Source organism: Thermobia domestica, chromosome 14, assembly GCF_964235325.1.
Source record: "Thermobia domestica chromosome 14, izTheDome1.hap1.1, whole genome shotgun sequence".
Taxonomy (NCBI): Eukaryota; Metazoa; Arthropoda; class Insecta; order Zygentoma; family Lepismatidae; genus Thermobia; species Thermobia domestica.
This window is the reverse complement of record NC_137467.1, coordinates 172,890,895-172,952,376: the sequence shown is the minus strand read 5'-3', so window position 1 is coordinate 172,952,376 and position 61,482 is coordinate 172,890,895. Positions and strand designations below refer to the sequence as shown.

The 61,482-nt window shown below is 36.2% G+C and overlaps 1 protein-coding gene across 1 annotated transcript; it reads left to right on the top strand.

The window, feature by feature from the left end:
• Positions 1-19,523: 19,523 nt before the first annotated feature.
• Positions 19,524-50,981, top strand: Taldo (transaldolase). Its single transcript, XM_081739197.1, has 8 exons — positions 19,524-19,687; positions 27,746-27,869; positions 31,014-31,121; positions 33,543-33,674; positions 41,717-41,842; positions 43,918-44,054; positions 46,407-46,517; positions 50,477-50,981. Exons 1-8 carry the CDS (start codon positions 19,588-19,590, stop codon positions 50,641-50,643), a joined length of 1,005 nt encoding a protein of 334 aa, XP_081595323.1. The 5' UTR covers positions 19,524-19,587; the 3' UTR covers positions 50,644-50,981.
• The last annotated feature ends 10,501 nt before the right edge of the window (positions 50,982-61,482 follow it).

The following is a 61,482-nucleotide window of genomic DNA, read 5'->3' as shown; positions in this document are numbered from 1 at the left end:
TGCTTACCTAATCTGAGCACTGGCTCTACACGGATCTCTTCAGATCTCTCATTTACTCAACTTTTGTGTACCTAAATGCTTCCTAAAACAATACTCGTTAACCTGTGCTAACGCTGAGTTACGTATCTATCGAAGACCTCATGTAGGAAAGTCACCCTGTAATGTATCAAGTCCACGGACTTATTCGAGCCAGCTAATAAAATTCTTCCTAACTCGAACTTGCGTTGTTTACGTCATTCCAAAAACAATCTCAATACTTCCTTTTGGTGAACGTTTCATAATCTTTCTCAATATCTATATTAACGCCTCGTATCGACGTGCCCATGTTGTAGTCTACTGGAGAAGGCAGATGACCTGTGGAATGAAATCCTGTTGGACGTAGTTCGAATCTGGGAACTGCATTCACCATTCGTCTCACCTCTATTCCATCATCCATCCAGGAGAAGACCAGCCTGTGCGAAGTCCCAAATATTCCGAAGACTTCTAATCCCGTACGAAGCTCAGTGACGACATCGTCTTACATGAAGTCCTGATCATCGTCCGTCTATCCTGTTCTTGTATTTCAGCCGCTCGAAGTACAAGTAAGTTTCTCGTAATAGTGTTCTTAGTGCTTTTAAGTGATTGTGCTACCTGGTGCGTACGAAACGGCTACAGCAGCGTCGAAGATAGCCCCGGAGTCTTCCCATCTCGACTTAGAGTGCCTGGAGGTAGGACCACGGACCTCAGGTGGGTTATCACTGTTTATTTAATGTTTTCATGTAACTGTCATTTGCATTCTCTTTTCATAAAGTCGCTTAACTGTAAAGGGGATCACCTCCCAAGTAGTTTCAAAATTACTTTGAAACCTTTTGTTGCTTAAATATCGTTTGTGTGAATTGCTAATTACTTTTGATTTCCTAGATCTCTATTAATTCGAGCAGCAATCTCGTGTCTAATTATAATGATATAATATGTCTTTGATATGCTAATTTGCCAAGTATTCTGAACTGGCTGATAGCAGTGGTATTCCAACTCGCTGACGCCTTCTCGCTAATATCGTAATACTCGTAATTATTGTTCTTTTGCGTACTGACCTCACTCGTCCTCATTCAGACGAAAACCGCCTTGCTTTTGTTATCTGTATTGTTCCGGGACCCTAAAAGCTGTCCCCTTGACGAGTGGTCATTCGATAGCCTGTTTGCTTGAGATGGACATCTGCGCCTTTGCGCCTTCACTCGGTTGTTATTGAAATTGTATGTCATTTAACCATCTATCATCCGATCTGCATAGCTCCTCTTTGACTCGGACTAATTTAAAGTCCCTATATAAACAGCCTTTTTCAAGGCTACCTCTTGCTATCAATATAAACAGCCTTTTTCAAGGCTACCTCTTGCTATTGTTCATTATTATTGTGCTAATAACAACCTCCTCCACCAAGACATACTTTGCCGACATGAAATGGTGGCAAGCGGAGGAATATGTCACCGCTGACATATAAATGGTGCCAGCGCGTGATATGCTAACCCGCGTCACAAGTGTAATTTTGGTGGAATGTGCACGCGCGACATAATTGTTGTCGGCCTGTGACATGCGATACCTAGCGTCACGCACATAATTTGATAACCGAATCGTTGGGATATGTACCCGCTGACTTAAGTTGGTGGCTACATTGAGACTCGAACCCTGGTCCACATAAATGGTGGCCCCGATGTGAATTAATCTTGTTGTGATATAATTATCCTCTGGCGGTATATAAATACTTGTTGTTCTTGGCTATCGTTCTCTATATCGGTGTCTTCACACCCTGTCAGTACGCCCATAAATTAGTTAAGCGCTCGTGTATATAAAACCTATATTTTGAATTCTACCGGAGCTTACTTGGGAGCGTGAACAAACTATTCGTTGTTCTTTAAATGCAAATGATAGAATCGGTGTTCTACAACTTTCTAACACTGAGAATCCTACCAGTCCACCACGAAGGTCTAAGCTTCCCCTTGAGACCGTTCGTGGCCGCGACAGAATTGGTGGCAGCGCGTGACATGCGAACCTGCTTCACAAGAGTAAATTCTGTTAATTTTGGTAAATTTTGGTAACAGCTTGTGATAGCGAAAAGTTTAATCTATCTTGTAAATTGTTATACTGTGTTGATTTAATCTTGTAATTTTAGTTAAAATTTAAGGAAAGTGTGTTTCAAAGTAAATCAAGTTAAGTTGTGTGTTTTTGAATAGTTTGCACACCTAATTCAAAAGATTTTGTTCATTTTTAAATCACAAGATAGTTGTTTGGTAGAGACACAACAAATCTCTCATTTTGCTTTGTTGACGTAAACGTAATCTTACATTCTTTTTACAAATTTAAAAAGAGAGTTAGGTATAGTTTCATTACAGAACTTATTGTTCCAATCTTTTCAAGTTAAGATAACACTCACAGAAACATCTTGTTCGTTTATTCTCCACCCCCCCCCCCCCGTGGTAGTTGTAAATAAAGAAAAACAAGATCAAAGAAGGTTCACACCTAGAAAGAAAATAGGATAGAGAATTGACCGCGAAAGGAAGTTTTCAATCTTTTGGACAGAAAGCCTTTCCTTTTGCGTTCGCCGTCAACCCACGGCTGTAAAGAAAAAAAAAACAGCGGAACGAAATACTTGTTTCCCTCCGCAACCTTTCGAAGAACGATCTGTTTTCTTTCAAATGGTGAAATTTCTTTTTTCTTCCTAGTAACATTAATAAGAAGGTATAATAGTAGTAGTAGTTAAAGAAAAACGGAGGCGTGAGAATTCTTAACTCATTAAGTCAGTGTAGTTATTAATTACTTAAGTCATTGATCATTGAAAGAAAGTCAATTTGTTTTATGTATGTGACGATATCCACTCGTTCGTTCACTTATTCGTCACTCGTTCGTATTTCAGTAGTTGTAGAGAGAGAGAGAAAGGAAAATTAGTTAGTCAAAATGTTTGGACATCATAAATTGTATTATCCTGTCTATAAAGAAGACGAAGTTCTCATGCAAGATTCTTCATTTAAGTATCTACTTGCGCAACGTTCAGTTTTGCCTAAATTTGAATTGTTTAATCCCACTTACGGATTAACAGAACAAGAGGAAATTGTTCAAAATCTACGCGGCTTACGATTCCGAAAATGGTATGAATTGCATTTCCAGACTAGCCTAGCGAATAGTTCAGAAATTATATTCCACGGCATCAAAACCATGTCTTTGCATTATCTCTCTAGTTTAATTGAGTATCATGAAGAGTTACGACCTTCAGTTCTTTTCGCATTCTCTGGTCCGAATCCGAGAATACAAATTGTTGCTTTATTACCGCTAGTCGACAAAAATCTTGTTGTCAAACACCTAGAATCAACTCTTATTGATTTGCGTTTAGTTAAATGTGTCAAAACGGATGACCCTTTGAAATCTTTGAAGTTGTACAACGATTTAGCGTTTCTAATCGTTTCTAGTAACAGAAGTTACTTAAACCTCACGGCAAATGTAGAACTTTTCAATGAAAATGTATCCATTTATGAGTATTATTAGACATGAAATGAGAAATTGCGTGCATTCATGTATGTTTGTTCAGGAATATTGAAACCTATTATTTAATGAAAATGTTGTATACTGCTCTAGTTAAATATCTTTGTATTGCAATGGCCGTATAATATCAAAGTAATATGAAAAGTAATAATTCGAAAATCTAATTGCAACTGTGTCGGACGTAAAAATGTCGTCAGCCCATGTGACGTAATCATCAAACTCAGGTGCTTCCGCTCAATTTATAATCTCGCTAATTTTCAATTGTAGTGTTTTGGGTTAAGTAGTAATCCCCTCGCATCTTGTGTAAATTCTTATAAATTGCGTTTGATATGTAGAATACATATCTCTCTGTTGTGCTAGATTGCTATTGACAGTGCCTTCGAACTGTCCTCGAAATAGCGATTGCGAATTGCTGCCTACTCGCGTAAAACAGCTGTCGTCATCTTTTCGGAGTGACCACACCTCTTTGCGTCAGTCTAGGTCCAGCCATGCTTATGTTGATTCAATAGGTCCGTAAATTTACCGACCTGGGCGCATTTTCTTGCAGCCCCTCTGTCTTCTCCCAGAAGGCAAAAATGCGATTAAAAGGCGAATAAATGCAAGGAAAAGGAGGCCAAGTGTCTTGTTTCCTTTGCAGAAATATGTAAATGTGGTAAAAGTGCGAATTAGCGGCCCTTCTGAACAGGCCTGCTATACTAAGTAAGTTTGCTGTTGAATGAAAGTGATTCCGAGCGCCATCCGCTCCAAGGTTAGTGTCAAGCGAGAAAATCTTTCAGGTATATTGAAGTTAGTATTATGTGTTATTTCATTACGTATTAGTTATCTAAGGAGCACCAATGACAAGTTCCATTCCTTCTTCCTTGAGTAAAAGGTTGTCCGCACCAGAAAGCCTAGTAAAGTTGCCCACGGCCGAGTTAATTGTGTATTTGTCTAAATGTTCTACTAAATTAAGCCATTATTATCTTTTTCTGCGTTAAAATCAGACGCCTCAAAATTGCTAATGGAATTCATGCAATTATTACTAAACGTAACAAGTCATCCAATCTCATTCAAAAAGCCAAGCCGCCCCTCTCAAAAAGGAAAATCTTAATGTAAAACTCTCTCATCCGAAGTTTAATTATCGTTAATTTGTTATTTGAAGATCAATTGTTTGATCTACAACAGTGACTTAAGGATTCTCGAGCTCTCGCCATATGTAATTGAAAATCATTTAATCTAGAGGTTAATTGTAAAGCGAATTTTAGTAAGAAATTCAAGTGTAGCGATATAATTGTGTATAATTTGTGCCCTTAAACAAGGATGAAAAATGTATGAATTTAGTATGATTAAGTACCCATATCTGATGCCGATTAATTGAAAACCTCATATTGATTCAAATAATCGTCTATGCTTGTTTACCATGTAGTTATAATGTGTTGAAAAAGCTTTTAAAGTAATATGTATAATTAATTATAGGCAATACATATAGAAATATTATGATAGTTTAAAGGTCTTCTAACCGCTCATCTAGTCCAGTAGCGTGGACGAGCTCACATTAATTAGCTATTAGCGAATTAAAAACATTAGTATTTTATCGTTAATTGTAAATGTTCAATTATAACTCAAATATTCCTATTTCAAGCGAGAATTGTCTATGAATTACCTAATCATTAAACTTTAGTAGATTTATTTATGTTGAGTCATTAGTACGAAAGGCATCATCATCCCTTTCTAGAATACTCTATTTAAACAAAAATTGTGCAACTTGCGTCCCACGCGCAAAGAATATAATTATTTCAACCATACTAGAAGTCAGTATGCTAATTAATTTTAGAGCTATCTATTGTTTGTTGTTTAGAAATCTCCTTAATTACTCGTAAGTTAATATCATTGAAGTAACAATTAACTTACTTAACTTACTTATGCATCATTTAACGGATTCATAAGATCATAATGAATAAATAGCTTATATTTTTCATATCTGTAATTTCTTGCTCTGTATCATAATATCATTGTGGCATAGTGATTTTATATTTCCCATATAAATGTACAAAAGGTCTTTCACCTGTACTCTAAAACTCTTTCTGTGAGAGAATTAATTTTCATGTTATTTCGTAAGCTTTGCCATTTTGTAAATCAATTATGAAGGATTCATTATCAATTTCTATAACAATTGATACAAACCGATCAAACTAATGCTTGTAGCTATAAATTCGAAATAATTAAAGTAACAAAATGCATAAGAAATAGCCACCATAACATTGTTGCTAGTAATAATAGTATTAATATTGATGTTGCCAACAACATCCATGCTAATAATAATCGTATTGAAAACGATAATGTTTCCAATCAGGAGGTCTATAATACCTCGTACGTTATATTAATTATATAAGAATAAAAGTGTGACAATAGTATTCTGTCTAATCCAAGGCAATGATAATTTGCATCATTAATTTGTTAAACGTACATCTAAAAGGTAGCTATAATTTACGATTACAATATATTAGTCATATGTGTAAAAGATACAATCTCGAAACATCTGTTTCCAAATAGAATGGTTCCGTTAACGTAGGGACAAGAAACAGTTTTTTTAAAAAAAAAAAAATCTCAAAGGTTAGTTGTGTAGCTGAAGAATATATATATATATACGTCTATACACAGATTCTTGAATTCTTTCATCTTCTGTGGTTTACCCCTCTGTAGAAAATATCATATATCAGCTCGAGGCCAAGTTGAATGTGTTAATGGTTTAGGGTAGTTTCTTTTTAAAAGAAAAAGAAAAAGTTAAAAAAAAAACGTACCGTTAAGTCTAAAAGTAGGTCAAGTTCATCTCTTATCCCTTAATGGTTTGTTTGGGTTCAGTAAGGTCAACTATGTGTCTACTTCCTTATTATGTTTCCGTAGATAAACAAGAATTTGGTAATTCTGTTTCCTTTTGTTTTTTGTATCTTTGCAAATACAATTCGGTATTGCTATCGCTTACGAATTATTTGGTCTCATATTATTTTTATTCTATCAGCACATTTGTCGGAAAATCTTAGTAATTTTAGAAATCATTATTAAAAGGAATATCACTTAAATTTACATGTAAAAATTTTAAGGCACATATGTAGAAATGCTATAAAGTTTTAAAGAATTAATGCCTTTAGTATAAGCCCATATACATACTTTGTAAACGTCTATTAGGTATAGCGTATTGATTAGTATCCGTGAGTTATGATTCAATCCTGTAGTTTAAAGTTCACTAATCGTGTCATTTCTTAGTTTTATGTACTTATTATGAAATTGTCACTATATACTTATATGAGTTCTCTTATATTGAGTTAGGGTATGTTCTATTTCAATTTTAATTAACTTTAGTATGTAGTATTGCTCGAACATACAACAGTGTTGCAACCTACCATAGGTTAAGTCAATGTTGCCAACCCAAAGTAAAACTCATTTAACATGAAAGTGTTGCCAACTCTGAAATTTAATTTGCCATTAGCCCTAAGTTAAAAAAAAATGTTTAGATTTGTCGGAGCAAACTAAAATTTTTTTTTTCCTTAAGGGGCGTCGACTGTAGTGTGCCACACGCGCCATCTCAATTGGCGCCAAAATTTTTGCCACACTCCACAATTACTCAAACAATTAACGACAATTATTTTTCTAATTGCGTAGACAAGTTTATTTTTTTTCTTAAATCTTAAAACAAGGAAGAACGAGAGAACAGGGAAATGTTAGTCATTCTCTTCGCGCATTCAAGTTCCTTCCAGCTGTCTTTATTTTTTTTGTTGGATGAAATATTATGTCTGCTTCATCCCTCCCAGCCAGCTGACTGTCTGCTCAAGAATCAGTTAAACTATAACCTTTCTCGTCTAGAGAAGATAATATTTTCTCCTACAGGAAAGTAATAGATTCCTACTTTTTGGTTATCAAAATCTTAAATAAATAGAAACGACAGAATTAATCTGAAATTCGTTTAGTTAACTTAAAGGTTAAAAAGGTTATTTTGTTAGTCAACCATATATTCAATAACTATGACACAGAGTCTCATCTTCCCGTAATACGACCACAAGTGTTCGATTATAAATTTGATTATTCACTATGTTTTTGGACGTTTTAGTAATATAAATTGTCACAGACCTAAGCCGTTAATTTTTAAAGCACACTTGCAAAGTTTGAACTTTTGAACTCTTGAAATTTTATTGAAAATATAATGTGTCTGGAGAGTCACGGTGTACTTAAAATTGTCTTAGTAAATTGTACTATCTGTAACCAAAATTGACTCTTTGTACACATGAGGTCAAATGTTAACCTTCTCAGGTTATCAGGGTTTTTGTATCAATAAATTTTTCCATGTACAGGAAGCTTTTAGGATACGCCCTCCGCCTGCTTACGCAGTCGCAGAAACTTAAATTCGTTTCATAAATAATTTGAAATCCAATCAGGTAAAACCCTGACTTACCCCTGCCTTCACACGTCCCTACCCTAGTGCCGTGTGAAAATGATAAGGTCGAACAAAAAGTGAGAACATCTCTCTAGATATAATAATTATTCAATTCGTCAATTGGGGGATTATTCCATAGTTTTTCGAAGAGGCACGGGCTCACGCCTGTGGCCCCCTTCGGGGGAATTCCGATCACCTTTAGGAGTGGCACAAGCTCCAGCTTGTTGCTTCCTTCGGGTAAAGTTCCATCAAACTCCAAGACATGGACTTATCGTCCACAGTCTAACTTGGAACTACGCCGGAACGTTGACACTCTTGTTATAGCCCGTTCTTCGGTCGGGAGAAACTTTGTTACATCCCTCACCGACTTGTGCTATTGTGTCGGCAGTGACTGTGAAATTCCATCATACGGCGTAAGGACGGTATTCCTTCCACCACGGATATTTCATAAAGATTCATCATTGGAGACGAGCAGTGTGTGTTATCGCTAATTCAACCTTAAGTGCTCAACTGGACAGTACCTCTGTTCTCACTGTGAGTATACAGTCAACCTACAAACTTAGTTACTACTACTCAGATTCTGCTTACCTAATCTGAGCACTGGCTCTACACGGATCTCTTCAGATCTCTCATTTACTCAACTTTTGTGTACCTAAATGCTTCCTAAAACAATACTCGTTAACCTGTGCTAACGCTGAGTTACGTATCTATCGAAGACCTCATGTAGGAAAGTCACCCTGTAATGTATCAAGTCCACGGACTTATTCGAGCCAGCTAATAAAATTCTTCCTAACTCGAACTTGCGTTGTTTACGTCATTCCAAAAACAATCTCAATACTTCCTTTTGGTGAACGTTTCATAATCTTTCTCAATATCTATATTAACGCCTCGTATCGACGTGCCCATGTTGTAGTCTACTGGAGAAGGCAGATGACCTGTGGAATGAAATCCTGTTGGACGTAGTTCGAATCTGGGAACTGCATTCACCATTCGTCTCACCTCTATTCCATCATCCATCCAGGAGAAGACCAGCCTGTGCGAAGTCCCAAATATTCCGAAGACTTCTAATCCCGTACGAAGCTCAGTGACGACATCGTCTTACATGAAGTCCTGATCATCGTCCGTCTATCCTGTTCTTGTATTTCAGCCGCTCGAAGTACAAGTAAGTTTCTCGTAATAGTGTTCTTAGTGCTTTTAAGTGATTGTGCTACCTGGTGCGTACGAAACGGCTACAGCAGCGTCGAAGATAGCCCCGGAGTCTTCCCATCTCGACTTAGAGTGCCTGGAGGTAGGACCACGGACCTCAGGTGGGTTATCACTGTTTATTTAATGTTTTCATGTAACTGTCATTTGCATTCTCTTTTCATAAAGTCGCTTAACTGTAAAGGGGATCACCTCCCAAGTAGTTTCAAAATTACTTTGAAACCTTTTGTTGCTTAAATATCGTTTGTGTGAATTGCTAATTACTTTTGATTTCCTAGATCTCTATTAATTCGAGCAGCAATCTCGTGTCTAATTATAATGATATAATATGTCTTTGATATGCTAATTTGCCAAGTATTCTGAACTGGCTGATAGCAGTGGTATTCCAACTCGCTGACGCCTTCTCGCTAATATCGTAATACTCGTAATTATTGTTCTTTTGCGTACTGACCTCACTCGTCCTCATTCAGACGAAAACCGCCTTGCTTTTGTTATCTGTATTGTTCCGGGACCCTAAAAGCTGTCCCCTTGACGAGTGGTCATTCGATAGCCTGTTTGCTTGAGATGGACATCTGCGCCTTTGCGCCTTCACTCGGTTGTTATTGAAATTGTATGTCATTTAACCATCTATCATCCGATCTGCATAGCTCCTCTTTGACTCGGACTAATTTAAAGTCCCTATATAAACAGCCTTTTTCAAGGCTACCTCTTGCTATCAATATAAACAGCCTTTTTCAAGGCTACCTCTTGCTATTGTTCATTATTATTGTGCTAATAACAACCTCCTCCACCAAGACATACTTTGCCGACATGAAATGGTGGCAAGCGGAGGAATATGTCACCGCTGACATATAAATGGTGCCAGCGCGTGATATGCTAACCCGCGTCACAAGTGTAATTTTGGTGGAATGTGCACGCGCGACATAATTGTTGTCGGCCTGTGACATGCGATACCTAGCGTCACGCACATAATTTGATAACCGAATCGTTGGGATATGTACCCGCTGACTTAAGTTGGTGGCTACATTGAGACTCGAACCCTGGTCCACATAAATGGTGGCCCCGATGTGAATTAATCTTGTTGTGATATAATTATCCTCTGGCGGTATATAAATACTTGTTGTTCTTGGCTATCGTTCTCTATATCGGTGTCTTCACACCCTGTCAGTACGCCCATAAATTAGTTAAGCGCTCGTGTATATAAAACCTATATTTTGAATTCTACCGGAGCTTACTTGGGAGCGTGAACAAACTATTCGTTGTTCTTTAAATGCAAATGATAGAATCGGTGTTCTACAACTTTCTAACACTGAGAATCCTACCAGTCCACCACGAAGGTCTAAGCTTCCCCTTGAGACCGTTCGTGGCCGCGACAAATAATAATAATAATAATAATAATAATAATAATACCTACTATAATGGTGAAAGCAATTACTTTTTTAATAATGACTCTATATAACACTGAACATTATTGCTACCGCTAGAGGTTTTAACTGGTACAATCTGTCTCGGTTCTAACTAATTATTATTAAATTCTTCATAATTTTTAAATTCTAAAATTTCGGGACACACTTTAGGGAACTGCGTGACATACCAGTGTGTAGCGACACGTCGCGTTAAGAACCACTGTTCTAGTCCGCAGAACTTTTACACGCATTAAGTTCTCTCTATTTTGAGTCTATCGACAAAGTAATTCCAGCCCCCGCCAAGTGAACTTTGTGGTGGACCGTGTGCGTAAGTTTCCTCGGGGTTCTCCCACTTTCTTCAATCCACCATTTCATTCATTTCTCATCATCACCGTCTCCTTTAGCCTAGCCGGCATAAGCGTGGGACGAAAAACTCAAAGATCTCATTTCATTTTTCTCGACAAAGTAACTTCTTATTTAAATGTTAGGAACAAGTGAAGGTTATCGGTTTGGTTATTAGTGCACTTTGCTTCTACGTCAAATCCAGATTCCTACCCCATTTACAGAATACTGATTGAGTGGCGTATTTACGATTTTGTTTCGGGGGGCTTTGCTAACTTTCGGGGGGGGGGCTTTGCCTGAAAATGTTAAAATTCTGCAAGATATTCATATACTTTACTAGGCTATAGTAAGTAAGATTTCGGGGGAGGCTTAAGCCCGGAAGCCCCCCTAAATACGCCACTGCTGATTGCTAACATATTTTAACCTCACTTATGTTTTATAATCAGTGGCGGCTATAATGGACTTGGAGACTCCACTGTATCGTAATTTAAAAAAATCAAGAGAGAATGTTATTTCATATAAGAATAATAATTTCTTACTTACTAATTTGATTATGTTAATATTTTATAAAAAGAATGATTTTTTGGACATGAATACAGTTTCTCTTGAGAGAAAGATTTTTACAAAATAAAATATGCAGGGTGTACGGTTTCTGTTTTCTGTGTTTTACGGTCGGTGATTTCTGACGGTTTTGGGTTTTACCACATTTGTGTGGTAAAATGGTTGGCATTGAGTGGTTGGTGCCTCAACTGGAAGAAAATGGAATCAAAGACACTGTTGTGATACAGCAGGGTGGATCACCAGCGCACTTCTCGATTCATGTGCGCAATTACCTGAATAAGACGTTTCCTGGCCGCTGGATTGGAAGAGGTTGTACATCTTCACCAGCTCCCTTTGCCTAGCCTGCAAGAAGTCCCGATCTTACGACTCCAGACAATGCTGTCTGGGGTTTCATAACGCAACAAGTAAGAAACACTCGATATAACACAACGCAGGAATAACGAGCAGCTGCGGAACACACCTTCACCCTCGTGACTCCAGAGTATCTCCGCAAAACATCTGCGAGAACTTGGCGCAGAATTCAGCTGTGTTATGACATGGATGGTGATCATACCGATGTTTATGACTCTTGAGACTTCAAGGTAACTGTGTACAGACATTCTACCATAACTAACACTATACTGTTGAAACTAACGGGGAGGTACGCAAACTTCCGGACCACTCTATCGGTTATTAATTTTTCAGCAGTACTTGAAGATTAAGTTAGACGCATATGTCTATTTATATTATATACATTGAGTTATATACATTAAGTTACATTGAATTTAAACTGAGTCATTGATACAAAATAGTATTATAAATTGAATAAATTAAACCCTGTTTAGCAGGAAGACCTCCAGCCACTTGAACTTCTTGTATGCTGTTTTTCTATACATAACTGAATCAAAAGGTTTTTTTACTTATAGGATTAATGAAGGTTTATATATAATGTAGAACATTTAGTCAGTCAACTAATTTGACTATGCTGAGAAATACAAACTATAACGTCGCTACTGACCAATCCGTCCATTCTGACCATTTGTTTATTTTGTAGTCAGTTTATATATATTGTTTTGGCCTTTCACCTGTATGAGTTCCTTGTTTATTTCTATATTTTAAGTCTGTCACTTTCATTTCTCTAATTTCACTTTCTTGAAAGCGAATTTGCTTGTTTTTGTTGAAATTAATCCTATTGCTTTATTTCCAATAACAAAAATTTTTACTATACACATAACGCCGTAACTTAGATCTTTTTCTGGGGGAGCAAGCATTATTACGCGTATTTGAGCCACTAGTTTTTTTTTTCTAATTCTTGGGCCACCTGTTTCCATCTTTCTCTTACTCTTTATGAGCCCTCGGAGCCTATGGGCCCTTCCGCACGACAAGGTCTGTTAGTTATGTCCCTGGATCTGTTCCATACATTACAAATTAATTAAGGGCACATTATTGACAAATCTCAAAGCCATACGAATAAACATTATTTCTAGCGCCCCTAATAGTACATATTTTTTACTGAAATGACCCGACGACTCATTTTTCTTTTATTTACCTTTTGTGTGGTCTTTCGCTATGTAGTGAACCTGTTTCATGCTTCATTTATAATTTAATGTTCCTATCGTATATGGAGTAAGAAAATTTTGTCTTAAAATGGGCCCTCCTCGAAAAGCGGGGAGCTTCCTTGGAGCGGCATTTGCCTCCTGCTCCCCCACAAGTTACGGCCCTGTATACACACACATATATATATATATATATATATATATATATATATATATATATATATATATATATATATATATATATATATATATATATATATATATATATATATATATATATATATATTAATAATTACATTACATTCGCTCTTCTGGTAATAAAAAAAAATAAATAAAACCAAGTGTTTGCTAAGTCATCCCTTACCTTTCTGCTATTTCCTTGTTTAACTTAAATTTTTACCGCGGTGCAAGGAGACTCCGCCTTTTCGGACTCCCTTGAAGTAATTGGTTTTGTACTGTACTTATTAGGGAACCTTTGTCCATGTACAGTTGTTACACGTTTTTATGAATAGGATAATATATATTTTTTTTATTTTCTTAAACGATACAGGTATAAGTTCATATTTATGACGACATTTTCAACGTTTCCATATTCAATGCAGAAAATACTGTGCATAATGCTTTTCTGGATGCAAATTAAAAAAGAAAAATAACAAAACGTGATCAGCATTGCAATCGGATTTTAAATTAAATGCACTCTCTTCAAGACAGAAATATCGATACATGACAAATTTCCTCGGAAATTTTGTTTTAAAACTACGTTTCCTGATTTTAGTGAACTAAATTCTTGATAATTTGACTATTACCCGTGGCAATAAGAAATGAATTCAAAGCCATTACTTATGAATTTATTGGCCTCCCTACATCATCAATTCCAAATCTATTTTTCTCTTTATATGGAAAAGGAAAATATGCAAATTCTAAGTTTATTTAAAAAGGTGAAAAAGTGCTATGTGTGCTGTTAAAGAAAGAAAAGAAACCAGTTGAAAGTGTTCGAAGATCATTGCCAGAACGAACTTAAAAAGAAATATATTTTTTTTTTCGAAATGTTATGAAATCGTATATTAAATTTATGTGATTAAATTCAATGGATAATCATTGAATTCATGGATAATTACTTACATCTTTAGAACCTGCGTATTAGGGGATCTATTGAATTAGTTATATTGAGCTATTACTTTTTTATCACCGTATATATACTAAAAAATACAGGTATAACCAGTGGCCACTGATTTCTATTTGGTATCGAAATGTTCAGCATGCTCTTAGGTATTGATTAAGACCAATATCATGTGTGTGTGGCTTACGGTTCCCGAGATACGGCTCCTTAAATCTCCCGAAATCGGAACTTCCTTTTGGCCAATATGTGGGGAGCAATGGCCGATTGGACATTGGCCACCGGTTACTATTTGGTACCTTCCTCTTAGGTATTGATCAACAACAATATCATCTCTATATGACTTATGTTCCTGATATAGGGCTCCTTAAATCTTCCTAAATCGGAGCTATTTTTTTTTGGCTAATATCTCGGAACGGTAAGAGTGGTGCAAAAAATTCCATAGCTTTTTTCAGATAGTCCTTTGATGCTCTATTGAGTAAATGACTCAAAATTATATAGGGTCTATAATAATCGAATATAATAGACACACACACACAGACATACATAGACAATTAAGTAACGAACTTTTTAAGTTCATTGAAAATAAAGAATTTCATCCTTTTGAATCTTGAAAACAGAAAACACGTAATATTGTATTTGTATCGCACACCAGAAGCAGGGGCGGATCCAGGATGGACTTCTGGGGGGTCGGTGGGTTGTAATACTCCTACTTAGAGCTACTTTTAACAGCTCCAAACTCTGGGATGGGTTTTTATTTATATACAAAATAAGAAAGTTATCTCTTCTAGGGGAGGCGATCGCCCCCCTGGATCCGCCACTTACCAGAAGAATACTTTCAAAGTGTAAAATCACTAGATGGCTCAGCGCCGGCGAGAGAAGGGAGACCAAAGCCACTGCATATAATAGTATACTCAGTAATTTCTTGGTAACGATATATTTAACTTTTGTCTTGTATGTGCGAAATTCTTGTAAAGTAAAATTTAATATCACTTCTTTCTTCGTCCATACATCTATAGATAAATCCAAAGTCTGTTGAATTGATCTTGTGCATTCTGAATACGAGATTACTCATGCAAATAACACTTCTTTATGGAGTAAGTAGAACAGGTTTGGTGACAAGCGTTAATCATTCATTAATTGTACATTTAAATGAGTTCAGTGCCACAATAAGAAAACTGGTTTCGTGTACAACACATATTACTATTCATTCGAATGTTCATTACCTTGAAAACTCACAATTGGTTATAGCCTACAGCAGAATATACCGTGTACATACACGCAAAAGGTGCAAAAGGTATTTTTTATTGAAATATTTACAGAATTTCTTATGATATAATAAATATATAAGTTTTTCTTTTGGCTCAGTAGTACAGCGCTTACTCTGCTACGTGGGGTCCCTGTTTCGATCCCTGGACGAGTAAGTTTGTGGTAGACAATATTGTGTCTGTGGGCTTTCTCTGAATACATATTTATATATTGTGCGCCCCTGTGCTGTAAATAATCGCCCCCCTCCCCGCACAAACTCATATCTAAAACAAGGAAACAAGCCGTGAAACATACCAGCTACAGAATAGCATGAGGCATTTTAAAAATAATCGAAAAATTACCAATATTATAGTTGCATTCATAGTTTTTGAGATCGTTGAGATGAATAGTGAGTTTCAATCCAATTCAACTTCAAGGTCATACTCCACTCCCCAGGGAAGGAGCAAAATTTTAAAAATAATCGAGAACAACAGATATTGGTATTGAATTCATGGTTTTTGAGGTCGCTGAGCTTAACAGTATCAGTTTTCATGATGTTCAAGTTTATCCTCACCTCTCGGAGTGGGGGGTGGGAGAGAATGACTTTTTAAACAATAATCAGATAAGCTAGCTAATTAGTAACTACTGTAATTAGAAAAAAATAGCATATTTTCTCGCACTTGATGGGATTCTGCCAGTTGCTAGTTTTAAATAGTACTTTATTGTAAATCTTAAGAAAAAAATTCCAAAATTTTGCCACCCCCTAAATTCTGCTGCCCTGTGCTCGAGCACAGAAGAGCACTTACCTAAATACGGGCCTGATCGTTTCTTCTCGCAATCTCATTTCATCAATTAGTCCATTATCATTCACTTGCCTTAATCACCCGTCTCCCTTAGCCTAAAGGACATAATCAAAGGACGTTAAGCTGAAAAATTTCATTTCAAGGAACATGAAGTTTTTGTGGCTTAGTGGTAGAGCATTCACCTCTGGTGCTTGGGGTCCCGGGTTCAAACCCTGCTCCCACCAAGTGAACTTTGTGGTGGACAAACAACGTGCGCGTTGGTTTTCTCGGGTTCTCCCGTTTCCTCCCACTTTCTTCATTCCACCATTTCATTCATCTCTCATCATCACCGTCTCCTTTAGCCTAACCGGCATAACCGTGGGACGTAAAAATCTAAAAGTTCATTTCATTTTTAACATGAAGGTTTTTTTTCTTATGTGATTTGTATAGATACAGATCTGTATATTCCAAAAGAGTTCTCAGGTCTTTATTTGATAGCAAGATCCCAGCTTCGATCGCCGATGGAATCTCAAGTCTCTTGGGGTGTTGAACTAAAAAAAAATGTAGTAATAAAAATTTCCAGGAAAGCTGACATTAAAATGGCTATAAACTTGAAACTTAATGTTAGTTGTAACATATGATCGATAATGTACAGTCAGCAACAAAAGTTCTTTTCGTTTGATGAAATTAGTTTCGTAAATAATTTCAGAATGGACGTACAATTTGAGTACAGCTTTCAGGAAATTAAAAAGAATATTATTTTCTGTACATTCCAGTCATACCATCGTTATTACCAAAATAAATTTTACCAAACGGAAAGAAATTTATCGCTGACTGTACCTAGCCGTGCCCATCCCTTTAAACTGCTTGGGCGCTATCCGCCTTATTTTTTCATTCTCCCTTTCCAGAGACATTATATTAGAGGAGAACGGAGTTGGTTTTGTGACAAAACTGAGACACCTTGCTCTGTAGGCTAAATTTCATTCAATTTAACTTTCTTAAAATACAATTGAGTGTTTGAGAGTGAGAAGGGGCTATGCCACAAACACATAATTTTGAGAAAAATGAAGTTTTATTAGACTAAGTACAAAATGCATAACGTATGGTTACTGTTATTGAGCAATGGCTTATTTGCTTTCAAATATCAACAGGGTAATTGGAAAAATTGTTAGCAGCACCAACAGGAACTGTATCTACATCAAAATTTCAGGTTGTGTGGCATAGCCCCTTCTCATTCTCAGGCACTCCATTATGGTATAATTAAAATCCAATTGTGCCATTTTCTAGGAAAAATTATGTATCTCTCAAAAATTTCGCGTGCTCAACTTGAACCCTGAAATTCTACTGTGGGCACTCTTGTGTGGAAACCTCTAGAACTATTCGAACGAAAGTGGTAGCAGTCAACCGTTTCCGGTTCCGGCGTTGATCGCCATAGGATAAAAACGATCAAAAATAGCGACAAACTGTTTCACGCAATCTATTCAGCGTCTCAAGAGAACATATTATGACCATCCACAAAGCTTTACCAAAACCGGAAGTGGTTGAAACTGATTACTATGACCTGAGCAGAAACCATGAGAAATACCGAAAAAAAAAAAGTTTTCTGATGCAGATTCAACGTCCAAAGAATCAGTTTTGTCTTTATTGGGCTTGTGTGTTTAAACCGGAAGTGATGAAAATCTACGGTTTTCGGTTTCAACACTGATCGTACAATGAAAATAAAATAGAAGTAGACAGCGACAATAAGTTTTTTTTTTTTCCATATGGATATGTTTCACCACTGATTTTATTCCCCTATTGTAATTGGAAGTGACAAATATCAATTAGCACTTCCAGTTTCAAGATTAATATCTATGGAGCAAATACAGTAAGAGATTGTAGGTAATAACTTTTAGATATGAATTCAGCGTCCGAGGAACAGGTTCGATCTTTGATCTTATTCCTCTATTGCAACCAAAAGTTATTAATGTAGACCATTCTTCAAGTTTGATTTAGGATTTAGATTTCTGGGCTCTCGGCCATTTAGCCCGTCACCTTTGAGGGATGACGTCCCTCGGCGAGCACATTATCCTAGAAAAGGGAAGGAAAAAAGGATTGGGGAAGGAAGGAAACGGCCTGGGAACTATAAGTTAGGTACCATTCCGGCATTTGCCTTGTGGAAATAAGGTGGCTGACCTGAAAAAGCTGTTCCACTTTTACGACCGAGTGCCCCTATCGAGAATCGAACCCGGAGCCGCTCGCACGGAAGGCGAGAGCGTTAGCGACTACGCTACGCGGGACCACTCTTCAAGTTTGAGATCTGAATTCGCATAGTTTCGAAATCCACCGTAGTTTCACACTTTGAAACGAAACTCACTTGTTAGTATTTTTGAGTATGCTGCCTTAACCAAGCATGAGACTTCTTGAAATTTAGCTACCTTTATCGGTACCGGTACTAAAGCTGTATGAGACATTGATCTACAGTTCAAGATTGAATCCAAACCATCGTAATGCTGTTTTGATTTTGAAATAAAATCTTTAAGTGTTACAACGTACGTGTATGCCGACTTGGCTAAAGGAGACGGTGATTATAAGAAATGAATAAAATGGTGGAATGAAGAAACTGGGAGGAAACGGGAGAACCCCGAGAAAACTCACGCACACAGTGTTTGTCCACCACAAAATTTGGTGCAAGCTGGGATCGAACCAAAAATCTCATGTACCAGAGGTGAATGCTCTACCACTGAGCCACAGCGGCCCTTGATTTGATTTTGAGTTTAGCGTTCTTTTCAGCAGCGAGGCTATAGGAAACGTAGACCTACAGCTTATTGTGGGATCCGGAACACATGAGCTCCCGCCGGGAATCGAACCCGACTCCCACTTCAAAGGTCTGTATATTAACAGCTTAACCATAAGGGAGCCCCCACCGTATTGCATTCAATTTTGGGGGGATTTCGCACCGGAAATCGAAACCGGGACTTCGTGTACAACAGTGGCTAAGATTTAACTTAACCATACATCATGCTTTACACTTTATCTCTCTCTCTCTCTCTCTCTCTCTCTTCTTATTATATATATTCTTAAAATAGAACTATGGAATAACTATCATTATTTTCATAAATACTGGATCTAGAAGAGGAAGACAAAAACCGGTTCGAGGAATGTCGAACCGATTGAATGACACTACTGAATGTAAATGCAGTGTGATAGAATACTACCTACTCTCTCGTTTTAAAGAGACTGTATATTGACAACCTTATAATATAACCAAAATATTGAATTTTTTATTTGAGAATAAAGTTACAAATTGATAGCCGCTAAGCTGTAATGTTACCTCACAATCCTTTCTATTCGACTGGCACATCAAATGGTAAATGTGGCAACACCGCATGATATAACACAAGCACGTTCAATGCTGCATGCGTTTATCGTACTGTGCAGGCGCCGTGCCTTCCCTTTCGCTTAAAAGCCGTAGGAGAAAGAATATCAAACCAGAATGACAGACGAGCCTACAAGTAAAAGAGCAAAAATGGCCAGCTCTCTAGCACAATTGAAACAATTGACCACAGTTGTGGCAGATACCGGTGATTTTGAAGGTGAGTGCCCTCAATTAAAATAGTTTCTTTAACAAATTCACTTTCAACACACTTGAACACGGTCTGCTGACTCATTACAAAAATGTTGCGTGGTTTTACTGTGGTATTTAATCAATATTTTGACTTAATTTATTGATTTTTGTATGTGCTTTGCTTCATTATCATCTGCTTAAGTGAATTAATTATCGTAATTAACATTTCAAAGTTTGCTATGATGTGTTAATGTTAACACCCACCTGTTAAGCAGAGCATAGTACTTATTACAGACCTGTACGCGGTGTGTAGCGGGAGGGGAGGGGCAAAAGCGAGACGGCGGTAAATTTGTTCTTATTCATAATAATAATAATAAAACTATTGTTAATAGTAATGTTAACATGTATGTTTAAAATTTAAGAATAAAGATTTCCGAGATAACGGGAAGAAGAAATGTTAAAATAAAATATTTCAGAAGGATGGAAAAAAATGGTGTCAAGTGAAAGTGTATATATAATCTGGCCGCATGTTAGCGTGCATTTTTTTTTTTTTTTTTTTATAGAGTATATTATTTACCTTTCGTAACATGATTATAGTCGTTGAAGGCCAACGGATGATATAGACTGTATACGAAAAATGAAGAATTTAAAGTAAATCTGTTTTGGTAAATATTTTACTTACGTAAATTATTTTACCGTACCGGTACGTAAAATTTAGTTACGGCGAAAATTAGAAATATAGCTTATTTTCTCGAATGATTTTATAATTTTCATATCTCTGTAGTAAATAGTATTTCTTTCAGAAAGAATGTTTCGAGGGGGTTGGTGTCACTTAGTATTCGGAGGGGCACTGCTTTTATTATTCTATTTATTATTATATTATAGACTTATTATTTTGGTCGTCTCCGGGGGCACTCTCGGAGCTTCGGAGGGGCAGTGCCCCTTAAAAACATGTCTGGAAGAAGCACTGTTTGTCAAACAGAATATTCAATTACCAAAACTACATCAAACGGAATTAATGGAATTCCGAACCATAGGCCCTAAGCGTTTTTTTTTTTTTTTTTTTTTTTAACAATCTATATAAAAATGAAAGTTACTATGTTTATTACTTAGTAGCTACCTCTTGAACCACCCGACCAATCTTGATCAAATTTTCAACATATCGATGGTTGAGCGCCAAAAAGGCGTAACTGCAATTTTATTAGTTTAGAGGCTTAAGTGATATGTGCTTCTCTGGCACAGAACCAAATGCTAATAACTCAGTTATGCCTTTATATCATTTTCGAATAACGTTCCAAGGATAGAGATTTTCATTAAGGCGTCTTGGCGCAAGAAAATTCAATCCATTATACATGTCCTCATAGCATTAACTCAAAATATGAAAATTCGACAGTTACGCCCTTTTGGCGCTCAACCATCGATATATGACCTGACCTGGGACTGTTTTTATCATTTCACTTTGAAGGTGCAACTTAGGGGAGGGGTGATATATATATAAAAATTACTGATATTAGTGTCGAATCCATAGTTTTCGGGGTCACTGAGATGAACAGTGACACTTCCGATGCAGTTTAAATCTAAATTCAGCCCCGCAACTTAGGGAGGGGATAAATAGGCTTAGATATAGGCTTATATATAAATGATAGAACATGACCGATACTAGTGTCGAATCCATAGTTTTCAGGGTCACTGAGACGAACTGTGACCTTTTCGATGCTGTGTAAGTCCAAATTCAGCCGTCATTAGGACGGTAGTCCTAAGGGGGATGGTGACATGTAAAAATAACTGAAAATGACCGATATTAGTGTTGAACGCATAGTTTTTGGGGTCCCTAAGTTGATTGGTGACAGTTTTGGTGCCCTTTATCCAAAGTGAAACATTCTCCTCGTGCGAAGAACGGACATTCTGTCAGTCCTTTGTAAGCAGGATTCGAAACGGGTTTAGGGGAATACCTCCTACTAATAATTTATTAGAGCGGTGAATATTGTGTAATTGTGAACTAGTAGTTAACGGTAAAACTGATATTACGTAGTTCAATAATTCGGGATGCTGAAATATGTGTGTACTCTGTTCGAATATTTCAGTGCAGATTTTTTTTTTTTTTTTTTTTTTTTTTTTTTTTTTTTTTACATTCTTGTCCCCTTAGCTCAATGATTGATTTCACATCCTGGATTAGTTTCGACAGACCATGAGGGAAAGGTTCTAGAACACACATCCCTGTTTATAAAACTAATTAACATAAGTATATTTTATGTACAGGTAGGCCCTACCTTGTTTTGGTTTCTTTTCGTTCCTTATTCTTTTCTGTCGTCTTTTCTTCGAGTTTTTGAGTATTTTTTTTAATCCATAAAATATATTATTACCGGAACTAAGAACACGGAAATTCAATCTTTGAAGAGTGCACTATCATGTTTGTTTACATAGTATTTAGGTTTTGTAGGTTTACAAAATGTGTTTTATGGCATAGAGTGTGGTGTTCTTTGAAATTCATTTATTCGTAATAAGTATGTTGTTTTGTGTTGTCTTATGTTATTGATGTTTCTGGTTACTTTTGTTTTTTAGGGTTGAATTACAAAAGAATAAATTATTTGAAATTATTAACCAAAATTCAATTTGCATTCAGGGGCGGCTTTAGGATTTTAATTTTGGGTAGACTCGCTCCCTCGTTTACGGATACATCTACACACTTGATTGATTAATGACAGTAAAAAAAAAAAAAAACACTTTTACAGTAGTGGTTGATGCTATTTGTTAAATAATTATCTACAATTGATATAAGTAATAGAAAATATAGCTATTTACTTTATATCTTTTAGCGCTTAACCTATATATTTTTCAAAATTTTGGGGTAGACCCGTGCCTACCCCCTAAAGCCGCCACTGTTTGCATTGAAGTATTTCTTCTAATATCATATATTCTAAAGTATGTTTGGGGCATGTGAGGAGCAAGGGCACCCATCAGGGGGGGGAAGGTGGGGCGCTTGCCCCACACTCAGAGGTAATTTTACTTGGGAATATTGAAAACCCAATAGAATTTTTACATTAGTTACAGCAAAATTTGAAACGTCGCTTATACTTGCCCCCCCCTTCCTTGCAAACCACAACATGGGTGCCCTTGGTGAGGAGGAATATCCCCCATTGTTATTTTATAATGTAGATGATTGGAAGAAATCTTTTTATGTAAGTGGTATTTTGGTTACTGAATAGTTTACTTTATCGTAATTGACCTAACTTGGTGGTTGACCTGGAGGGGGACCTGTGTTCTAGAACCTTGCCGCTCTTCAAGCTCACTAACTTTTTTAAAATGTTAGTGAGTAACTTAGATTACGAAAAAATGTTTTTAAAAAATAGAGTAAGCGAGCTAGTGTCTACAAAATGTTGTATGATCTAAAGCCTGTGACAAACATCTTGGCATTTCAGCTAAACGAATAAAAGGCATGCTGTGACGCGACATTGTCGAGTACTAAGGAGTCGCTATGGCTAAACAGACAAACTACAGCGCAATCAGGTGGCAGAGGATGGACGTGGATGTGTACAAAAATAAACGTGGCAATACCGCTGGCCTCTCATTTGCTAGCAGCATTTAAATGAAACCGAGAGCGCCGCCTTCAAATGCCAAGATGTTTGTCACGCCGTTTAATAGTTGTTTTCATGATATTTCGTATATTGTATAAATGTGGATGCGCAGAAGTGATGTCATGAACTGCGCACTCAAATTTCTGGTCTACAAGAAAAAATTTGGAAACTATCTACAATTTTGTTTAATAGCATTTTGTAGATACTGCATGGCTCACTTTCTACATTTTTTAATACGTGATTTGTCTAATAAATACGCGAACTGGTGTCATAAACACTGTATATTACAAAATTAGGGTACATCAATCCGGGGGCAGATCCAGGACGGACTTCTGGGGGGGGAGGGGTAGTAGGTCGTAATACTGCTACTTAGAGCTACTTTTAAGAGCTCTCGGATGGGTTTTATTTATATATAAAAGAAGAAAGTTTCCTCTTCTGGGGGAGGGGCGATTGCCCCCCTGCATCAATCTTATACCCTTCAAAATACTCCCCATTTGTAGCAATACACTTGTTCCACGTATGTGTCCATTGTTAAAAACATCCTTGGAAGTCTTCAGAAGTCAGGCTCTTCAGGTACCTTGTCGTTTCACGTTTTATCATCTTCAGATCCTCCCAGTCTCTCCTCACGCCCAATGACCATTTTACATTTCGGAAACAAAACTAAATCAGGGGCTAAGTCTGGTTAGTAGAGAGGGCAGTCTAGCTTTGTGATCAAATTATGGTGTTAACAACTTTTAGGACAATTTTTGCACACAATTTTCTCAACTCCAAATGTTCTCTTTAAAATCATATGGACAGATGATTTTCCTAAGTTTAGTTGATTATAAATCATCCGGACAGCTAACGAACGATCGGAAAGCACAAGAGACCGCACGCTTTCTATGTTGTCTTCAATACAGAAGGTCGACGGTCGTCCTGGTTTTGCTCATCCTTGCAGTCTTCACGGCCTTGAGTGAAACGCTTGATCCACATAAAGAGTTGTTCTCTTCAATGCGTTATTTTCATAAACAAACATCAACATTTCATGAATTTGCTGAGAGCTTTTTCCCAGTTTCCCAACCAAAAATTTGAGGTTGGTTCGTTGTTCCATCTGTTCATTAATAGCCATCGTCGACACGAACAAAAGCAGGAGACCACAAAACCAGTATCACCTCTAGCTGTACAGTCCGCAGCAAAAAACCTGCAACATGAGCATGTAAGTTTATTGTGAAACGACGAAGTCTTTTGCTCCAAAATAAGTGTACAGGGGAGGACGCCAAGGTACTCTTGCATGATTAGTGCCACGTAGACGTTATATTAATTCCCTGGGCTGTTAGGTGTAGTTTCACAAGAAACTTACATGCTCATGTTGCAGTTTTTTTTTTCTGCGGACTGTACCTCATACCTCACCTTGACGGCCTGGCGGTTATTGCCACTCCAGTGGGTCCCTTGCCAACAGAGCAAGTGCGCATGGCCTAACTTCCACTCAGACACCTTACTAAATAATTCAGTTCGCGTATTTATTGGACAGACCATGTATTTTTTGTTCTCTTTACATTATTCACTAACATTCAAAAGAAGGGGAGGGGGACGAGCTTCGTGAAGAGTCTTAAAGTGGGATCAGAATTACTACTCCGGGTTTCCTTCAAAACTTCCAGTTCTTCTGGCGAAGATTGAATCCGCAACTCAGTAAACAGCCCTTCTCTCTGATGTGGCTAGCGCGCGTCTTCGGGTCGTGTGGTCCCAGGGCGAGGTTTTTGAAATCTGAACTCAATATGTGGTTCAGATTTTACATTAAACTGTAGAAACGTCTTATATAGCCTGGGAGCTGAGACTCCAAAATCCATCCAACCGATATAGCTTTTTAAAGCTCTATAATAGTTTGCATTTGTTCAATTTTTGAAACTGTAAAATGTATTAAATAAGATGATATAACCTATTTTCTCATCTTTAATATCTCCTATTTCATACCAAATTATTGTATCTTTTGCGATACTTTTTGCTTGTTTGTAATGTAATGTAATGTAACTTCAGTGTATTAAATAGTTATAGAAAATTAAAAATAGCATGCCTGTTGTAAATGGAATTAGGTTTCCAAAAATGTAAATAAACAGTCTCGCTTCCTGTTTTCAGTTTCCTATTTTGGAATGCTTTCACTTTTCAATTTAACTTTGTTAATTCTTTCAGGAACTGAGACTGTTTATTTACATATTTGGAAATATTACTGACTCCATGTACTACATGCAGGCTATTTTTAATTTTCTAGAACAATGTAATACACCGAAATTACAATACAGTAAGTTTCTCGCCCCTCCTCCCTTAAAGTAAAATGCGTTTCAACAGTTCTTTCAGAATCTTTACTGTAACATACATAAAATATAGTAAGGTCTATATTTTACCTAACACCAGTAGCGTAGTGTGCTATGAGACATTGAGACACTGTCTACCCTTTCAAAGTAAAAGAACATATGTTTAGAATTTCCTTATTAATAAGAACTAATATTAATTTCATGTTGAAGAAAAATATAGAAATACTAGGGCCAGCGATAGCTTGATTAATAAGAATAGTAGTAGAGTCTTTCTAAATAATTTTACTTTTCAAAACTCGGGAAAAGAAAACTCCGTCAAACAGGCTGCACAGAGACAACAAGAAATGTGTCTCAACGCGGCTGAAACAAATACTTGAGAAAGCGGCGCATGATCTAGGTTCAACTTCTGTTTAATCGCAATACCAGAGCGTATCAACACTGGGAAAGGCAAAAGCAAGAGCAGGAAATTTTGTAGTCTATTTTGTTGTTGTTTTTAAAATCGTTAGGTAAATTTGTATTTGGGTCTGTCTGAGTTAGTTATTTATTATGTGCAAATCAAATGATTGGAAATAGATTTACTGCACCAGTTGTTATTAAATGGCATGTCTAAGCTTACCTTTAAAAATAGCCAATTTATGAGTTTACTTTTTGAATCAGGAATCGTGCAAAGCTAATAGGAAGATGATACATAAAAGTAAATTATTAATTCAATTTAATGTATTTAGTGTATATACCGAGATTTGTCCGAATAATTTTATATCGATATACTGGTTTAATTTAATCGCTAAGGAATGTGTTCATTGAAATTAGTTTTCTGTACATTATATATAGTAGTGCAACCTCGCGAAAATAAGTTTCTAACGAAATTTTGTTAGGAGTTTGTAAAAATTGTTACACTAAAAATATTCCTTTCGAAAATTATTATTAAAAGAGAGTTCCTATAATTCTACTCATTCAGAGGTTTTCATCAGGAAGTAAAAACCTTAAACTCATAATTTTATTAGGTTCTGGATATCGATGCGATATTTTGCACCATGTGTCTGCTCTTTCTAATAATATATTAAAAATGAAATGAAATCTTTGAGTTTTACGTCCCACGGTTATGACGGCTGGGCTAAAGTAGACGGTGATGATGAGAAATGAATGAAATGGTGGAATTACGAAAGTGGAAGGAAACGGCAGAACCCCAAGAAAACTCTACACACGGTGTTTGTCCACCATAAAATTCACTTGGCGCGAACTGGGATCGAACCAAAGATCCCATGCACCACAGCCACCGCGGCCCCAAATAAATGATAATTTTCATATATTTGGATATATGTGGAGTATAAACATGTGGATTTCAGGTTACAAGAGACGTCAGACTATCTCAATATCGATATGAGGTTTTAAATTGCAAATAACTCCAAAATAAATAAAGAAAATGGTTAAATCGAAAAGTCTAAAGCTATTGTTATTATGGAATAATGTAAATGGAAAAAATTTGTAACAAGTGTTTAAAGAGAAGCCTCGGTAGCTCGGTGGCAAAGCAGTCACCTCTGACGCGTAGGTCCCTGGTTAGATTCCAAATCCCACCAAGTTGGTTTTATACGGGACATACACTGTGTGTGTAGATTTTCTCGAGATTCTCTCCCACTTTCGTCAATCCACCACTATCATCCAACTCATCACCATTTGCCTTAGTCTGAAAGCATAATCGTGGAGCACTGAACTCTCTCTCTCTCTCTCTCTCTCTCTCTCTCTCTCTCTATATATATATATATATATATATATATATATATATATATATATATATATATATATATATATATATATATATAATATATCCTGTCTACCCATTGCGAAACTTAACGCTACGCTACTGCCTAACACTATTACCTTTTGTGGTAGTTTAATGATATAAATTCTTGTATTGTTATGGTTGCATTCAATGGCGCATTTTAGGGGGCGGGCTTCCGGGCTATCCCTCACCCCGAAATTTTAATTATTTTAAAGTAAATGAAATCTCTTGCAGAATTTTCACATTTCCAGGAATAAAGTTAGCAAAACCCCCCTCCGAAACAAAACCGTAAATACGCCACTGATTGCATTAGAAAAAAGATGTTTATGAATAAAGTAGTTTATTCAGTGCATTGCATTTTGTTGTGAAGATTGATAAGATAGAAATTCGTTCGTGGTTCAGGACAAAATGCTTAATTGAGATGTTATTTTAAAATATTCCAGCAATGAAGAAGTATAAACCAACAGATGCCACAACAAACCCTTCGTTGATTTTATCTGCTGCAAACATGCCACAGTATCAACACTTGATTGCCCAAGCTGTTGAATATGGACGAAAATCTGGAAAGTACGTACTTTTTAATAAATCATAGGCTATTGTAATACATAAATAATAGACGTATATAAAAGGTAGGTCATAATAGTTGAATGAGTTTGTGTTCACCGTAACTGTGTTGAATACGCCATCTTTGTTTTAGAGGTTATTGGTTTATATGGGAAAGGATTCTTGTATTTTCTTTGAAGTTAACTGGGATTTGAATAATGTGACAGTTAATGAGGATTTTAATTACTTGAATTTACTTTTTATTTCTCCAGGTGTACTCAGGTGCGTTCCTTTCGTAAAAACGTTTTATTATTTACCGGGTGTATTAAAAGTCCAGGGCAATAGCTCTGTTTATGGGAGAAAAAATACAAAAAAGTGGAAAAAGCGGAAAAATGAAATTAAATATGTTTTACTTTCCACAGTAATGTAAGCTGAAGCAGATGTAAGCTGTTGAAGATAATGAATGAAATTGGAATGAAGTGAGATGAAACTGGAGAACTCAAAGAAAACCCCCACATATGGTGTTTGTCTACCACAACGTTTAGTTAGCGTGAACTCGGCTCGAATCAGGAACTCACGCACCAGAGGCGAACGCCCTATCAAGCCACCGCGACCCTAAGGAAAAAAGGAAGTGGCGGTTTTCTATCAAAAGCTGTGAAATTTTTTGGTAGTTTGGGCTCCACACTGTTAAATGAGAAACTAACGTCAGGTCGGCAGGATATTACTTTGGCCCTTACTTGTGTCAACAATATAGCATTGTTGGGAAACATTCAATTGTTGTAAGTCGATACTATTTCGATACTATTTATTTTCGTATCGACTTATAATGATGTTGGCATATGGCCTCTGACTTTTGAAACACCCTGTATAAATGGAATATTAGATAAAATTAGGTTTCACATTAAGAGGAAATCAGCAAAATCAAGCTGTAAAATTTCTCGTTAATTTCAAAGAAAAAAGATGAATAGCTTTCCCGAATAAATCGGTGGAGTGAAAGGCAAAGGTGGCGGATATTCTATGCCTTTAATGTTGATTGCAACTATTTCATAGTACATTAAAATACAATAGAAACAGTCTACATATAAAATGCAATTGCATAAAATTCTCACATGTACAGTGAAAAAAAAAAGCGGTTAGGAAAATTTATATAGAAGTAATAGTTTTAAATCTCAATTTAAATATTTCATAAACACTATAAAAAAGATGGATAAAGCAATTGCTTCTTTCCCTCTCTCTGTTTAATGTAATTTTTCAATTTCTTACGCTGGTATGGTATAATATTCACCCTTAAACTGAATTGTGTGATTGGAAATTATTTTTTTGAAGGTGTAAGTCCAGCATTCATTATTATTATTATTATTATTATTATTATTATTATTATTATTATTATTATTATTATTATTATTATTATTATTATTATTATTATTATTATTATTATTATTATTATTATTATTATTAGTAGTAGTAGTAGTAGTAGTAGTAGTAGTAGTAGTAGTAGTAGTATTACTAGTATTACTATTACTATTGATGGAAAATACAGCTCTCAAGATTTAAGCTAAATAATGGGACTATTTTGAACGAAATTATAGAATACAATGAGTGCTTTTTAATTATTTTCTTCTTGAAAAACTTTTAAATGAAGTCAAATCTTTAATATCCACACTGATTCTAAGCTAAGGAAGGATGATAAATGATAAAAGAATTGGCGGAATGAAGATCGTGGGAGAATTCAGAATCAAAGAAACCAGAAGATGCACAAAGGTAATATTGCTCATTGCAATTTGCCTTGAGGGTGGGTGGGTGGTAGAGCCCTGATCTTTAGTGCGAGGGGTCTTTAGTTCAATCCTCGGCCACGCAAATTTGTAGTGGACAGCATAGTGTGTGTGGGTATTCTTGGGGGTTGTCCAGTTTTCTCACACATTCTCATTCCACCAAGTATTTCATTATCGTTCACTTTATCATCAGTCTCCTGTAGTCATCAGGGTATAATCATACGACATAAAACCAAAAATTTCAATTGCGCAGTGTAAGCATCTTTGGCTTGGGAGACGCGGGTTCGATTCCTGGCGGGAGCTCATGTGTTTCCGATCCGACGTTAAGCTGTAGATCATATATCATAGCCTCGCTGCTGAAAGGGACACTAAACTCAAAATTACTCACTCAAGCTGCACATATTTACCTTTCCTTGGAACGAACCTTGATACTTTTTACCTAGAAGCATGGGCGGAGTTAGGAATTGTCTCTAGGGGGCAGACCTTTTGGTCAGTCGCGGACTTGTGCAATACTTGCTGGACGAGTGTGGAGTTAATATGAATAACTTTTTTTTTTAAATCAAAAGTTGGGGGAGGCAATGCCCCCAATAGCCTCGCCCATTAGCTAGAGGCGAGTGTTCTTTCACTAAAGCACAATAATTCATGTTGTACCAGTGTTTAAACTATGAAACTGTTATTGTAAAACGGAAAATAAGTAATATGATTAATTATTAACGCACTCCATGAATTTTTGCAGCACAATCTGCTAATTCCAGAATGCTTTTATTTGGCCCAAAAGCTTTCGAAAGGCGTGAGTGAAACAAAATTAGTATTACAGAACAGCAGATAATCTGATAGGTACTACAGGCTTTGAAGACCGGGGTCTGCTTTTGAAAATTTAATCTGAACCTCGGATCAGACTTCTGTGTTTGGTTCGAGGTTTATACCCCCAGCTGAGACAAACAACACATTGCGAAAGTGAGAACTGTAGACAGTCCACATAGTAGTACCCCTAAAATTTTAGCATTTTCTTATTCTTGCTGTGTATATTCTAAATGGTAACCTGCACATAAGACTAGTAAAAATTTCTAAAAGGATGTTTACGTTATCAGTTCTCTTCTTTTGATATAGAACTGATAAAAACTTGGAGTGTTTGCTCTTCTAGTAGCACGTCAGGAAGTAACTCTTAGTAACGTGATTTCAAGATGAGCTGAAGGTCACGGTCGAATGAAGTTTCAAAGGACCTTGACCTTTGCATTTACTATAATCAGAGAATATTATGCAATAACAAATGCCGCAAAGCGTGATTATGTCGTTGCTACCAGCACTATTTCTGTAAATGTAACGAGTGAAACTTTTTTTTTTCGCTCTCACAGTAGTTGATTTAAAACTATTTATTTATTTATTTCATGCATAGAAGCCAACAGGAACAATTGTCAGCTGCAGTTGATAAGTTGTTTGTGCTATTTGGAATTGAAATATTGAAAATTATTCCAGGAAGAGTATCAACAGAAGTTGACGCAAGGTAAGTAATTATTTTATTTATTTATTTGTGTTACTGGGCACAGAACATAAGAAAATACAATGTCTCGTACTTTATATATATAATATAATATAGTATAATATAATGGGGGCAGCGAGTAGGGGGGAAAGAGGGGCCCCTACTTTTTTGAAGTGAAGTGAAATGTATATAGTTTCATTTGGAAATGTACATTTTTTAAAATGTATTACTGGTTCATAGAAAAAATGGTGCCATGTAATATTTGCCGTTGCGTGAGTACGTATTGGTTACTTGTCTTCCTGTGGAGTTAAGAAAGCTACAGGAATTGTTTTAATTTGACTTATAAGCAATTGCGTATTTCCTTAAATGCCTTAGCATATGCTTGTAGCTTTCGTATTCTACGAGTATTACCATACATTTAATGGCATGTACGGAATTAATATAAGTTGTTCATTAATCCCCAGTTTCAATATAACTTCTACAAAGCAAGCCTCATTATTCATTATTATGATTAATATTATCCTTTCTACTTATTTGTTTTGCAAATTTGTTATTAAATACTCTGATCACACAATTTTTCCAGACATAATTTTAAGATGGTCATAAGAAAGGAATCAGATATCTTCTTAAACTTTCGTTGTTGAAAACTACAAAGGACTAGCACCTACTTACGTTGCACTTGTCAATTTATTTAATAAAATATGAAATACAATATACGGTATTTTTTAACTGGAAAAAGGTAGTATCCTATTTGGTATACAACTTTCATCAAAGTGTTGGAAACAATCAGGAAAACTAACATTGATATACAAATATTTTTCAGATCATGTCTTTCCGCCCACCTTTAACGTTCAATCGCCGCATCTGTATCTGTATATATATTAAAAAAAAAGTATATAATGCCGAGGTAGTTGAAGCTTTTCAAGATTTCAGATGGTGTGATAATTATTAATACGTTAATGTATTGTAAAACAACAATTTGAAATGTGAGCCAAGCCAATCTTCGTCAAATATTAAATTTGATTAGAATGTGGTAAAATAATAATAGTAATAAACATAATGAAAATTTCTAGTTCATTCAATTGTCTGTCTTGACCGGTAGTGACAAAAATAAATAAAGGGTAATTGACAGGATAAGAGTACGGGGGACAGTTTAAGTATAAATCCCATGTAATGCTTAGGGATCTGCCCACCATAGATTTTAATTTCTTAGCTGCTAAATAACATGAGCAGTGGCGTATTTAGGGGGGAGCTTCCGGGCTTAAGCCTCCCCCGAAATCTTACTTACTATAGTAAAGTATATGAAATATCTTGCAGATTTTCACATTTTCAGGCAAAGCCCTTCCCCCGAAAGTTAGCAAAGCCCCTCCCGAAACAAAATCGTAAATACGCCACTGAACATGAGTAATAATTTGTATTAGGGATTTTTTTAAAAAATCCCTTCACTCTTGTGTGTTACCCTGAAAGATTTTACACAGGAAACATCGCAGAATCCTTTCGAAACCACACAATTTACGTAGCTAAATAAATTCGGAGAGAAATTTTCTACAAAGAATTTAAAATTAAATCCTCTATTGTCCTTCTATTTATAGTTTTCATACTTTTTAGGAAAGTTTTTATAGATATGTATATGCATTTTTATTTTATCTAATGTTCAGATTTTCGTCTATAATGAGGTAATACCAAGATATGACAATTTAGATTAGCTTACCGTTAAGTGTTTTTGCATACTACTAATTTTGGTCATCCGAAAAATAATACAATAAAATTCATTAATTACGAGCAAAAAATTGTCTATAGAATAGCAATAGAGAAATAAACAAAAATTGTGAATATTCAATATACACTAGGCAAACACAGGAAAGACTCTATGATAATCTCGTTCAATTAAGAGACAAGTTCGTAGGCTTTTAGTCCGAACGTTTCCACAGCGATGGACCACCCACTCCTTGACCACCGCGATATACCAAAATAACCCCTATCGATATTCTGAGAGCTACAAACGGGCCCATATAGAAGTGCATGTATGGGAGGAAAAAAAACTTGGAGTTGCTCTTCAAGATGCCGCAAACAGTTATTCTATGGCACTAATAGTTTCCATGCAGTTAATATTTGTATTCAGGGAGGTATCATGTAAACACCCTGTACCATGCTAAATGTCCAATCAGACCCCACAGTACTACATACAGGTTAAATCTATTTTTAAATCTATTGAGAATAATGTCTTAGTAATCAGGTTGTAATAATTGTTTGCAAATCTGATTGCAGTTGTTGCAGTTGTTTCGAATCTTTACCATGATGTATTGTTGGAGGATATGTGAACGGGGTAGATTACAACAAAGTAATGGATCATATAAAATAAATTAAAATGCATGTACTTGTATATAGTATTACTATAAATAAGTTCGCATATATTGTAGTAATATCAGATTTTGTATGTAATAGGTTGTCCTTTGATAAGGAGGGAAGTATTCAGAAAGCCCGAAAGCTTATTCAGTTGTATGAAGAACATGGCATCAGCAAGGAGAGAATTCTTATTAAGCTCGCTTCCACATGGGAAGGAATCCAAGCAGCCAAGTGAGTATTTCAGAGTATCCGTAGACCGGTCAGTAGTCTTAACAAGGTTTCAAATGGTGTCGAAACTCCAGAGTGAGGACTACGTAGCCCAAAAGACAATGCTTGCTAGGACATTTTGTCAATCTATTATTTATTTTGGTATTATCGATTATTTATTTTTCTTATCTGATTGTGGCAAAGGTAAAACATTGGTACTTTATCATTTTACATCGTACATAGAGCGTGAACGAGCGCGTTGATTCTTACAATCTTGGGATTGACACTGGATATACAAGGCAAGATAAATAAAATCTGACCGAAGCAAATCACTTGTTAATAAAAGTGTTAAGGCGGATTTTCATATGTCCTTTACCTCCGTGAGTTGCGAGCGATTGTGCTAAACAACCAATGAAATCACGCATCGGATATGGCGCGCTGCACTCGCGTCAGAGTAGAAATTTGTTCAATTCTGACGGAAGTAGCGCGCGTACACTATTGTATTCACTGACTAACATGGCAGAGGTAAGAACAACGTTTGAAGAACTGCTCGTAGAACAAGTAAGAGAAAACAAAATTTGGACAACCTTAAGCATCCGAAATACAAGGATTCAGTATTAAGGACAAAAACATGGCATCAAATTCCTGAGAATATTGCTATCGATGGTTAGCACTTTTATATTTGTGTAGTTAATTAGTTGTATTACCGGGAACAATAGATAGTTCATACAATAACTGTTATGTACAAATTATCAATTCCTATATAAAATAAAAGCAATGTAATTTGAAACTGCTTTAGTATGATTTATAAATATTTTTATTTGTTTTATAAAATTTATCCGGATCGGATTTTAATTCAAAGAAAAGGTTCCTGTATATTCCGTATTCTCGTCGAAGCTGGAAAATGGGGTGAACCCACAACATTTTCCTAACATACTTCCGACGGCGGAATTTTGAAATATAATATATTTCAGCTAAAACAATAGCTCTCCTTCGGGAATCCATTATCACAAACTAAAGTCGCAAACTTTCTATTCTACGCATGCGCATTAGCTAGGGAGTAGTAATTTGGCGCAATACACGCACGGATGTATGTAAACGAAAATAATTTACGGTGAATACGCTACATGCGATGCTTCCGTTCTAACGCGGGCATGAAAATCCGCCTTTAGTTTCAACAACCTCTAATGTCGAAACTGTAATATAACCTCACCTCAGTTCGTATTTAAAAGATTTATCATAATACATACTTGTATAAAATACTGTTACCATTTACTACGATGATGATTCAAATGATTAAACACTATTTTGATCACTTAAGAGCACTATAATTCGAAATAATTGATAATTGCTTCTCAGCACTTCCATGCACTTTTAAACTATATGGCTTCCTCTTGAATTATATTTATACTTATTTACAAACAAATCCTTGGTAACCAAATCTGATACCGTAACAACCAGATTACGACGAATAAACACACATTTACCTCTAGCGGCAGCGAAATAAAACATTTACAAATCAAGATTAGTCATGACATTTTTTTAAATAACATTTCTTTCTAAATCGTAACTATTGCCAGATAAAATAGCATTTTTGCCAACATATTAAATAAAATAAAAGTAGTAAATATGTGTTATCGTTGTAGTAACACTAATTATTAAAAGCTATTTGCTTTTTGGCCAGATTCTATTAAGGCAAAGCCGTTTCAAAGCTAGAATAAACTACATTCAGATAATAATAATAATAATAATAATAATAATAATAATAAATCCTAAAATTTTGTGCTATGATAAATATTTGAACATATTAAACGAAAACTTACAATATTACATTTTATTATTCATTGTCATAACTAACGACGCTACAGTACTACAAATATACAAATTTTGGAGGGTTCTTATAATAGTAATAAAGCAACTGAAACAGATGAGGCAATACAAATCCAACGTACTGTAGCGTCTATTAATATGTTCACGATTTGACGTATTGCGAGTGAATGGAAAGAAAGAATAACAAGAGATTGAACATTAGCATTTTTCAAAAGGCTTAGATAAGTACCACATCAAATTACATAGATTGCTTTCTATATGTAAAGATCATAAGGTCGATCACAGCAATTTCATCTCAAACCGTTCCGAAATATAGTAAACACAGTGAGCAACACTGCTTAAATTTGTGTAATTCCGAGAACTTTAATCACATCTGGCAAAAACTATTGTTGTAATGTTATAGAATATATGAAAGCAACAACCACTGTAAAAAGTTCCTATAAATAGGCCTATGCCATTTTAAGCATTGTAGCAATGTTTACATTTGTTTCTTGTATCTCTGGAATGTTTTGAGATGTGAAATTGCTATAAAGGTGTTATCGCTGGGCGTGAGAGGCTACGTCTATTTACCCTTGCACTCAAAATTAGGACGTAGTGAGAATGTAGAATTTCCAATCATTTCTCCCACCAGGACACACATCATGCTTTGCCAACTGCCATCTAAACTTCAGAAGATTTAGATGAAAGTTGGTAGGCAACGTGGTCGGTTGCGTCTGAGCTATCTGTATATTAAAATAGAACTAATTACTTTTTTCTTTTCTTCTATTTATGTCTAGTGCGAGGGATAGCTCACTACTTTGACTACTAATGGGAAGTACATCCGCAACCTATAACCTCGCAATACAAAGGATTATAATTTTAAAACCAAATGATTACTCAAATGACTATGTTTAAACAATCATAATTCTCCTTTAAGGTTATTTTACATTTGCCCAACACTATAATTATCATAACTTAATACTAAACACACATAAGAACATAATAAAATATATTGACAATATCTGACATATGATTAATGTACGGCCGTATGAATATATGTACGGCCGTGTTTAATAATTTTTACTACCCTAATTAACTATCTTCTTTTCTTTTTCAAATTGACAGTACAAGCTATACAAATGAACTTGAAATAAAAGTGGCTTGGGGAAAATGATTTATGTATGATCAAGTGTGCGCGTCTTACTACTTTTCTTTTATCTTTTTTTTCCCTTTCTTTCTTTCTTTCTTTCTTTCTTTATGACACGTTCGTAGCTGGCGTGCTGGTTAAATATACAATCTCCTGTTTTTTCTTTTCTACGATTTTAAAGAAAGACACTCCTCAGGTAATCGGAACACTCTTCTTGTGGCAAAAATAAGGTATTGATATTACTTAAAATTTTCTTCCAAATTATGATCCGTGGCGTGACTTGTCCTTTTCAATCACGTAGCCAATAATTCCTTTGGACGACTTAATAAACTCCTGATAAAGTTCCGGCACACTATATCAACTAATGGAGGTTTTAAATTTTTCAAACACTTTGTAATTAAAACTGTGGTCTCCACTTGGCATAACTTACTATATAGGCTACTTTTCAAAACAAACAAACACACACATACACACACACACACATACACACATACACACACACACACATACACACACACACACACACACATACACACACACACACACACAAAACGTATAGTTATTAATATAATTCATTTTGTTCTGGTCAGAACTGTGTTTTAAATGTTATTGTGATTATCCAGAACCTGGAGTTTATTATAGGCTACTTTACGAACGAAAATATAAAATGGCCTTTGACTTCAATAGGCCGATGCACCTTCTCCAATAGTCTTTTGTCGGGTTGGACCGCGCACGTCCTCTTCGTGCCTTACACTCGATTAGCTATTTCCCGACTGAATTGCGCCTTCCTTGGACACTCGCAGTCACCTGACCATCAACTACCTGCTCAGTGTAAAAATGTCCACTATTGGCTGATCATTGGAAATTGTCCATCAGAAACAAGCTTAGATGTCTTTTGGGCATCTGGGGGTGACTCGTGACTTTTCTACCCCCGTGAGAACCTACGCAGAAATGGGCTCTCACCAACTCTTGGGACAAATAGTCATTGTTTTATGCACACACACATACGAAGGCTAAACTAACTTTTGGTACCTTTGAGTTGAAAGTAAAGATAACAGACGTTCAATGTTGCAAACTTGTGCTCATTTCACCAAAATTGGATGAGAAAACTAATAAAGTAAACGTTTTAATTTTCTTCCTTTGATGAGCGTTCCGATGTCGATAGAAAAGGCATTGTGACCTATTATGTGTATTGAAAACTATCTAGTAGTTGGATGTGATACTTATCTAAGGAATTTTTCGAAATAGTCCTTTGGAAAAAGAGGAATTTTCAATTCCTTGTAACTTACTGTATTTGTTCGATACAAGTCGTATGATGATCGTAATATTTGACAGATACTTTGGATGTGCATTGACCATTCATCTCACGTGCATGATTAGTATTATTATAGAAGCCTCCAAAGTTTGTTTTCCCACGTTTGTGATATTGTAGTGTCTTAGTTCGTAACAGTAAGTAAGTGTGGTATTGTGTGTTTTTGCTTGAAATGTGGAATTTAAATATGTAATTAACTGACGTAGTGTATTTGAAAAAATCTGTTGGGTCGGCAACACTGTTTATTAAATGTCTCGTTATGTTTTTGTTTTGTTTTTGATATTTGATGGTATTTTCGTGTGTGAGATATAGCATTGAAATATGTAATAAACTGACATAGTGCGGTTTGAAATAATATGTTGGGTTTGGCAACACTGTTTCTTACAATCTTGCAAAGCATATCAATGTTCCCCTGTTGATATTGCATGGTATGAAATTTAAGGGTTTTGTATCTATTTAAATGTTACAAAGGCGTGTAAAGATATATACTGTGTGTCCCTAAAGTCACAGTTTACTGTGTTTCTAAACTGTAACTGTCTTTCTAAAATATTTTAATCCCAGTAAAATCTAGTGTTCATCTATTTGGAAACTATTCTTCGAACATTCAATACGACCAATAGTATAGATGTTAAATATTGAATATAAGCCAAAATATTCCTGTTGACGATTTAACTTCTCTACTCCCGCCTATCCGCAGTCATTAGTGTCTTGTAAAAGCCGAAATTACACATTTGTGCTTTCCTTGTGATATATACTTTAATATATAACTTTTTAGCGAAAGACAGGAAAAACCCGAGCCACAAAATATTTCAAAAAAGCTTGATTTGGCGTGACTTAATCAGTGTTTCTACAAATTTCAAATACGTATTACTGTATACTATCTATGATTAAATTTGTAATTCCTAAGTAAATAAACTCGAAATTTTACGTACTTGTTTTACTTTTCAATCTTACGTATATATATGTATTAAAAAAAAAAACATTGGATAACAATATAATTGATGCCTTAAGCCATTACATAACTTTTTTTTTAGTCAAAAGATCCAATATATTTCAATCAAAATTTTTCTTGTACGCCTTGTATCTGGAGAACTACATGCAGTGTAACCAAACTCAAACTATCACTTAACTCAGTATGATGTGCTTATTCCGTAGAAAATACGAAAACTCGATTTAGGAGCCCAAAAACTATGGCCAAGATGGCAATCTTTTGATTTTTTCTTCTTCGGTGTTTCTAAAATTCTTGTTTATTTCTGTTCTTGATTAAAATACTCTATAATAAGCTCGTCTCTGTACCTCGTAAATAATGTCTGTTAATCCTTGTGAATAATTTCGGACCTTTTTCAATACCTATCACAGCTACAAACTTAAATTTATGTTAAGTGTTTCCATGTGCTTATAAACATTTAAGACTATGAATATTATTCAGATAGGCGTAAAAAAAAAAAACAAGACAGCAAAGTTTCTCCATGTTTGAATATTGAGATAGGATTTTTATGAAAATTTCAACTACCATTTCTTAAGGAAAATAGTGCGAGAATTACGAGTAGTTGAAGAACTTATTGTTTCTCAGACGATTTTAAGCTTCTATAATTTTAGAAGTGAAATAAATTCAAATTTGTAGCCGTAGCAGGTGTTGCAATAGAACCCAACAGGTCCTACATTAATCATAAGAATTAACAAACTTCTTTTTTACGAGATACAGAGTTAATTATAATAATTGATGTGTATTCAATAACATCCATCCACAAATACTCTATAAAGTGTTTGATTTCTATATACCCAACATATTGTCTAGAGAAAATATTCTTCAAACATGTTACCTATTTTCACTTAATTTGACTCTTCTGATTAAAGCATGCAGTAGCCTTATGGCATGATGTATCAGTTTGGGCATTTATTTTTTATGTCATGTACACTCATGTCCAAAATGATTGTCGCATATCTATAATTGAGTTCTTGCAAGAATATAATTTGATAATGATTTTGCAGGATACTTTTAATACTGATACTATGTGTATAATCGGGAAATGTATATTTGTGGTAAATTTCATAGGAAAATAATTATAAATACGAAAATTAGAATGAGTAAAACAAAATGTTGCTAAATGGACAAGAAAGTTTTATTTTCGTTTCATTGTTCTTATTTACTGCTCTTTTGACATGAAATTTGCCACATACATGGCCTTGTCTATTATAAACATACTAACATTATAAGAAATACTTGGCGAATTTGTTATCAAATTATATTCCTACAAAAACATATTTATAGACATGCGACAATAATTATGGACATGAGTGTACAAAGAAATGAATTTATATGATCAGTTCCTGCTCTTCTGTACCCGATTACACAGAGCATGCCTTTGTTTGCGGCACTTCAACATGTAATGTATATTAGTTAGCACATTAACGTGACTTTCTTTCAAATCGCTGGATATACTTTTTGGAAAGCACAAGTAAGATAATATAGATAAGGGGGGGGGGGGGTAATACCATGCTGTAACAAAGAACTACAATGTATTTTTATTCACAGGGAGAATTAAAAACTTTCACTACCGATACAGAGACTTTTTATGATTAGTAGAACTAATTTTTGTTCGAAGTTCTATGTTATTTAAAGCATAACACTGTCTAGCCACAAACTGGTATATCGTAGATTAGAGTTCTGCTGCGCCCTAGGCATTTCATTCTAGTTTTTACTTTTTAATTACTACATATTTATCTGCTTTTCCTTTAAGCTACCAATTAACTTCCCACTGTGAGGCGTAAAACTTAACAAAACTCATTTATTTTGCAATCTGATGATTTTACGTCTTGGCAGTCCCGTTAGAAAGTGTAAAATCCAGGCTATTCCTTTTATTTATTTATTTAGTTTTTGTTCGACGTCCCATAGCTATGCACCAAGGCTAAGGGAGACAATGAATGAGATGCTGGAATAGTGTGAGAACTCCGAGAAAACCCACGAACGCAGTTTTATCACTAAAGTTTACTTAGCGCTAGCTAGGATCGAACCAGGGATCCTACGCACTAGAGGCGAACCGAACGATCTACCACTGACCCATCACGGTCCCTCTAAACAGTACTATTATGACTGGTGCAAAATCTAAAAATTTGAGATGAGTCATTCTTGATACTAAATTTTATTTTTAACACCATAAGCTAGTAGTCTCAGACTACAATATTTACGCTTGTAAATTGCATCCGAGCCACTCTACCACTGAGGCACCACTGCTTCTATCCCTAGTACAATTTATTTTCTTAATAGAAGCTATGACCTTGAGAGCAATTATTTACCGAGAATCGCAGCTTATAACAACCTTGGGAAAGGAATTGGAAAGTATTTAAAGAATGTAGATAGTTGAGCAGATGTGCTTACTACAAATCGCCCAGCTAAATTTAATTTGTGGGAAGGCATGGTGCCTCAGTGGCAGAGCTCTTACCTCTGGTGCGTAGGGTCTGTGGTTCGATCCTCTTCCAAGTAAGTTTATGGTGGACAGCATCGTGTCTGTGGGTTTACTCGATGTACTCCCGTTTCCTCTCACATTCATTCCACCAAATATTCCATCATTCACTTGCCTTAATCATCCGTCTCCCTTAGTGTACAGGGCATAATCGAGGGACGTTAAACTGAAAGATTTCATTTCATTTGTTCTGCCACGGCAGTTTTTGAGCGTAGTATCAGGAGGTTGTAGACATATTTGGCCATACGTTTACAAAAGGCACCATCAAGCTTATTGTATCATCTATACAATATTGCTTAATAAGCAGTGATTAACATATGTTTTTTCTCTCTAGGGTTTTGGAAGAGGAATATGGAATTCATTGTAACTTGACACTACTGTTCTCTTTCTGCCAAGCTGTGGCGTGTGCGGAGGCTGGAGTAACCTTAATTTCTCCATTTGTTGGTCGTATTCTTGATTGGTAAGTACTTAACACTTGACAAGTCAGCTCTTTCTCATACGTGTTAGAAAAAGAACGTGTGTGTTAGATTGAAATGTCTATTTTTCTCTGTAATAACTTCGATTTTATGCCGCAGAAATTGCAATTTTGAGAATTTTAAATTAGTCGTTGACACATTAAACAGAAATCTTCAGATTCAGTGTCTGGTGTGAAGTTTAAGAAATAGTATTAAGGGGTCTTAATCTGTACAGTACTCAGAAGTATATGGTATTAGTATTTAGTGATTGGTATTTTAGCTCTTGTATCTATATTAATTTTTTAAATAGTTTTTTCTATACTTAGATATCTTCCAGTAAAGTTTTCTTGCCCTCAGTAAGAATAATATTGACAGCGAAAAGGTTAAATTAGGAAGTTCTTCAAAATAGTTTGTTTTTAGAATTAAAAATAAATCGAAGCAAGTTTTTAAACTACTCGATTGTTTCATTAGTTCGTGTTGCTTTGAACCAATAGATACATTTCTTGTTTGAGGGTTGAACTAGTCAGACGTTGGATCACTGATGTATTCCCTCTCATTGTTTACAATCTGTTGATGCAGTTGTTGGATGGTTTTATGAAAATAACTCCTAGAAGTCATTAGTGACATTTTGCAGCTGCTCATTGTTTTTGTCAAAGGATGTCATGGAGTGCATTCGACAGGGACCGGAAAGGATGGTAATCTGAGGGAGGTTCATCTGGGGAGTATGCTGGATAAGGAATTAATCGAAGCTGCTGAATGGCAACGTGTCATGTCATCTGCGGTCTAGTGTTGTCCATGTGGGTGATGATTCCATGTAGTTTTTCAAGCCTTTTTTTCTTTAGTGTTTCATGAACACTTTGCAGTTGGTCATAATATACAGCAGCAGTAATGGTACAATTACGGGATTAGTTCACTGTGGATAATCTCTTCCATGTGTTACCAGACACTAATAGTATTTTTGGGATGCAAATCGCTTTGACATGGTATTGCTTTGTTTGGGCTAACTCATTCCGCCCTCTGCTTAAAGTTCACATATAGGCACCATTTCTCACCTTCAGTACAATATGTGGCAGAAAGAGCTGATGTTGGGGACAGGATACACGATGGGGGATAAGGAAAGAACCAAATATGGCAAACACAGGCTATTGTTTTCAGTGAGTGTGGCCCACGAACCCAGCTTTTGAACCTTTTCCATGCGTTGAAGGTGACGAACAACAGTTGCCTGTCCATTGCCTATCTCCGTGGCCGATTCCCGGCTGCTTTGACGTAGAACTTGAGTAAACTTATATAAAATAGTCCTCATCAAAGGTGAATGGACGACCAGAACGTAGGGCACCGCCCAGGTCAAAATTTCCCCTTTCAAATCTCAAACATTTCCAGGTGGTTCTCTCAGCAATAGCCTATTCTCAGTACACTACACACATTATCTTGATCCCTCTGCGGCACGAGAGCCTTCGTTGAATTCGCACAGGAAATATGTTGTAAATGACCATTCCTTTCAACTTGACGGTCCCGGATTCGATTCCTAGTGGGCACACTGGGTCGAAAAAGTGTAAAGTTTTTTCAGGCCAACAATCTTGCATGAGGTTTTCCTCATTCACGCCAGGCAAATGCCGGGGTGGTACCTAACTTCTCGGTCCCAGGCCGCTTCCTTCCTCCCCTAATCCTTTCTTCTTTCCCTTTTCCCGGATAGTGTGCTCGCCGAGGGACGTCATCCCTCATATGTGACGGGCTAAATGGCCATTGATGGCGAAAGCCCAGAAATCTAAATCTTTTCAACTTGATATTCTGACACTCCATACCTGACTCTGAAGAAGAAAAATGTATTAGTTTCAGCAAAACTATAAATACTGTTAAATTACCGATAACATAGCTGCAATTTGGTATACTCCACGGCACTCTCATCATTATTAACGTCTGGCGAAAGATTCGTGAAAATGAATGGCACGAACTAATGAATAAACTCAGTAAAATAAACTAACTTTCCATTTTTATTTTATAATAATGTATTTGTACGGTATTTTTTATATTACTGCTTAACCCAGCTTCCCTTATAACTACTGCTTTTTGTGTATATTAGGTACGTGGCCAATGGAGACAAAAAGTCCTTTGAACCAATGGACGATCCAGGTGTCCAATCAGTGACAAAAATCTACAATTACTACAAAAAACATGGATACAAAACAGTCGTTATGGGAGCTTCGTTCAGAAATGTCGGTAAGCAAATCCCTGAGTAGCTTACATGAAAACAGTTAGTGGTTAGATATTGAATATAAATGAATTGTTTCTCTCCGCTAGGCTTACCCCCACTTTTTAAAATGTAGTGAGTAGGGCAAATGCAATGAACATGGAAGATTCGGATAGTATCTGGAAAATGCAACTGAATAAACCAATTGTTTTCAGTGTCTTTCGAATAGGCAGTGGCATGTCCACACTAGAATACTGCTTCTCGAGGTCAGCGGGGCTAAACAGTGCTGGAATGTGGTCAAAGGAAAGATGGGTGATATATTGTACTCAACAGATTGGATTGGCGTTACGGCGTCCATTCAGCGTCGTGAGGATAATTGGGGAGCTACTTAAAAGTAGTGAACTGTTCTAGAAAGCAATCATTAACGGCGATTGGAGCCATTGTGCTGACCACACATCTCAAATGCATGGGTACCACAAATCAACTGGTAGACCTCGGCCTTCTACAAGAGCTGTTGTGCCAGGAGTTGAGTTTTAGCCTTTCTTATAGTGCAGATTTTGGGTACCTGATAGTAATGTCACAAATGGCAAACCCAGATTCTTGATCTATAGCAAAAGGTCTAGAGACAGTTCTTGTTTTATTTAATAGCAATGTGTGGCTCACTTTTTTACATTTTTGATTAGAATCATTGTCTTAAATTATTCACTAAAATTTAAAGAAGTGAGGGTAAGCAGAGCGAAAACAATTAACAGAACTGTTTTACTAATATACATGACAGGGGCGAATCCAGGACCGACTTCTGAGGGGGAGGTGGGTTGTCATACTGCTACTTTTAAGGGTTTCAAACTTCGGGATGGATTTTATTTATATATATATAAAATAAGAGTGCTTTCTCTTCTGGGAGGGGGGGCGATCGCCCCCCTGGATCCGCCCCTGATACAGGATGGATCATTTATCTTGATACTTCCTTGTAACTTTCAAACTAGTAGATAGGAACTGAAATTTCCTACCATTCAAATATATTGAAATCGTCTTTATGCCTACTATTGTGGGAATTGACATCACTTAGGTAGTTAAAATTATCTAGATTTTCTTTAATATATAGGAGACAGCGAAAAATATACAAAAAAGAGCACTTTTATGATTTCTTTCATTAAATCCTTCCTTGCAGGATGTAGTCCTAGGCAGTACTTTCATTATTCTTATTTTTTTTTTTTTTTTTTCTCCTGACATTGAAGACGACTGCGGGCCAGATAAACCACTTCAGAACATTATTAAATGTGAGTGACAAAGAGCATTGTATGATGATACAAGAGATTTCTCACTAGTTAAAACTTTTAATTTACGTAATAAAAATATTCTCGACAATTTTCTATGTAAATTTTGTACGTTCGTTCCAGTTTAACTTTGAATCAACATACGTTCCTAGCAATTTTACGCGTTTACGTGGCGTATCTGCATAATTAGCACGACTTCCAATAAATGATCCACCCAGTGTATAAAAAAAATCTGGCAGATAATACTAATTATCCAGAAGAAGTTGCCAAGTTTCAGTGGCAGTTCTTAAGGGAAGTCGTATTAGTGAGAATTAGAAGTTTAGCATTGCAAACTAAAGAAAGTAAGCTTGTCTTAATTGTTGTATATAATAATTAACATATTAGGCAGGTCTTCTTCCTTTGATTTGTATTGATAAGTTTTTTTTTTTTTAATTTTTTTATACCAATATGTCTTCCCTCAAGAACTGCCACTACTTGATTTATTATTTTACAAGTTAAATTACTCACGTTTAACCCTAATTAAGTATTGCATCTGCTTCTGCTCAAGTAATCCTCGTTAGACTCAATAAAAATTAAAATGTTATTATCCTTCATAATTTAATAACAACGAACTGATACTATTACAGCGTAAATGCGTATCAGGTCAGTTATTCTGCTAATGAACAAGTCCACAAAAAACACTGAAACATCTTTTATAAATGTGAAATTTATTAGGTATAAGAATTAGTACAAATGAAATCAAAATGCTTAAGATGAAATAAGGCTATAATTAAGGTCACAGTAATATCCTCTTGCAGATCCAGTTTGGTTTTCAAATTTTAAATACAGTTTTCCGTAAATTATAATTGGATATTATCTCATAATGCGCAAATTGATTCCAATATAATTAGGCGAATTCAGATTTATTATTATTTAATTGGACTCTAAAACTTTTTTTCGTACTCGTGAAAAGTTTATCCAGTATCCAGGCATGTAATGTTAAAAAGAAGTCTATCTTATTCTAGTAAGAGTAGAATTTATCCGAATAGTACAAAATATTTTGCTTTTTAATGATCTAAATGTAAAAATGTCCCCCTTGTATTGTATTCAATTACTTTTTTTCAGGTGAAATTAAGGCATTGGCAGGTTGTGATTTTCTGACCATCAGCCCCAAGTTGTTAGAAGAACTGGATAGTAGCAATGATGAAGTATATGAAGCATTAACCGAACAATCAGGTATGTATATCAGTTATTTTATTTGATCTACTTGGTTGATTGTGTACATCAGTTCCTCATTACGAATAAAACTCCAACTATGTTACATAACCGAAACTGTAATACAAATATATAATCTTAAAATAAATAAATAAATACATATATATACATATATACTGCTTTGGTCAGTTGGAGTTTTATTAGTAATCTTGAATTTTCCAAAGCTACAATGAATAATTTACAGTTCCTTATGTTCTTTAAGTATTTTAGAATTCGAGGAATGTAATCTTGCAACTCATACTGTATAGACCCACTGAATTTGTTTCGCTTTGACTATTTTCTATAAATCATTACTTTTCCTGAAGATAGAATCTCACTAGTTCGTGTGATGGTTTCCACTGTGTATAGACATTTTCAGGTTTTAGTACGCTTAAAGTTGCATAAATGTACGCAGCACGAATACTTGTAAGGGCACAGTGGCTTATCAGAAAGGGCAAACAGAATTAGGAGAATGGAATAAAGCGTCCTAAGTCATCTGATAAGAGCTCTTCATGACCAGCTTATGACTACCTTCAGTTTCACTTTGATTCCATTCTAAAGCTATATTAAATCTTCTGATTTGCTGTATTTTGTGTTGCTTCTAAACTAAGGCATTTCTAGCAATGCCGACTAGTGAACAATGTGTTGCAAGGACTGCCATTATTTGGTGCAAAAGACAAACTAAAAGCGATTCGAAATAAATTAGTATTTATCACTGTATAGATACTATTATTTCTGGCGATATATTAGTGACATCAGTTAATTACTTTTGTTTACAGGTCGGAAGATGACTGCGTTCATCACGCTGTGAAGTTTGAAGATAAAGATAATTAGAAAGAGACAGTGTGTAATGATTCTGATTAACGGGTTCCAAGGAACAGAAATCCATTCGAACGCCATTAGAAAAATTATATGTAGCGAGAAACAGGTCTATATATGAAATTCTCACATCGGTAAATTTATGTGATTTTGTTATCCAGAAAATGCAGTGTTTTTCAAAACACGGACAACGTTTGGGAGGTGATTCTTGACACCAAGATAAGACAAAAAGTATAGATTAACCTGGTACAGAACTGTCATTTCGGAGTTATAGGCTGCCGAAAACATGAAAAAAAAAAAAAAAAAAAAAAATTAATGATCCACAGCTCCAAAGCTGTGGGACCTACCGTAGTCGGGTCAAGGCTTCACTTAGGAACTAGTATATCCCCTATTCAAATATCCAAGTTTCACAATCGTGCTGTACTCCCGTAACAATTTTTATAGAGGCAGTTCGTGAGTACTTCAAATCATATGCCCGTGGCCAAACTCCCTCCATAAAAAAAAATCTTGCGTGAGTACCTTAGGATTCTGAAACTTGTATTTTATTTCCTAAGTGAAGCCTTGCCTCGACTGCGGTAGGTCTCATAGTTTTGGAGCTTTTGAACTTTAAAGTTCATTTTTTCATGTTTTCGGACACTTGTAACTCTGAAAGGAAGCATTTGTGCACCCAGGTTGGTCTATAATTTTTGTCTTATCTTGGTGTCAGGAATCCCCTCCCAAACGTTGTTGTTGTTGTTTTGAAACACCCTGTATACTTGTTTCGTAAAAACTCGTCGTTACTTTCCCTTGAACCACAATCTAAGAATAAAATCATTTCTCCTGTACAGCTCAGAAATTAGAATAATTGGACAAAAAACATACATCTAAAAGCATCTAGTTTATTAGTTCTACCTAAAATAGCAATTTTTGTGATTGGTTATCAGAAAATAAATCTGAATATTGCACGTCTAATGGCCCGTCCTGTTACTGAAGCTTTCTCCGTGAGATGCTACCTCTCAAGTGATACGTTGTTTTCCCTTGTTAATGTCTTTTAAAGCTTATATAGTCAGTTTTATATACAGTATTTGTGTTCAATGTTATTCTGCAGATGGGTCTGATAATTTATTTGCTTTGAGGACATAGTTTATGTAAATGTTGTTATATTTGTAATAAACTGGTATGTATATTGTATTTTAAAGTGTGCTTTTCAACATATCAAAATAACAGATATTACGGAATTCGAACTACTTAGATCATAGTTTCCCAACCTTTCTCAACTTGCGGCACACTGCAGGTGTTGCGTGAATTCTCGCGGCACACTCATATAGATATTATTATTATTATTATTATTATTATTATTATTATTATTAGTAGTAGTAGTAGTAGTAGTAGTAGTAGTAGTAGTAGTAGTAATAATAATAATAATAATAATAATAATAATAATAATCATAATAATCATAATAATAATATTATTATTATTTGTAAATATAAAATATAGTGGTAATTTTTTTTCTGTGATCTGATATCCTTTTCACAGAAGAAAGCTCGATCACTGGTTTTCCCCCGTGGTAAATCATTATGCTTATTTTTCTTTGTAATTTAAAAACAGAAAACAACTGCAATGAAATATAGCATTCAGGTTTTTAAAAGTACACTTTGTTTTTCGAAAACTGTATCTAACCTTTCACTAAGAACGAAGATCACTAAATAAGGAACGAACAAACAAATCTCTTTCAGTTTTAAAACACAATTGTAGGTAATTTGTATGCATGTTTGCTTTGCAAAAGGATTGAATGATATTTTAAAATTTCAAGTTACGAAATAGTCTGCAACAATAAAAAAGCGATAATGGTCATAACAATGATAACAAATACTTTTTTCAACATCAAAAATGTACAGAAAAGTAACACAGCATGAAAATTAAAATTGTAGATTTATAGTAGAGGTTCATAGTAATGTGAAATACAAATAGACATTTTTCCAATGTCTTGCAATTTGATTGCTATAAAATTAATAATTTTGTTTCGATCTCCTCGCGGCACACCAGTTGGGAAACGCTGACTTAGATTATGAAATTTTAGTTACTCTGTAAATTTTTATCTATCGTTTCTAGTTTTGGAAAAGACACTGACAAAAATACGACCAGCTCGGGAGAGTAATACTCCGGAAGTACTTTTTGTTTTGTGCTCCACCCTCGCCAGCTGTTTTAAGTTGGTCAGAAAATTTATCATGGGGGTCGTGAAAAAAGAAAGTCCTGCGGGGCTTTTAACCCGTTCCTACTACTACTACTACTACTACTACTACTACTACTACTACTACTACGTATCTGCACAAAAGTAAATCACTTTTTTTGAGCATTATTTTCATCTTATTTTAATGAAGAAAGTGTTACGAAAATAAAAAAAAAAAATCCTTGGGCCGGGTTTGAACCCACGCCAAAAGCGATTTCCATTGCTAACCCGTAACGCTAGCACGCTTGGCTACGAGGGCCAACAGCAGCAAGCGTTTATGTATGCTACGTGGCAAGAAATTGATAACGCCAACCAATTAGAATCGTGTATTTAGTTCCTACTTCCGGGAGTATTATTCTCCGAAGTTAGTCCTACATAAATGCAAAATCTATTTCTGAAGTGATTTGGTCTTAATGTGAGTGACGTGCCCTGGTGAACAAGGCAATAAAGTTGGTGGTAGAAACCACACAGGAAAACTCGTAGACGCAAGTAGAGAAGCGTGTCACTCCTTTTACTAATTTTATTAATCATATTGGGCCTATTTTAACATAGGTAAATAACATATAAAATTAGTGGACTTCAAATGCCTTACTAGGGAGCTAGAAATCGTAGTTCCACAGTTACCCTTTCTCAGTGGCGTATTTAGGGGGTGGCTTCCGGGCTTAAGCCCCCCCCCGAAATCTTACTTAGTATAGTAAAGTAAATGAAATATCTTGCATAATTTTCAATTTCCAGGTAAAGCCCCCACCCCGAAAGTTAGCAAAGCCCCTCCCGAAACAAAATCGTAAATACGCCACTGCCCTTTCTATAATCGAAGATGGACAGTGTACAAGTTTTACTGTGGTTCATTGTCAAATGCTTGTATTGTAAGTGATGCAATAGAAATTATGTATTTTTTTCTTAAATTTTTAGCAAGAAAATCTGATGTGGAGAAGGTGTCGTTAACCGAGAAGGATTTCCGTTGGATGTTGAATGAGGATCAAATGGCCACGGATAAACTGTCCGAAGGAATTCGTAAATTTGCTGCAGACGCAAGGAAACTAGAGAAGATGCTTACTGAACGCCTCGCAAAAGCATAATTCCATGTCTTGTGTCCCAGTAAAAAGATGATTAATCTTCAATGCCATAAAATAAATCATTCCTAGATTTTAATGTGTATTATACATCGAAGTCTTCCACAAATCATGATGTATTATATGTAACAGTGCATGACAGAACAGAGTACACTTCATGTATTAAAATGTTTTAAAGCACTTGTGGCACTCGCCTTCATTCGTCGAAATTTGTACCTCCATTTTAAATGTATATTATTTATCCAGTGATGTACAAAATTAGGCCAAATTTGTAAATGTTGTCTAAAAGATTATTTTTCTTTAAAAAAAATGTTTGAAAAATAAAAATGTTTAGGATGTTGAAATACTCTTATTTCTTTTGAATTAATGTTTAAAACCTATGAAGCCTTACGTCTGTAATGAATTATTGGATTTAATATTTTGTAATGTTCCGAAACCACTTAACTGTCGGGATAGAAACGAGAGGCACCTAAGAGGTGCGGGATCACAGTACCAAATTTATAGCAGTAAAGCACATCTAAATGGGGGCGACTCCACCACTAGTCTTAGGCGACTAGAACCACGAGCAAAATTAGACAAGGTAATGAATATGAATTTAGTGTTAAAATAATTTGAAAATAACTAATGCATTTTCATTGAAAATTGGTAGCAATAAGGGCGTTAAGGAATAGATGGTAAACAAAGGAATAGCAACTAATTTAGAACAGTCTCACCCTAATTCGAAGTAGTTCCAATCTTCTCCCTCTTACTCATAGGTGATGTTTAGGCGCTGTCCTCGAAGTTCCAGTGACTTACAGGTTGGGTTGTTCTGATGAAGTCCGTGATGAATACTTGTCCGACAATCATCCATGGCATTGAATGCCGGACCCCAAAGGCAGGGAGACTCCGATGTGTCTCACGTCGTGGTTGAGATCCAAAAGACCCAGATCGTGCTCTCTCAATTGCTTTTGACCTGACTGTCCCTCTGACGTCAGAATGAGATTATTGTGACACCACAGAGTTTCCTGAGCGTGGTCGATTACCCAAAACTGACATTGACCAAGTCTGTTTCTACATATCGTCGACTCAACACAAAGTTCTCAAACTTGCTCCTGAGACTGCAAACGTTGTCAGGTAAACGAACTAAAAAGAGACTCACCTGAGCCAAAGTACTTACTTCTGTATTTATTACTTCCTTGTTGTAACATCGTGTCGTGGGTAAACGAACGAAACGGACAATGTCTTGCAGTAGCCTGACTATGAGGGGCCAATGAGATCGAACCAATTGAGAGAAGCAATTGATTTAACAAAGCAAATTAAAAGCGTCGCGTGTGAGACTGTTTGGTAGGCAAAAGGTAATAGGAAGTTGCTACCAGTGTTTATTACAAATTACAAGTACAAAGACTTCCTCAACAACAGCAAAGCAATAGTTAATTAATCTTTTGATGTAAAGTTAGCAAGCGACATACAATAGAATATTGGTGTTAATAACATCAGGCAGTGAACTCTTGAAGGCTGCTTGGCTTCCATTGATGGCTGGTTGAATTTCCACATGAAATAAAGATGTCGTAGCTTGTCCTGACTTCATATCCCGTAACAGTAAGTTGAACCTACAGCCAGGGGCGGATCCAGAGGGGGGCGATCGCCCCCCCCCCCACAAGAGGAAATTTTCTTATTTTATATATAAATAAACCCATCCATAACAAGTTTGGAGCTCTTAAAAGTAGCAGTATTACCGCCGACCGCCCCCCCCAGAAGTCCGTCCTGGATCCGCCCCTGCCTACAGCGTAAGTTCCTACAGCATCCCTCCGAAAATCAAATCTGGATTATCACAACTAAAAGTTTTTTCTTTCTTTTTTTTTTTTAAATAATAACTTGATATATCATGCTTTTACTTATAGGTATTCACGCTAATCATACGAGTGTGTAGCCCCCCTCACTCCCATTCCATTTTAAATTTTCCCGTTTTCTTTGGCTGAATTGGAATGAGGCTTCATGTACCGTACGTCGACGCAAACTGTGTTCTAGTTTTATCCTTTTCTATGAGGTGGCAGTCCTGTGAATGGTGACTTGTGCTTCCTGTTCATCGAACAAAAGAGGTGCAATGTGGTCATGATAATATAAAATATAGTTCCTTAAACTCAAATGCCATCGTGAAATGTTTTTACTGTTTTTAACATTTTAATTATTTCGTCTTAATGGTAAACTTATTTAACGCCCTTTGATGTGTGTATTTCTCATAAAAGATATTTATTACGAATATTTATAAAATCTTTTCTGGCGTGCTCAGCGTAAACTTACTGACGCTGAGGCAAAAAGCCGCGAAAGGTATGCTAAGTGGTTATGGCGGTCTGAATTGTTCTACTACTGTGACGCCAGAAAAAAATATCTGAGTTTTTGTTTGCAATCGTTCAAGACTTTGTAAATTTCATAATGGGAAGAATAAGTGGAATCTACATAAGTATTTAAATATAAAATTAACACAAAATATATGTTCGTGTGTCAAGACAACGTATAATATGTAAAACCATGAAATCAACGAGGCAAGAGTAAGGAATCGATACAGGTAAAAGAGTGAATTGCACTCCCAATTGAAAAGTAGTAACTTCCACGGAACTTAAATAATGACTATCCGACGAACAACAAGAAGCATGGAGAAATCTTGTTCCTAAGAATAACTATATGACCCCCCCCCCCAAAGTCCATCAATTAATAGTGCAGCCAAGTGTGATACGAAATGGCGTGTGTTTAATACTAGTGCATTGTGTAATACAAATCTTAGCCGGCATTCGTAGTGCGTCATCTTCTTTAAAGAAAGAAAGAGAAAGTAAAAATATATAATAATCTCTTCACATAAATTCCACATTAATAAAGTTTTGGGCTCACGGTGTGTTGGTACATGTTAAATAAAAATCACTAACAAAATGTTGTAATGTTGTAAACGTAAGTATTATATGAGGCGTATAGTTTCTAAATCCGCCATCTCCAATTTTCAAAAAAAATGAGCTAAGTAGATTTACTGGTATTCCTTTCCATGCCCTACATGATGGTGAAAAGAGTTGTTTGAAATGTCGCCACCTCCACCCTCAATTATTGCTTTAAAGTTCAGGGTATTCTTCAAAAGCCGCCATCTACACTTGGCAGTGTGTTTCTAAACCCCATCATCTCGATTCTATTCTATTCTATGCTATGAATTGAAGACCGGTGTTAATGAAAAAATGTTGCAAGATGTTGTTCAACTCCTAACGAAACACTTCGGGGAGAATTGGCGTGCTAATTCAAACTTAGCCATTTATGTTGATGCTGAAAAGATACTGACTGCTTCAACAGAAGAAAGTGTAGATGAGGATTAGGCTGAATGCCATTGTTTCGAACATGATTCTGATGAGAACTATATCTGAAAACAGTGTAAAGATCACTTTCAATCCTTTTCTTGTTGGTAAAGGTGGCATTTATTCCGAAGTTCCCATCCTCTTATGTCAGGCTATGTTAGGTTAGGTTAGGTCAGGTCCCAATGGGTTAGATTAGGTTAGGAGGTGAGGTTAAGTACGCTTATGTTACGAGACGATATTTCTAAACGGGCTGGGAACTTCGGAACTTGACCCGTAAATGTAGCTAACGTACTATGATTATAGCTTCATTTTTTTTTCCTTGTTTGTGCACATTATAATGTCACCCAACAAGCTAATATCGTTGTTTAGATTCAGTTTATCTCTATCTACTGTTCTGTTCTGAAATAGTTATCAGAAATTATAATAGTAATGACTTGGAAGCAAATAAACCCCAAAAAACTTAAGTACGTTTGTTTCAAAGTCCTCCATCTCCAAAAGTTGTTTTCAAAATCCGCCATCTCCAAACTGCTTTCTGCAATAACCGAGAAATGGGATGAGAGAGATTTTTGTCATTTGGTAGTTATAATGAATGTCCAGAAAGCAGTAAAGTATTTCTAAAAAGAAAATTTTATCTCACATAATCTCTGAGTTATCAGTTTTTCCTGTTTTTCTCGAAACCGTTTATGAAGGAGATGGCGGATTTAGAAACTATGCGCCTCACATATGACCTGTGTTAAGTGAATAAAATTTACATACTATCTATTTCTTTATGTGCAATTACCTTTACAGTATTTCTGCACAATCACTACTGAAATGGTGGATGTTATGTCTAATAACTTGTACTTATTCTGCTGATACCAGCAGGCGTGGCAAGGATGGTGGGCGCTCGCAGTCGCAACCTCAATGAAACAGTATATTGGTTCGAGATCCAACTTGGAGGTTTCCGCACTCTCCATTGCAGTATTGTCATTTGTATTGGTAATGTCCTTTTCACGCCAACTACTAAAATCCACCACAGGTAAGGCGTACCGAACAGGAGTTGCATCGAGCGGAGTTATAAAAATTGGTTATCCCGAATGGGATCAGGTAAGGATCAGATTCTTCCAGCCACAAAATGGTTAGCTCGAACAGGAACCAGACCCTACCGGTCATAAAAATGGCTAGCCCGAACAGGAACCGAACCACGCAGGTCATAATCATACGACAGTGTGAGCGGTCACGAGGGTACTCTCGGTCAAAAAATTAGTTTCTTCCAGCCAGCCATCTTGGGTGACGTTTTCTTCATTCACACCAGGCCAATGCCTAACATAGAGGTCCCAGGCCGCTTCCTTCTTTCCACAATCTTTTTTTTCTTCCCTTTGCTCAGTGTGATCACCGAGGGACGTCATTCCTCATACGTAACGAGCTACAATGACCATAAATGCCGAAAGCCCAGAAATCTTAATTCCTAATCGAATAATGCGGCAGAGGCACGAGCACATACATACCTAGCACTATCATACGACAGGGACACGAACAATTAAGACACCAGAACAATTTTCGACTCCCCGCGAGAGTTCGTGCTTCGGGACTCACATCAAGCTGTAGGTTCACATGTCATATAGCCTCGGTGCTAAAATATATACCAAACTTTTTTTTAAAAAATGAAATCTTTTAATTCAACGTCCCGCATTATGCCCTTTAGGCTTAGGGAGACTGATTAAAGCAAGTGAATGAACAAAATTGGTGTAACAAGAAATTGGAGAGAAAAAAAGGAGTGCCACGAGAAAACCCACGGACACGATGTCCACCACTAACTTACGTAACCGGGAATCTAACCAGGGATCCCATGGAACAGAGGTAAGCGCTCAATCACTGAACCACCGTGTCCTCCTTAAACTTGAATTCAGTTAAGCTAAGAACTCTCATCTTAGTAGGTGTAGGAACTCCTAAGGATTTTCATCTCGCAATCTGCTGCCTAATATTATTATTATTATTATTATTATTAAAGAAACCTACCACGATTATGTACCGAGGCTAAGGGAGACTGATGACATGGATAATAATGGTAGAATTAAGAAAGTGGAAGGATACGAGGGAATCCTAAGAACTAACGCACATAGTGTTTCTCCACCACGAAACCCGCTTCTGTCTTGGAAAGAAAAAAAAACTACTGGTGTAAGATTATAAAAGCAAAGGCAACGATTATATATGTATATATAAAATATATACACACACACACTTCTGTTCATGCCAATGGTAAAAAGATCAATATCCTTAGTCATTATTCGCGTGATCCCGTGGACGGTAAGTATAAAATTATTCCATTGGATTCAGCATCCTCAAAACAGTATAAAAAGAACAATTCGAAGTTGATCAAGCGTGAGTAGTTTTACTATTGGCATGAACGGTAAATCTTCTCCACAAATACGTCATTTTAGGCACTATAGCAATTTTTACTTATATTTTTCGTATTTCCGAAACGGTTTGAGATGTCAACATTCGTGTAACCGGCATTTTAGGCACTGTTGAAAATGGCGCATTTAGGAAAATATTGAAAATGATATGAGTAACTAGATATGATCCTTATCTAAGCATTTTTTTTCGAAATAAAACCTTTCAAAAAACTCAAATTTTCAAGTCCTTGTAACTTCGTTCCTATTCATTCGAAACCAGTCATACCATAGCCATGGTATCCAACGCTAAGGTACTCTCGATGTGCATTATCCTGTCTATCTCCATTGTGCTGTGTGTGAGAGATAGAGGCTTCCAAACTTCGGATGTTTGTGATACTATAACATTCTTAGTTTGCAACACTAAATAATAAATGTTGTATTTTAAGTTTTCGTTTGACATGTTGATTTGAAATATTTAATAATCTGACGTAGTACAATGTAAAAAAAAAAAAACATTACATTGGGTTGGCAACACTGTTCATCCGGTGATGTTACAAAATACCTAGCACGCTGTCCCCCTCCCTAGTTTCTTGGTGCAAAATTTCGCCTCTGCCTTTTACATTTTCTGAGATATTTACTACTATCGTTGTAATTGGACCACCTGTCTATATATATTGACGGCTAACTCCTACACCACTGGACAGATTTTGATGACACTTTAAACGTGGGTCTAGCTTAGGTTCTTTTATCACAGTTTTTCCGAAAGTCCTATTCCAATAGGGCCAGAAGAGGTTAGAATGTATGCCAAAAATAGAATATATCACGAGCCCGTCGAGTTCGAAAGATTTACTCACTATGTAGTTAATGACAGTTTGTGTTGCGCCGTTGCACGAAGAATTTTGCATAGAGTGGCATGGAACGTTCTCTCCCCAATTTTTTGCAAATAGACATACATTTGTCATTAGTTCTCAAGAAAGTAAGTTTTACCTGCTCATACTAATTTTCCCCAGAGGTAAGGTTGACTGACGCTGAGCGAGCAAATGGGTAGAATCAAGAGTGTTGCGTGTCATTTTTGCTCCATTTGAAGTTTCTCAGAAACAGGTAGTCGTAATCAAACAGGTCGGGTGCATACTAAGCGAGCGCGTGTTCCAAGGTCACTCGCAACACCTTGCGGCACTTGGAGCAATGTCAGATGCCTACTCTCATTACCTTGCTGAAGCATTTCCATCGGCGCATGCTGCATATGTTTTCTCCTGAACTCTTTTATGTGTGTGTTTGAAAGAGAGAGAGGGAGTTTTGCTGTGGTTTATGTTGAGGCGTTTACGAAGTTGGAAGTGCTAAAGTAATGCACACTTAGGGAGCAAAGAGTTAAATTGCGCCGGGTAGAGCTGATTCACAACACGTGTTTCTACCCGTTTGTTCCCTCAGTATGCGGCCAGTCTTAGCAGTCCAAGGTAGTGCGTTCGTGCAACGGAATAATTTTGTGGTAGTGCAGCAGAAAGCTATTGTATCTGACTCCATAGTAGTGGGTTATGTTTGTAAGTGTATATTGTGGTCTGTAATTAGTGATTCCTTCAGGATTTGGACCTAATAAAGAAGAAAATTGACGCAAAATAAGGCGTTTGATATTTTACGCAAGATTAATTTGAGTCGTCATCCACTTGAAGTACATGACGCGGGAAGAGAAATTGCAAATAACTATTTTCAGTTTAATCATGAAACTTGTAGACGCCACTCTTAGTGAAATCCTGAAGGATAAGAATTGGTGCAATTGCCTTTAGAGAAAACTACTGATGCCGAATCACTGACTCTACAGCATTGATATTGATCTGCAGAGCCACAACGCTATCATCAAGCCTCATGTGCCTATCCATGATCAGATCAACGTTGAGCTCCTCCATGGCTAAGCGGTTAGCGTACGCGCCTTTGGCGCGGGAGACCTGGGTTCTATTCCCGGCGGGAGCTCATGTGGTTCGGATTCCACGTTAATCAGTAGGTCCACGTCTCATATAGCCTCGCTGCTCAAAGGGACGCTAAACTGAAATTAAAACTCAGATCAACGTTCTCATGATTAAGCATACTTGTAAGAAAGTTGCTTCTCCAGCTTCTGATGTTCCTGGCAGAGTTATCTGCGACACTGAAGATTCAAGTTGCTCAACTCAAGTGCTTATTGTCGTTTGTATATGTGCTTAACTGATTTCTATATCAAGAATCACACCCATGTTTAAATATATACACTGACAAGTAAAATAAGAATGATAAGCATTGTTTATAGCTGAACTTCCCTATTTGAAGACCACAGGATAAGTCAAGAAATGGTCGAAAATGAGTTAACTAGTCAGGATGTGAGTGGGAGAAAATTTTACCGGAGCTAAAGTCTTTTGTTCTCTTATCCTCAGTTGGTCAGCATTAAAACATGATAGGACTTAGTTTGATTAAGGTAGAATCCAAGATGGCCGTCTCTCGGTCTGGCAGAATTTACATTTTGCGCTATAGACTAGAAACGGCTGAGGATAATGTGATCATTCTTGGCGAAATTAGAAGAACCTAAACATTAAAATGACATCTTATTTATAAGTTTATGATGATTGGTTAACATTTTATCTCTGTTTAAAGCTTTAAGTTTAATTAAGACTTGAGTAAACTGCCCACATTTCACAATATAGGCCTACCTTGAAATATCTAAGGAACGTTAAGTTTTTATTGCCTCTCTCGTCCTGAATATATTTTTGTCTATACTGTAGTTTTGTTATTGTGAGAAGATCTTGTATAAAGTTGTGTTATATAATAATTTAAGAGTTAGGCATACCGCGATGAGAAACTGGAAATGAAAAATACCAAAACTCAGTTAAAATGACAAATGAAAACTTTAAATTAATTCTGGAAATTTTTATTAAATAATAAAGTTAAACGTAAATGTGAGGGGTAAGGAATACAATGCGTCAGGTAATGGACTGAAAAAGTAGCAATAAACCGAAAACAACACTACGAATATTATTTTGGTGCAATCCATTGAACATATGTCTTATTTAGCATGGAGTGTGTTTGTGCCACAACCCACAAGAGCAATACTGACAACAGCTGGTCTGATTTCATTATTATTCGCTGGATGTTTGATAGAAATGATTCCATCTGAATTCACCTGACTGCCTCATATAGTAGCTTGTGTACTCTTATTCCTCTATTGTATTGCTTCCCGTTAAAAATGGAAGCAGTTTTCTCTCCATAAATGTCATCCTCTATAAAAGTCTTCAGCTCCACTTCCGTCTAAGTATTGACAACACTTTCACGAGGTGGAAATATCCACTTCTTAAGAGCAACCAGTCAAACTGTCTATATTGAAACTGAACAGACTTCCCGATGGTATGTACTTGCATATCCATTGTAAGGACACCAAATTGCTGTTGACATTGTTTCGTAATGTCCAGATAATTTATCATCGCAGTTGACACTACATCTTGTGTTGTATGATTCTGGAAGCATTGGATAAAATCCAATGTTTGATATCGGCGAATTCCCTGTCTACGTAACTTAATTAAATGGTGTCCAACTCGGAGCAGTAGGTTTCGGTAATGCATAACTCACATCGTCGATATCTAACTTCAATCGGCATAACATCCACAGGAAGTCAAGATCATGTTCATATTGGGGCGTAACGTGTTTACTCCTATATTTCCCTTGAAACAATGGCTCTTATCTTGATCACCTGACTTGGGAGAATATCATTCAAGTTGTTTGACTCCGCCAACTGATCAACATCTGTGCTTGCTAACTGTTGCGTAGTGGATGGAACATTGGTATTTACTGGTTGGCATACTACCGTTACTGTGATATGTGTACTTCCTTTGCTATTTAAGGTCTCTTCCTGAAAATCGTCGTTATCTATTGCTCTGTGAACAAATGAACCGCAGCTGATGATTTCAGGTAATGGGACATGTCCAAATTGACCTGCTATAAGGATGGGTTTTGCCATCTGCATGTTTAGTCGTTCTAGCTCTGTATAACTGATAAAATGGCCCAGGCGGTTAAGAAGTGTAATAAGATACTTTGACCACTTTGAGCAAGTAACACGTGTTTTGTTGTTTTGGCACCCTTTTTCACTAGATAGTATATGTCAAAAAATATAGAATTCAACTTCCTTAGCACATGCTTTGAGATGTTACTTGAGGTGCGTAACAGTTCTCTAAGAGCAACATACCATGACGGTGAAAGAGCATGTTGCAGGTCATGCTGATTTACCTCTTTCCGCAATTTCTGGGCGGCTGCTTTTATTACATTTCTTTCTGACACTTGTTGTGGACGTTCCAATGTATCACTTATAGGAATATCAAGTCAAAAGACAAAAGATGGCTCGGATTTGTTCTGCGGATGGGAGAATAAGATTTGTTCATTGTAATGATCAACTAATACTTCTTTGTAACTTTTGTTATCGACTCGAATGTTCATTGACTTCTCTTCATCTGCAAAATTTTTCAGTCGGCGAGATAAGAAAGCTAATTCAAAGGCTGTAACTTTCTCAGCGATGGTCACATTTCGTTCGTTGGTATATTACAAAAGCACGAGCGATGCCATAAGGATGTACAACTTTCTTCAGTAGTTGCGTTTAGACGATCAGATAATCCAGTGTCCTGTCTTCTTTCAATACTTGATTTCAATTTTTTTAAAGACATCGGTTTGGGATTTTGTACAATTCTTTTCCTGGAGAATGATTGGCATATGATGCACAGTCCAAACATTTCTGCTGCTTTGAAGGAGGATTTCTTATTTCCAGGGACATTTTGATCAGGTGTGTATATCAGAGCCCTGCAAACCCAGGCCCGATGACGGCCCGGCCCGGCCCGGATGGATCTGAATTCTGTGGGGCCTAGGACAAATCTGCCAATGACCAAATGCGCCAATCGTGAAAATGGACAAATCTGCCAATTGACAAATCCGCCAATGGACAAATCTGCCAATTACCAAATGCGCCAAACGCGAAAATGACCAAATGCGCCAATTGTGAAAATGGACAAATCTGCCAATTACCAAATCTGCCAATTACCAAATGCGCCAAACGCAAAAATGACCAAATGCGCCAATTGCGAAAATGGACAAATCAGCCAATTGACAAATCTGCCAATTACCAAATCTACCAACTACCATATCTGCCAATTACCAAA

What these genes read in the sequence shown, in the direction of transcription:
- Taldo (XM_081739197.1), top strand. Translation starts at nt 19,588, where the DNA reads ATGACAGACGAGCCTACAAGTAAAAGAGCAAAAATGGCCAGCTCTCTA. An exon ending in GTTGGTCGTATTCTTGATTG is followed by an intron (nt 41,843 to 43,917) that starts GTAAGTACTTAA and finishes TGTGTATATTAG; the next exon opens with GTACGTGGCCAATGGAGACA. An exon ending in AGCATTAACCGAACAATCAG is followed by an intron (nt 46,518 to 50,476) that starts GTATGTATATCA and finishes TTAAATTTTTAG; the next exon opens with CAAGAAAATCTGATGTGGAG.